Raw genomic sequence first — 72,089 nt, forward strand, 5'->3', positions numbered from 1 at the left:
GCAGTTAGCCCCGAACTCCTGGGTCAACGTACTCGGCTATGTGGCCGGGTGCGAACTGCACGGGGTGGAGCCGAGCTTCGAGGCTTTCGCCCACATGAACTACCTCAGTCGGACCCCTAAGGCAGGCGGTACCGGCTGGTATCAATTGACGAGCCACTGGGGCTACCTCATGACGAGAGGTAAAGCAAACAAATGGAAGGACTGGCGGAGCACCTTCCTCATCATTGAGAGTTCAGACACAGAGCTGAACAAGCGCTTCAACAGGTGGAACAGGAATCCGCCCCTTCTTGCAGGCGGCCGCAGCATGCCGCCTGTTCCCCCCAAGGCTAAGAAAGTGATCCTAGATAAAGGACTCTTTAAAGTAGAGTCGAAGGTGAACTCTACTTCAGGGGTACGAGAGCAAGTACCCCTGCACTGCGTCCCGAGCTTCAAATGGCTCTACGACGAGTACTTTTTGGCCGCCTGTGGCCTCAGCAGTCGGTGCTCAAGAGGTAGCCGGCCTGTCGAATACTCTGCTTTTCCGTGCATTTCTTGTTATGACTTTTTATTAACTTTGCTATTTGTTTTTGCAGCGGACACCATGAGCAAAATTACCGCCTCCAAGACTGCGGCGGCCATGTTGCGGGCCTCCATCATGCAACAGTCTTCAACCGACTCCCCCAACAAGGGGGCACCCTTGGTGGGCTTCGAACCTTTCACCCTCTTTTTGGAGTTGTGTTTATGCACATACTGACTTCTTCTTTTTTAGACGGGCGCTCCAAGAGCTTCTTCTTCCCAACAGCCGGACCCCAAGGCCCGGAGGACGACTGTTGCGAGCTCTCCTGGTTCTGCCAGGAAACATGCGGCGGCTGAGAAACAGCCGGCCACTTCTTCTAAAACTCCAGCTGGGCCGCCTAGAAGTATGAAGTTGTCCTTGTAAATTTTAGACTTGCTCCCTTTTTTACTAGGTCTAATCCGTTTGTTTATGCTTGATGCAGCCGGCCCTCAGGAGCCTGACTTGGTCGAGGTGGCCAAGTCTATGATCAAGGCCGTTCCTCCAGCTGAAAGAGAGGCGGTCAGGGGTGTCGGCACCCTTGACCTAGACGGGATTGCAGGGGTCCTTGCTGAGGTATATTTAGCATATTTTTGAGTATTTGAATTCCAGGACGCCTGTTTTCTTTTTTGTTTGGAAACTGACGCATGTTCCCCTTTTTACTTAGGCCCTGCTCCGAGTGAACGACCTTCGCAAGCCGCTTGACCGGAAGAACAAAGAGGTAAAGTCTGCAAAAGCTATGGCCGCCTCTGACTGTGATAAGGCAATGTTTCAAATTACCCAAAATGAAGTTCTGACCATTGATATTCTTTATTATCAGGCGCAGGCTACCGCCGTTGTTCGGGCTCAGTTAGAGGCGGCCCAGAAGAGGAATGGCGAGCTGGAGGCGACCATCACCAATCTCAAGGCCGAGCTGAAACCTCTTCGCCTAAAGATGTACTCATACGAAGCCTTGGAGAAATCCTTGGCCAGCGTAAAAGAACTCCTGGTGACCCAAGAGAAGAGTCTTACCCAAGAGCTCTCGGAAAAGGCCGAGCAAGAGAAGAAAGAGCTGGTCCGGGAGATGATGGAAGACTCCGCTCAAATCCAGCGCATGACTTGGGGTCGCCTCTTCCCTAATGCCGACTTTGCCACATGGGAAAAAACGTACCGCCAGTGTTCGGATACATATAATCAAGAGATCCTGGCGGCTGCTGAGGAAGAGGCGTTGGAGGAAGCGTTGGAGGAGGAGGAGCCGGTAGTGGCGCTTGTGCCGCTTGGGGGTAAGGCATCAAAAAAGGATGCAGCTGAAGCCGAGTCCAGCAAGAAGAGTGCTGACCAGGCGGCAGCTGCTAATATTGAAGATCTGCCCCCTTCTTAAGCTTTATGTATTCTTTCCACGGCCTGCGTGCCGTTTGTTTTGTATTTACCTGGCCAGGGGGCCGGGGCTTTGAATATTTTGCCGGTCTTTAATGACCGGCTTCTTTTTAATGAATTTTTGTTTTGCCTCAAATTTGTTAAGTATTCCATATTCTAATATCCAATTGTTCACTAGACCGACTGTTTTACATGGCCGATAGTTGCAGACAAGTACGGATAGTTAGTACGCCGCCTATGCCCCTGGACGACTGGTTGTCTGTTTCCAGTCTAGACGATCAGTCGGCCATTTATCCAATTGGTATTCGAACCATTTTAAAGACTGGATCCCCTTTAGGCAGGTGGTCCTGTCATTTGTAAAATTAACCAAGTAGGAAAGTGGTTTGACCAAGTAAACATGGTTGTTACCTAGTCGCCAAGTAACTGAGTAGTAGAGGTATCAAGCGGTGGATACCGGTTGTTCCCCTTTATTCGCCAATGTTTGTTGGCTTTTAACTCATAAGTTGTTAACCTAGCAGGAGTAGTGGTTGAGAGCCCCTGTTTGCTAAAAACAGGCGGACGACTCATACCTTTTAGGCTCCATACTAAGTTTGAGAGAGTGACTATGAGTTAACTTTGGAGTTACTCAGTCGCCGTCACTCCTGCTTGAGAAGTAAAGGTACCAGGCGGCGGAGGCCGGCTGATCCTTTTGATTCGCCAATGTTTGTTGGCTATTAACTCAAGAGGTACCCCCTGCATTTATCCAAAGTAATACAGGCGGTCATCTGACTCAGATGTCAACTGCTACCACTGGTTTTGTTAGTGATAGAGTTATCCTTGTCTCAAAAACGGCTACGTGGTTGCCCTTAGGGGCAGTCGTATAGGTGCCGTGTAATTAGTTTATAGAGCAATGTTCCACCCAAAAGGGAGCTGCTCTCTGCGACGAATTTCATCCGGAGGGATGCCGCCGGACGCCTGCTATGATGTTGGGACAGGTCGTATTAGTATTGAAGATTGGATCAGTTGGCTTGGCGCCTGGTCTGATCATTCGGCCTGTGGCCTTGGTTAGTTGGTGAACGTAGGTGCTAAGTAAGAGGAGGGTAGCCGCCTGTTTAGGCACAGGGTCGGCCAGGCCCTAATCTTTTTTAGCTAAGTATAAGGGGGGTTGTTGTGTGCTTTGGAACCAGTCGGCCATCTTCTATGGAGAGTAGCCGACTATATGTCCAGACGACATGCCCCTATGGTGATAGAGTAATATACTCAATGGAGAGTAGCCGACTGTAAAGGTACAGGAGGCATGCCCCTCTGAAGATAGAGTAAAATACTCAATGGAGAGTAGCCGACTATAAAGGTACAGACGGCATGCCTCTCTGAAGATAGAGTAAAATACTCAATGGAGAGTTGCCGACTGTAAAGGTACAGGCGGCGTGCCCCTCTGAAGATAGAGTAAAATACTCAATGGAGAGTAGCCGACTGTAAAGGTACAGACGGCATGCCCCTCTTAAGTAAGAATAAAAACTGAGTATGGAGAGTAGCCGACTGTTTGTTTGTAGGCGTGCCCCTCTTAGTACAAAATTGAATATTAAGTATGCAAACTTTTATTAAGTAGCCCTTGACTATTTACATCATTCAAAAGAAATATTTCTTAAGATTATCTACATTCCAAGTTCGAGGCAACGGTTGTCCGTCTGGTGTTCCCAGACGGTAGGTACCGTCCCTGACCTCTTCACAGATTCGGTAGGGTCCTTCCCAGTTGGGAGTTAGTTTGCTAAACTCATTAGCCCTACCAACTGCTTCCATTTTTCTAAGTACAAAGTCCCCCACTTTGAGTGGACGCCTGTGTACTTTTTTGTTGTATGATCTAGTCATTCTCAGGCGGTAAATTTCATGGCGCAAGACAGCATTGCCCCTCCTCCTTTCAGGAAGTGAGTCTAATGCCAGGCGCATGGCTTCCCAGTTTGCCTCTTCGTCATATAGCATTACTCGAAGAGTCAGCTCGTAGTGTTCTATTGGAAGAACAGCTTCCGCACCATAAGTTAGGAGGAATGGAGTTTCTCCAGTCGCCCCTTTTTCAGTCGTCCTAATGGCCCAGAGAACATGTGGTAATTCATCTGCCCATAGGCCGCCTGCTCGTTCAATCTTTTTCTTGAGACCGTCTGAGATGATTTTATTAAAGGCTTCTACCTGGCCGTTTGCTTGTGGACGGTCGACAGATGCAAAGTAGTGTGCAATTCCTTGGTCACCCAACCAGCTTTTGAGAACAGGCGTCTCAAATTGGGGACCATTATCAAAAACCATAGACATGGGAACCCTGAACCGAGTGATGACATTTTTCCAAATCAATGAAATTACATCCTTCGTCTTGATTCCCTTTACAGCCTCCGCCTCTACCCATTTAGTGAAGTAGTCGACGGCAACAAGTATGTACCTCCTTCCGCCTGTAGCAGGCGTATATGGACCCAGAATATCCATGCCCCACTTAGCAAACGGTAGTGGGCTATGAATGGTAGTGAGGTTAGTAGCCGGACGGTGAATTAGTTTGCCAAACCTTTGGCACTTGTCACATTTTTTCACCATCACCATCGCATCTGCTTCTAAAGTAGGCCAAAAGTAGCCCTGCCGCCTTGCCCGTTGAGCAAGCGTCCTACCGCCTATATGGGAAGCACAGTAACCAGAGTGAAGATCGTCTAGTATTTCTCGTCCCTTTTCTGGAGTAACACACTTTAAGAAGGGTTGAAGGTACCCCCTTTTGTGAAGTTCTCCCTTTATTATTTCAAAACTGGTGGCTCGTTTTTTCAGTGCTGCCGCCTATTGATGATCATCCGGCAGGGTACCGTTTGTCAGATATGCCTGATTGGATCCATCCAGGTTGAGCATCTGTCTAAGATTCCAATAGGTTCTTCCTCAATGCTTCTCCTCCCCATTACTTCCCAAAAAACAGTTCGAGGAGTATCAGAGGAGGCGGATGATGCTAATTTTGACAGTGCATCCGCCTGGTTGTTTTCTGATCTCGGCACTTGGGTCAGATGGAAATCCTCAAGGGAGCCGACTGCTTGTCGGACCGCCTGTAAATACTTGATCATGGCCGGATGGGTTGCTTCGTATTCGCCATTGTACTGACTCACTATCAATTGTGAATCGGAACAGGCGTCTATTTTTCTTGCCCCTGCCGCCTTGCACATGCGGATTCCGGCTAGTAAAGCTTCATATTCTGCCTCATTGTTTGAGACCTGAAAACTGAAGCGTAGAGCATACTCGTACCTGTCGCCCTCTAGCGACTGACATATGACGCCTGCTCCACAACCATTTGAAGTAGAGCTTCCGTCCACATATACCTTCCAGACTTGGTCTGTAACTTGAGAGTCTGGAGGACGAGTCATCTCAACAATAAAGTCAGCAAAGGCTTGCCCCTTTACTGTTTTTCTAGGCTCGAAAGTAACTTCGAGGCTCTGTATTTCTATGGCCCATTTGATCATTTGGCCTGACGACTCCATGATGGTCAGTGGCCGCTTGATAGGTTGGTCTGTATACACGACGACTGCATGTGCCAAAAAGTAGGGCTTCAATTTTTTAACAACCATGAAGAGTGCAAGACCAAATTTCTCCACTAAGGGATACCTCAACTCGGCATTTTTCAGTACGTGACTGACAAAGTAGACCGGGAGCTGACAGCCGTCTCTTTCAGCAAGGAGAACAGCGCTTAACGCATGATCAGAGACGGCCAGGTACATGTAGAGTACTTCTTTGGGCAAAGGGCTGACCAGCCTCGGCAAGGAATGCAAGTGAACTTTCAATTTCTGGAAGGCAGCCTCAGCATCCGGCCCCCATTCAAACCTTGCCTTTTTCTTAATTGCTTGGAAAAAGTATAAGCATTTGTCTCCTGATCGGCTTAGAAATCTTCCCAAGGCCGCCAGACAACCTGTTAACTTCTGAACCTCTCAGATGGTACGAGGCGACTGCATGTCAATGACCGCCTGCACCTTCTCAGGGTTCGCATCTATTCCTCTCTGATTGATAAGGAATCCGAGAAATTTCCTAGACTCAACTCCAAAGACACATTTCTTGGGATAGAGCATGACATGGTGCCGCCTGAGTGTGGCGAAAGTTTCTCGGAGGTCCGTCAGATGATCTTTCTGTAGTTTAGACTTGACAATCATATCATCAATATATGCCTCGACATTTCTCCCAATTTGATCAAAGAAAACAGTGTTTATCATTCGCTGGAAAGTGGCCAGGTCATTCTTAAGACCAAACGGCATGACCGTGTAACAGTATAACCCCTGATCAGTGACGAAGGCCGTCTTCTCCTGATCTTTCTCCCATAAAGGAATTTGATGGAAACCAGAGTAGGTGTCCATAAAGCTCATCAAAGCATGGCCGGCTGTTGAGTCGACCAGGTTATCAATTTTAGGCAGAGGGTAACTGTCTTTGGGGCACGCCTTGTTTAAGTCTGTGTAGTTTACACACATTCGCCAGGTGCCATTCGGCTTTTTAACAAGCACCACATTTGCAACCCAGTCTGGGAAGTAACATTGCCGAATGAACCCTTCATCAAGTAATTTTTTAACTTCGGCGGCTGCCGCCTGACTTCTTTCTTCGCCATGGTTCCGCTTCTTCTGCCGTACCGGCTTCTTTTTCGGATCCACGGCCAGTTTATGTACCGCCAGATCAGGACTAATGCCTGGCATTTCATGGACTTCGAATGCAAAGATGTCCTTGTATTCTTTCAATAGTTTGTGAAAGTCGTCACCCAGGTCCCTTAGAGCAGTCGTCCCAACCTTGATTGTTCTGTCAGGACGCGAGTCATCTAACATCAGGTCCGTATGCTCACCAGCTGGCTGAGGGCGGAATTCATCCGACCGCTCCTCTGCCAATGATTGCTATTTTCTGTCTTTTCTTGCGGCCCCTGTCTGGGATGCCTTTCTCTTCTTGCCGCCTGCTTCTTGAACAGGCGCACTCTCCTTGACATTGTCAAGGTCTATTTTTCCACCGCTCGACATAGTGGCCATAACAGTGGGCTTGACATCCAAGAGATAGCACTCTCGGGCCATCCTCTGATCTCCCCTTAGGGACCCGACTGTTCCATTATCCCTCTCAAACTTGAGCAACATAAGAGATGGGATTATAACAGCCTTGGAATTATTCAGGGTTGGTCGTCCCAGAATCATGTTGTAGGCCGAGAGTTCTTCTACTACCAGGAACCGGACTACCATGTGTCGTCCTTCCCCTTTTTCGCCCAGGCGGATGGGTAAATCCACTCGTCCCACTGGGTGGACGACTCCTCCTCCAAACCCTACTAAAGGGTGGGATGCCGGATGTATGCAATCAGTCTGATATTTTAGTTTCGACAGACATTTGCTACTGATGAGATCTGAGGAGCTTCCGGTATCTATGAGGATTTGGCCAACTCTCTGGTTGGCCACTTTACATTCAATAACGATAGGGTCGTCATGCGACCCTCTTACCCCTCCTAGATCTTCTTCAGTGATGACAATCTCAGGAAATGAATATTTGGAGGGCCGTTCTTGGTGAACGGAATTTACATCGAACCGTCTGATATTGTCTTTGTTGCCCCTAATAGTGGGGCCGCCTCCTGAGAAGCCGCCTGCAATGGTGTAGACGACTGCATCATCTGTATCGGAGCTGTCGGCCTGTTGATTCTTTTTGGCCGACTGCTTTTTCGAGGAAGTGTTCCCCGTAGATTTCTTGACATAAGTGTCAAGATCACCTTGCTCAGCTAGGCGGTCCAGATACCGCATGAGACTGATGCATTCATTGGTGTGATGACCAACATCTTCATGATAATCACAGAATTTTTCTTGGTTCCGGTTGTTTGCAGAACCCTTCATGGGGACCGGCTTCTCAATTGAGATCCATCCCTTGATTTCCTTTAGGATAAATTGGCTATCCTTGTTAAACGCATACTTTGGGGAGTATGGTTTGAATTCTTTTTTCTTCTTCTGGGCCGGCTGTTTAGAGGAATCAGCCGCCCAGACCTCTTTTCTCTTCTCGTCTTTGTTTGACGACTGTTTCTGTCGTCCTTCTCTTTTGTCGGACCTTCTCCCGTCTAACTGTTTTACCGTACTACAAAGATCAGTCGCCTGTATATAAGCTTCCGCTTCAATCAAGGCCTCTTGAAGAGTCGCCACCCTCTTTCGGACCAAATCAAATTTGAAGGTCGACCCGTCTTTGAGACCTCTGAAAAAGTCAGTATAGGCTACTTCATCCGGGTAACCCTTGAATCTGTATTCTCATCAGGTTAAACCGCCTGATGTAAGAACGAAGCCCCTCCTTCACGCCCTGCTGAATTGTTCCTAAATCAAGGGTCGTCTTCTTCGCAGGGATGTTCATGGCGAAGTTGGAGGTGAATAAGTAAGCAAGCGTCTTGAAGCTATTTACACAACCAGTCGGCAGGTTGCCGAACCATTGTTGTGTGATTCCTTTGAGAGTCGCTGGGAAACACTTGCACCAAGTGGGATCATCCAACCCTTGAAGGTACATCAGGTTGGTGAATGCCATCAGATGGTCTTCTGGGTTAGTAGTGCCGTCATAGGCGCCTACTAATACATTTTTCACTTTGGCCGGCTGAGCGGCTTCAGTAATTTCCTTGGAGAAGGCCGACGGCTGTTCGCCAAGTCTAAGCAACCGTAGCTGCCAGTCCATAGGTTGGACGTTTTTTGCTGCATGTCCACCAAACGGAGGTGGCTGTAAGAAATATTGTTGTTGCGGTACAAACGGTAAGTTTGGTACCGCCTGGTCGCTATGATAGCCGGACTGACGGGAGGTGCCGCCTGACTGACTCTCATGATACGACTGAGTATGCCTCATCGAGGTATTTTGCAGACTGTCTTGGAAGTTTGAAGTAGAGGCCGACTCTGACAATCGGTCACTCTTCTTCTGCTCTAGCAGTAGCCGAGCGTCTGTGTATGTTTTCCTCGACCCGTCTGCCTGAATATGACGAACATGTTTCCTAGTTCCTATATTAGGAAAACGGTATTTTGTGAAATCAAGGGCAGTCGGCTTCCGCTTCCTAGATTTAGGATGAGGAGTCGCCTCTCGCCCTTGAACTGGGTTCCTCTTCTGTGAAGTGGAGGGTTTCTTAGCCGACTGCTCCTTGTCCAGAGCAGGCGGCTTCTTGTTGATCAACTCTTGAATTTCTCCCTTGAAGTCCCTCATGAAGGTCATGAGTTCGTTCCTTGTGATGGGAGCAGACCCATCAGTCGGCTGCTGCCGAACAGGCGGTGCGCCTGCTGGCTCACTTCCAGTTTGAGGATGTTCTCGTTCTCTCCTTTCGGTATGACGGGTACGTCGGGCCCTTAGGGTCCCGTCTGAAGCTGTGTGAGCTTCAACTTCAAATTCATTCTCAGTATCGTGGTCCGACTGAACTTGAGGGTCGTCTAGGGGACGCCTCTCTTCAGGAGTCGGTACAGACTTGGATGCCATCTCAGAAGTACTCTCCCCACAGACGGCGCCAAATGTTTCAGGGTTTTCTGATGTCCTGCGGGAGAGTTACAATTCCGAGACTGGAACCGGACGCCTGTACCTGCAAAACAACGGAGACTCCTTGTGGTGGGAGCTCCGCCTCCAACGATCAAGTTAGTACTTGTTTAAGGAGTAATTAATACGGAAATTAAATTGATTAGGTCTCTCTAGGTGAGAGTGTTTAATGTAGGTAATCTGCTTTTTTAGCGTGATCAGCCTGTAATTCATGTAATCTCCCTTAATGAGGATTAAGGGAGGTATTTATAACCTTGGGAAACGTGCCAATCCTAGGTTTAGGTTAACCTAGGGCTGATTGGGCTTCCCTCGGAAGTTGGGCCTGGGTGGCCGGTTTCTCCATTAGGCATGGAGTATGCCACGTGTCATGACATAATAGGTCCACGGTGGACGAATAAGCGGGTGCCACGTGGCAAGCCCTGACAGTTCCAACTGGGGGACACTTGGCAGGACCTGATTGGCCCACGTGGCGCATTCTGTTTGGTGGGAGCAAAATCCCCTAATCAGTACTCATCACTAGGTTTGGTTTTGGGGAGATATTTTAATAAAAACATCCTCATCACTGGGTTTTATTTCTGAAAAACATGCATTCTAGTTTAGTTTGGTCCATGATATGGGTCCAATAATAATGTATTTAGATGGGGCTTGAAAATATCTTTCCAACGATATATTATAAGTCTAATTCCGATGAATAATGAGGAAGTTATGGCCAAAATACTAAACTGGGCCCAAACCGGATTTTACCTACGACCCAATGATCATGTGGAGGGTCCAAAGGTTTAATCCTATTCCTAAACTAATTAGGATTAATTCGAAGCTTCTATAAGTTTCTAAAAGATCTTGATTATCCTTTTTGAAAAGATAAGATTAAAGAATATAAAAACTCTCCTTTTTTAAAACTTTCCTTTTCTTAAATCCTAATTCTATTCGAATTTAAAGATGTTCAAAGACAGTAAGATTTTATTTTCGTGCCTCATAATCTTTATCCAAATATTATATGTTTGGATAGATATTGAAATTATCTTTCCAATGATATATCATAATATTAATTCCGAGCTATAACGAATAAGATATGAATGAGATACAAAACTCTATCCAAAACTGACACCGCCCTACTATTTCGGCCATATATTTTTACCTACGAAATATTTTAATCTGATTCTAATTGGGTTGGAAAGTAGACTTCAAGATCTTTCCAACGACATATCATATGACTTATTTGGACTTCTGGATCAAAAGATATGATAAAACAAAATCCGTAAAAACTGTTGTCCATCGACTTTTATTTCGTTTCGAATTCGAATTCTTTTCTTGATTTTTCAACTCTCTTTTTTCTCTATAAATAGAGTTCATATCTCCCTTTTTTCAATAACCAACTCTCATCAAGAATTTCTAGATTCTCTCTCTCTCTCTCTCTTTCTAAACCAACCCTTTTACAAACACAATTCCTCATACATTAGCACTAGACACACCTAGCCAAGTTCGAAGTTGCTTTCGCCCTAGACGTGAAAGGTTTGATATTTCTGAGGGTTTGGTCCCTAATCTCTATTTCAATTATTTAATTTAATTCTTTGATTTTATTATTTCCCTTGAAGTTACTAACGTGTGTATTTTGTTATTAGAAAGAGATACGAGACATTCAAGTAAGTTTTTTAATTGTTTAATTGATATTTTGATATAGAAATCATGTTTAGGTTATTATTTTGATTCCTAGTATCATGTTTAGGGTAATTTCTAATATCAAGTATGATTAAAAGAATGCTTCCATGTTTAGGATAAAGAATAAGTTCCTTAAATCAAGTATGATTGTTATGATGCTTCCTATTTTCTTTCCTAATATTCATGTTAGTATCATGTTAGGGCTATATATTTGATCTTTATTGTTTAGTGACATGCTAGGGTTTGTTATTAATCTTGTTAGTATCACGCCTATTACTATTATTATTATTATTATTATTATTATTATTATTATTATTATTATTATTATTATTATTATTATTATAAATATGATTAAAATTGTTATAATTATTATTATGTTGCATGATATTTATTGTTATTGCTTGATCACACCTTTTATATATGTTTAAAGGGAATTGGTACTTGTAATCACGCTTAATAAGATAATTAATAATCTTGTTTAGGGTTAATTTGATTATAATTCAAGTGATCACCAATATTAGATAAACAGGTTTAGGGTTAACCTATTGATTGCATGTTGGTCAGAAAGCGCACATGAATACGATCAGAATAAAGTAGAGGCCTATTATTGGGGCAGGTTCAATCTCTTTTAGGTTGAATTTGTACCTTCATCCCCGAACTACCAGTCATGGTTCCAGACCTATTGGAGTTGACGATCTCCTGGATTGTTAAGGGGTGTAACCTTTTGAAGGAGTTATGTCTTCGTCGTGTGCAATTATTAGATATATAAATGGATCAAATTATGGAGATAATTAAGTTTATACATTTGGGTCGTCGTTTTTCCATAGCTAGAGGTACTAACAATCTTTGGACTAGTAAAATAGGCCAAAGCCCAATTGGACGGATCCTATAAGGTCACACAAAGGGGCTAGATTGAGCATTAGAGGATGAGGCCCATCATGAGCCTCATCACTCTAGGTGGCCGGCCATATGGAGGGTTAGAAGTGGTTTTGGGCTTCGTGCTCTAGTCTAAATATAATGAGATTATAAATAGACTAGGTGCCTAGGTTTGCAAGTAAGCAATTAGCTGATCAGTGTGAACAAACCCTAATTAGAAAACATGAAACCCAACCCCTCTCAAAGTCCTCACTCTCACGGATCTCTCCTCCTCTTCACGCCGGTGGTGGTTCGTGGTGGTTCGTGGTGGTGGTGGTTCGTGCGGTGGTCGGTTGTCCATAAAGGTAGTGATCGCGGTTTTCCTCAATCACTTGACCAATCTAGTATTGGTGGACGGCTCGTTAAAATCTCGTGGACCAATTAGAGGAGCAACGCTTGGGGCTCTATTCTCTCCCTGATTTGCCTGTCGAGTAGCTTCGTGGAATTCACGCGTCAAAGGTATGATTATGTGTCTTGTGTGTTTTGCATGTGATTCTTGGGATTGGTACTTGATTGAATATGATTCATGTTATTTCCGCTGCGTAGTACCTACAAATTCCTACAGTGGTATCAGTTAGCCTCTTGCATGAACGCGCTAGATCATAATAATACGATTATTTGATGTCCATGTTAATTTTATAATCAATTAAGAGAGAAATTAATTTAATTATGGTTCAATTATTATATTTAATGTGATTAAACTTTTGGAATCAATTAAATGTGATTTAATTATGTTCAAAATAGTCATGAAGATGACCGAATTAAGCCCTAGAGCATTCGAATTTTCGAACCCCCTAACCATATTTTTTTGAATTTTTCGAAATTTCTAGCCCTAAAATATGATTTTTGTGCTTAATTTTGATTTAATTTGATTTATTTTATAATTCATAATTTTAATCGGATTGATTTATGCATAAAAGTGTTTTGTGTATGATCATCGATTTAATTTTAAAAGTTAGAATTAAATTGGGATTAATTTTATGATAAACCCTAATTTTACAGTTGAATGTGATTTAATTTTAATCTTATGGACAGATTTAATTTAATTATAATAAAAGTTATTTTAATTAAATTAAAACACTGAAAAAAATTACTTAGAGGAGGCAGCCACGGCTGGGTGGCGCAGCTACGGGGGCTGTCGCCGCTGCTGGTCCAAGAGGGAGGGGAAGGGGAGGGCGGAGGTCGGAGGGTGGTTGTGGGCAGCAGCGTGCAAGCGTTGCACAGCTTCTGCCACGGCTGCCAGAGCTGCTGCCCTTGCGGCAGTGGCTGCTATTGGAAGCCAGCCACCGTGGCTAGCTTCGGCTAGCCAACCACAGTGGCCGGCGGTGGTAGCTCACGTTTTTTCAAAAAAAAAAATTAATTATCTTATTTTAAAAATTATTTCATGATAAATATGATTTATTTTGGATAAGTTAAAATATTTTGAAAATATTATCTTTTATTTTAAAAGATAAAATTGGTTTTATTTGGATAAAATATTTTATTTTAGGATAAAATCAAATATTCAAAAATTGTTATATTTGATATTATCCATATTTAAAGTTGTTAAATTGGTAATTATCCTAATTAAAGTAGTTAATTTTGGATAATATTGATTAGGATATTCTGAGCATATTCCAAAAGGATAATAATTGATTTAAATTATGTGATTATCCCATAATTAAATTAGGATATAATTGATTTTAAAATTATTTGATTGGCTAGTAATTAGGATAGAATCTCCTAAATTTGTTAAGATAATCATGGAAGATTAAATATGATTTATCTTTCTAGATTAAAATATGATTTGATTCTATCTCATGACTAAATTAAATATATGATATTTTATAAACGATCATGAATAATATATGATATTATCTAATTATGATTAAAATATGAGATATTTTAGGAAATGCATTGACTTTATTATGAACATTCGATGTTGTAGTTTAGACAAGCATGTTGAGTAATTTATTATATGGCACTTTTATAATATATGATATTATGTTGCTATATATAAACTAGTATGGCCCATAGATTCTTAAATACGATCTGCCCATCGTGAAGTATTTTTGTAATCTAAATACGGTCTGCGTACCGTTAAATATTTTTTAACTTTTATTTAAAGTAAATAGAATAGTTATTTAAATAATGTTAGTTCAAAGAACCCCATGAAGTGAAGGCCCAAAGGAGCAAGGTGGATGGAGATCCATGATGATTCAAGTGGGAGCATTTTCATTTCTAGTTTTCTTAGGACTAAGGGGTCATACTATGTCATGCTTTATTTTATTGCATTAGTATATTATGCATGTTAGATTTTATTTATGTTGATTGATGATGCGCTAGAGTTCACTAAATAATCACAACATAATAAATCTAGGTCCCAGTAATATTGAGATTGCTTTTTTAATTAAAAACCCGATGAAACCTTCGATATTTATGATGGGTCGTGCCAAAGCTGGGTGTCATATTATATCTTAGGGGAGTAGGGGTAAAACAAATTTTACAATTTTAATTGGTTATGCTCAACAAGGTTACCTAAAGAGTTTAGAACCTTGAATCAAAGGGAAATAATTAAACATGTGATGATTAATTATTCAACAAAGAGTTACAAGAGTTGTAATCAGTAAAGAGTTTACTCACCTTGAAAATGTAATGGTTGATGGTAGGGCCAAAGTCCGGTCAATTATTGCACGAATAAAGGATCTTAGTATCACTTAAAATTCAATTGGGATCAATTAATTATTGAATAAAGTGTTTTAAAGTTACCAAATGAATGCGTTTATGGTACTTTAATTATTAAATTAAACATAATTATTAAACTTTGCCTTATTTTGACATAGATGGGTAGCCGTAATCACAATGACAACAACGTTTACAACCTTCGACCATTCCTTGAGAAGGATAGGTTGACAGGGGATAACTTTTCCAACTGGGAAAGAATGCTAAGGCTTGTTCTGAAATCAGAAGGTAAAGAGGATGTCATTGACACCCCATTGTCAGGACCTCTGCCAGAAAATCCAACTACGGCAGAGATCAAGAAGCACAAGGAAGCTCATGACAGAGCTATACCTATCACTTGCTTAATGATTGCTACCATGGAGCCTAGTCTTCAAAAGCGTTTTGAGGACCAAGATGCCTACTCAATCATGCAAGAACTCAAAGCCTTGTTTAAGAAACAAGCTAGAGTGAAAGGTATGAGCTCCATCGTGAGATTCTGGATTGTAGGATGGAGAAAGGGGCCACAGTTCATGATCATGTTTTCAAAATGATCGGCCTAATTCAAAGTATGGAGAAACTGGGGGACCCATATAGTGATGATTTGGCAACAGACATCATTCTCCATTCACTACCTGAAAGTTTAAACCAGTTTATCATGAATTTTAACATGACTGCCACTGCAAAGACTATGAATTAATTGCATGCAATGCTGGTTAGTGCTGAGAAACAAATCCCTAAGGAGCCTAAGAAGGAAGTTCTTATGATTCAAAAGGGAAAGGGGTTCAAGAAGGGGCAAAAAGATAGTGCCAAGAGCAAGGGAAAACAAGTTGCCAAGGCTCCTGAAAAGCCTAAGACGACTCCAAAGCCCAAGGCTGCAAGTGAAAGTGAATGCTTTTACTGCAAGAAGAAGGGGCATTGGAAGCAAAATTGTCAGAAATACCTAGACTTCCTCAAGTACAATGGAGCACCAACCTCAGGTATAATGTTATAAACATTTTAACTTTCACTTAGGTATGTGATACCAAGTTGCAGTGCTTAACATTGAGATGTTGCGCAAGAACTGCAAACAAGTGAAGCTAGCATAGAAATGAAGCTTGAAGGTGCACTAGAAGTATTTGAGTGGCCAGATATAGCTTCATAGTTTTAAATTTTGATTAGTTTATCATGATTTTAGAAAAATTTCCAGTTTTGATGAGACAATATTTCGGTTTTCTTGTTTTGAATACTGAATTTGGTTTACTTGGCTTGGACAAGTGTTGATCCATGATCAAGATAATAAATTGCTTTCATTTTGCTAGATATGAGTTAATTTCGTTTTATGGCATTGATATAAGTAGATCACAAAAGTAAAATTTAGATGACTCAAAATACACTTTAAGGTTAGGTCACATTAACAATTTGCACATCCAAAGTTATGGATGGACTCTTATTCTTATATGATTATGAATCACTTGAGAATTAGAAGTCATGCTTGATAAGTTAGGATGACCAAGTTGCCTTTTAGTAGAAAGGGTAAAAGAAGCTAAAATGACCTTATGGAACTTATACATATGATTTATGTAGACCAATAAGTTCAAAATTAGCAAAGAGATTAACTACTTCGTTGCTTTTACTAACGATTTAAGTAAATATATCGATAATTACTTAATGAAGTAAAGCTTAGAATCATTGAAATGTTCAAAAATTCCAAAATTAAATGTAAAATCAATTTGAGATAAATAATTTAACACCACAATATGATTGTTGTGATAAATATTTAACTCTAAAGGAATCATCTAAAGGGAATTGTTGAATTAATTCACAATCCAGAAACATTACAATTAAAGTGTATGTTTATGAAGAAGGAATCAAAATTTTCTTGCCATTGTTCGATCCAAGATTTAATGATTTACAAATATCGTTTTGAGGATATACATTACAACAACAATTGCAAATATACTAAACAGGAAACTTAACCAAAGCAATTGAAAAGAAGTCATAAGAGTTATGATTTGGAAATGTTCCAAAAGTTATCTTTTCTAAACAGGATTAAAGGGTTATGAAATCAATGTAAAATGTTTACAAAGATGACATAATGCACCCTAAATCATAAAAATAGTTCTTCATGGGTTTTCTCATGGAAACTAAGAGGTATTATTCCTACAATCGCGTAGAAACAAAGAGTTTGTTGCTCGCGATAGTGTCTTTATAGAAAGAATGTCTTCCTACAAAGCCAAGTAGGAGTAAAGTTAAATCTCGATGAGAATCGAGACGAGCAACAAATGGATGTGGATAACACTACATCAGAGATGAAGGCATATGAAATCAGCTAATTTGATAAAACATGTGTCGAAGCAAGCTAATTCAACTAGGGAGACTTCTATCATCCTACTTGAATGAAAGGCTTCAAAGAGTTGAAGAGAATAATTCTATTGTCGCTCATACCTATCGTAGGTTACTTGGGATCAAAACAAATAGTTTGTTGAAATTCTTAGAAAAGGTGGATTCTAAAATTTTCTTATTAGAACGGTTAGAATCCATGCCCTACAAGCAAGCTTTGGATAAAGTGCCAAATTAGGAAATGGCTTAAAGCCTTGAAATTCAGAATGGACTCCATGTCTGTAAAGATGTGTTAGTCCATAATAGTCTTACAAATAGGGTCAAACTAACCTATTAGTTGGGTAAGCCTATTCGGATTATTTCTAATTGTGGAATATCAAAATCACCTTCGTGAAATGTTCTTGATGGTGAGCATGTATATGATACAACCTAAGAGTTTTGAAATCTAGAAATCCTAGAAAGTTTTGCAAACTTCAGAAATTCATTTATGGATTGAAGTAAGCATCAGGGAATTGGAACATTCGTTTTGATTAGGCAATCAAACAGTTTGATTTCCTTAGTAGAACAAAAAGGGAATCTTGTAGAGACATGAAGTTTAGTGGGAGTAATTTGTCTTCTTAGACGATGTAGTTGACATACATTTCATATGAAATGATATATCAATGCTTGAATAAGTCAAGCAGTGGTTAGAAAGATTGTTTCTATATGAGAGACTTAGGAGATGTTGAGTACATATTGGGAATTAAGATCCATGAAGTGAATCTTGAAGAATGATTGGAATGAATCGAGAGACTTATGTTGATAAGAATCTTGACAAGTTCATGAAGCAAGACTCTACGAGAGGATGTCTTCCCATGTTTCATGGTATTACACTCAGTAAAACTCAGTTCCTTCAAAAGCTAATAGAGTTGAGTTGTATGGATAGTGTACCTTATGCTTCTCGAAAAGGATCCATTACATGTGCCATGAAATGTACAAAACAAGATGTTGCATATGAACTGTGCATGTGTAACAAGTTTCAAGCAAAATCAAAATAAGCATACGGACAGTTACCAAGAACAAGTCCTTGAGTACTTGAGAAGCACTAAAAGGGATTCTTCTAGCTATTGTGTTAAAAGGTAATTTAAGCAAGTTATCAAAATATTACACAAATGCAAGTTTTCCAAACAGGCAAGATGATTCTAGATGGTGATCTAAATGCATATTTGTGTCTGGATGGAGAAGGACAGTGAGCTTGAAGAGTTCAAAGCAGAGCACTGTTACATACTCAATGTCAGAATATGTGGATTAAACTATAGTCAGATAGTTACAGAGGAAGTTCGGATTAAAATGTCATGTGACTAACAGTTCACCTTTGCCCAAGAACAAAGGAGCCAAAGTCACATCACAAATCCAAACTTAAGGATATGAGATATCACCTCAACTATGAGGTCATGTTCTGCAAAGTTTTATTATGAGTGAGAAATCACTAAACCCCTTCCATGGACTAAGGTATGAGAGTCATATTAAAGTCTTAGGATTGAAGCAAGTTATGTAATTTAAGTTGTATATGTTTTGAGAAAGCATATTTCATGAGAAATGCATCAATTCGTAGAATTATGTTTAAAATAGAAATTATTATTTCTCTTATTTAATTATGGTTTTGGAAATTAAATAAAATGTCCAAAATAATTATGAATTGGTGGGCTCATCAGGTTGATGACCTGGTGAATTGAAACCCCACAGGTGAACAAAATTCATATATTATTTAAGTTCCTAGTTCGAGATCATTAAAGTGGACATAAATGATTTTAATAAATGAACTAACATGTAAGATTGATTGGATAGCGCAGTTTCATGGGCTATAGGGGCATAGTGATGCTCGGTCAATCACTTGGATATGCATGAATGATGCATGATCAAACTATTGACCTACTTTGAAGTTCAAGTATAGAGCTTCTGTATATATTAGTGGATTCCTTTGACATAAAGGAACATTGATTTCATTCATGGATGTTGTGACTGTGGTACACTCAAATGTCTAGCCGTAACTGGAGATTATAAAGGGTGTTTCCCGATTATTTCTGAAGTTGAGTGGTAGTCATGTTACCACAAGATTGGATAGAGTCTACCTATTAAATTAGAAAATGTGTCATGGCCGCTTAAAGAGGGAGAATTCAGAAAATACGTGGCCGCATTCAAATGCATTACACAGTAATCATTTGGTTTTGTAATTCCGACTTAAATTTCAAGAAACGATTTGTAGATTAATATGATCTCAACATGTGATGCAATCATATTATCAAATCAACACATACATTGACTTAAGGAATTTGAATATTGCACCCTTGTCTCAGACAAGTGGGAGATTGAAGGAGTTATGTCTTCGTCGTGTGCAATTACTAGATATATAAATGGATCAAATTATGGAGATAATTAAGTTCGTACATTTGGGTCGTCGTTTTTCCATAGCTAGAGGTATTAACGATCTTTGGACTAGTAAAATAGGCCAGAGCCTAATTAGACGGATCCTATAAGGTCACACAAAGAGGCTAGATCGAGCATTAGAGGACGACGCCCATCATGGGCCTCATCACTCTAGGTGGCCGACCATACGGAGGGTTAGAAGTGGTTTCGGGCTTCGTTCCCCAGTCTAAATATAATGAGATTATAAATAAACTAGGTGCCTAGGTTTGCAAGTGAGCAATTTACTGATCAGTGTGATCAAACCCTAATTAGCAAACATGAAACCCAACCCCTCTCAAAGTCCTCTCTCTCATGGCTCTCTCCTCATCCTCACGCCGGTGGTGGTTTGTGGTGGTGGTTCGTGCGGTGGTCGGTTGTCCATAAAGGTAGTGATCGCGGTTTTCCTCAATCACTCGACCAATCTAGTATTGGTGGACGGCTCGTTTGAATCTCGTGGACTAAGTAGAGGAGCAACGCTTGGGGATCTATTCTCTCCCTGATTTGCCTGTCGAATAGCTTGGTGGAATTCACGCGTCAAAGGTATGATTACGTGTCTTGTGTGTTATGCATGTGATTCTTGGGATTGGTACTTGATTGAATATAATTCATGTTATTTCTGCTGCGTAGTACCTATAAATTCCTACACCTTCACCCTGTGAACGGTTTACAAGTTCCTAAAACTTGTTGGCGACTCTTTTGATCTATCTTCTTTCCCTTTGGACGCCACCGTACTTTAGTGTATGATCGCAATGGGGTTCAAGCTAGGGATAATGCTTGAAATATTCCCTACAATACTCATAAGATAAAATCCTACAGAAGGTATAAAAAGGCACTACGCGCCTAGTAGTAGCATTCGCACTGTGACGGCCTCCCCAACCGGCAGCAACGATGAGCTCGCGCAAGAGATGGAAAGCACTCGTAGAACCAGATCTATTACAATAAAGAAATGTCAACAAATGCCAAAACACATCTAGAGCTAACATTAAAGGAAATGAAGTGTACCTCTACGACTCTCCAAAAGCTGGAAAGCGCGATATCTCCCTCGAAGGAGGCATGACGACTGGCAAGTCGTAGTCCGACTAGGAAGTCCGCGTAGGCCAAGCTGGCCCAATCATACGACTCGACCATAGGAAGACCGCGAAGACCAGGCAGGTAGTAGAGTAGCACTCGACTACCTTTGTCAGGTGAAAAGGTCCCTGACAACATGATGAGGGCGAAAATGCGCGCCCGCCGCTCAGGGGTGGTCGCACTGTCCTGAAAGGCCGCCGTAAGCGTGGTCTGGTGAGTGCATCTAGAGCTAAGCTGTGTCGGATCAACCTCCCCACGAGCCCGAATGGTGATAGGGCCCAAAAGCTCCAGTACCTCTAGAGAACAGACAGAGATCTTTCTATCAAAAGGAAGCGCGATCGAAGTGAACTCCAATCCCGTGATGAGACTGAAGTCAGTAGGGGTAATAGTCATCTTACCCCAAGGAAAATGGAAGGTGTTGGTGGTGTCCCAAAAGAACTCTACCAAAGCTCGGACTACGTAGTGGCTCTGTCCAAAAAAATACATAGCCTGAGTGGCTCTCAGCAAAGGAAACAAGCCACATGACACCCACAGAAGGCACAGACCGTTATGGTCCCGAAAGTATGTATCGTACAAAGAGTCGATGGTCGTGTTGCCGGAACCATGGCTGCGGACTCGCCCGTTGTGAATCCCTCGTTGAATGCGCTCTTAAATGTGAAACTCAGGCGTGAAATACAGAGTGCGCTCGTCCCCCTCTGGAAACCTCCCTAGGGAAGAAGAGGTCCCCACGCCGACATCAGCGGGATCGTCCTCCCGATGAGCCTCCCTGGAACGAGAATTGGAACCTCGTCGTCTAGCCATGCTATATTATGCAAAATAACATAAAATTAAGGTTCTGTAGTATCTAAGGTTTGCCTAGCCGCCTGATACTATGGTCACAAAAAACTGGAGTACGTGGTACTAAAACAGAGCATGATTTCAATCCAAGCATAAATAGCAATTTTCAACAATCAAACAATTTCTTACAATACTATGACAAATATTGTGACAAATTTTTACAAGAATGGCTAGCAAAACAAGAATAATAAGTCACATTGCTCTCACGAACTCAAGAAGTTCGACAATGGAAATTTTCTCATTTCTTCACCAAATTGAGTAAAACAAGTCTCAAGATGCTCTAAACATGATATATTAACATAATCCAGTAATTTCAAGGCATAAAATTCAACAAACAAAGCAAATTAAGCATAATTGGGTTTGATTTTTTCGAAAACCCTCACATGAATATGTTCAAATTCAGTAAAAACCGAGATAAGTTTGAGAAAAACTTACATGGATAGGGAAACTAGATGAAATAAGCTTTGATTTACAACAAGTTTGAGCGAATTTGGTGGACAAACGAGCAAGACGACAAATTCAAAGCTTCGAGCAAACGCGAATGATAGCAGCAACAGTCACGGCAAATGAAGAAGAATTCCTGACAACCTTCCAGAGAATAATTCAGAACGTTCACATCAACGCCAGATGAAAAGTTCGTCTCCAGGTGCTGACCTTCGTCGCCTGGCGACAGAGCTAAAAACTGGCGACAATGTGTTCCGGTGTGCGCTGGTGCGACGGCAGGATATGTGGCCCCCAAAAATGACTATGTTGACCTTATGCAGCAATTACGGGTTCCTTGGTATGCCAGTTATCCCCTATAAGAAATTTGACATGATTAAGTAATCCGCTCGATTACAATCACTGTAAGTGATCGACCTGATAAAAGATCGTCTCACTTAGCTTAAAGCACCTAAACATTAGCTCATTGCAAAGGCACCAACGTAATGGTTCACAAGCAGCAAAATGCGCCGACATACTGGCACCGCGGTAATTTCAGCAAATATCACAACAGCAAAGTTCAAGCGAGCTTTGAGGAGCAACAATCGTCGATCTTCGGTAATTTTCTTTGGAATATTATCGCGACTGCAGATGACTTCAAGCGGAGTTATTTTCAACGGAGTTCCCTAGGATGTGAAAGGTTTTCAGAAAAATGAGGATGGCTTCAAGCGAAGTTATCTTCGACGGCGTTCCCCAAGATGTGGAAGGTTGTCAGGAATAGGAGGTGGCTTCAAGCGAAGTTATCTTCGATCATGTTCTCTAAGATGTGGAAGATGGTCATAAAACAGCGGAAATTGAAGGCATCTGCAAGCATGGTAGTCTTCAGACAGTATCCCCTAGCTTGAGGAAGATCGTCGAACAAAATCAGTTACTCCAGAGACGTGTGCTCGACGGTGCAAGATACGCGTTTCCTAACTCTTTTATCTATTTTAACTAACGCTAGTTTGCAGGTATCGGCGTTACAAGAATAATTTAGGTCGCAGAACGTTCTGAATTATTCTCCGTCCCTATCGCTACTTTGAATTTTGTTTTCGAAGCTTGCGTTTCTCCAAACTCAGTCAAAGTGGGGGCTTCTATAGACACCCAAATGTGTCACCCCAAAACCAAAACTAGTGATGAATACCTTTCACGTTATTTGATTATCGAATGAAGTGAAAGTGTGAAAAGTCTAGTGATGAGGATTTTTTTATTAAAATATTTCTCTTTCTCAAAAATATTTATTTTCTTACTCTATTTATGAAAATAGCCAGTCCAATTTGGTTTGGTCCATGATAAGGGTCCAATAATAGTGTAGTTGGATTGGGCTTGCAAAGAGCTTTCCAACAATATATTATAAGTCCAATTCCGATGAATAATGAGGAAGTTATGGATTAAATTAAATTAGGCCCAATGATCTAGAGGAGGGCCTATTAATTATTATTCCTAAATTGATTTGGATTGATTTTAAACTTCTAGGAATCTCTAGAAGGTTCTTTTTAATTATAATAAGATTAGGATTGATAATTATATTTTTAAAAGATGTTTTATTTCAAATAAAATACATTAAATCTGCTTGGACGCGGAATTACCTATAACCGGTTTAAAAGATGATTCCGCGTGTAAAATCGTGTTGTACTTTCAAAACAGCGCGAGACAACAGAGTTTCACCTGGCGCTGACAGCTGTCGCCTGGCGCTGCAACTGTCGCCTGGCGACGAGCTGGCGTTAACTCCTGTCGTTGGCGACAGGAGGTATTTTATTCCGAATATGATTTTCTTTGATCCCGTGCTATGTTTCCTATAAATAGGGGTCGTATTTCCCTGTTTTTAATAATCAACAAATCATTCACAATCATCTCTCTCTCTCTAAAAGCTAGAAGCTTTCCTTCTCTCTCTATTCTTTTTCTAAACCTTCCCTCTCTCAAAATTCCTCACTCATTAGATCTAGAAACACCTAACCAAGTTCGAAGTTGCCTTCACCCTAGACGTGAAAGGTTTGATATTTCTGAGGGTTTGGTCTCAAATCTCTATTTCAATTATTTAATTTAATTGTTTTGTTATTATTTTCCTTGAAGTTACTAACGTGTGTATTTTGTTATTAGAAAGAGGTACGAGGCATCGAAGTAAATACTTTAATTGTTTTATTATTTTTTTAATATAGAAATCGTGTTTAGATTGTTTTATTGATTCCTAGTATCATGTTAGGATGTTTTATTGCTTCCTAGTATCATGTTTAGGGTAATAACTAAAATTTCTAATATCAAGTATGTTTATTATGATACTTCCTATTTCTTTCCTAATATCATGTTAGGGCTAATCGATCTTTAATGTTTAGTGACATACTAGGGTTTGTTATTAATCTTGTTAGTATCATGCCTAGGATCTTGCTATTTTTATGCTTTATTTTTAACATGATCATGATTATTTTGATGATTGATTATTGTTATGCTTACTTGATATCATATTTATTATTTATTGTTATTGCTTGATCACACCTTTTATGCATGTTTAAAGGGAATTTGTACTCGTAATCAAGCTTAATAAGATAATTAATAATCTTATTTGGGCTAATATATATGATTATAATTCAAGTGATCACCAATAATAGGTTTGTTTGTGCATTAATATTCAACAACATAGATTAAACAGGTTTAGGGTAAACGTATTGATTGCATGTTAGTCAGAAAGCGCACATGACGAATACGAGAAGAATTAAGTAGAGACCTATTTTTAGGGCAGGTTCAATCTCTTTTAGGTTGGATTTGTACCTTCATCCCCGAAATTCTAGTCATGGTTCCAGACCTATTGGAGTTACGATCTCCTGGATCGTTAAGGGGTGTAACCTTCACCCTGTGAACGGTTTACAAGTTCCTAAAACTTGTTGGCGACTCTTTACTCTAACTTCCTTTCATTTGGACGCTACCATGCTTAAGTTTATGATCACAATGAGGTTCAAGTGTGGAATGGCTTGAAATATTCCCTATAGTACTATATTTTTCTTTTGGGTTATATTATAATATTACAATAATTATTAATGAAAATGTCTATATTTATAATATTTAAGACATTTTTGTAAAAAAAAAAAAACTACCTTATACAAGTCAGTTTTTGTAATAAAGTACCTTATTAAAAAAATGTTGTAAGAACTCCTTTTAAATAATAAATATTGTAAGAAACTACCTTATAAAACTATTAATGTTGTAAAAAGTTACCTTTTGCCGAATTAATGCATTAAATAAGAGATGTTTAATGGCCCATTTTCAATCATTGTTTCTCTTTTTTCCACCCAATTTCTACATAGCCCCCTTATAACCCCTAATTCCGCTTCACTTTCATTGTTAAATTAAGCACATAGTGGCAACTTACAACATTTAGTTTTTATAAGGTAGTTTCTTACAATAATTTTTTTAAAAGATAGTTTTTCACAAAATTTGATGTATATAAGGTAGTTTTTCAAAAAAGAAATCCTAATAATTAATAAGTATTTGTATTTGTATTTGTATATCAATTTAATAGGAAAAAATTAATTTTTTTAGCATATGTTATACTATTAGTAACTGGCCTAAAGTTGTGTCAGTTACTAATAATGCACTATTAGTGATTGTCATAATCTAACACCAGTTACCAATAGTGTGTTTTTTAACATGGAAAATTGACTAGTAGTAACTGACGTTAAGTTAGACCTGTTACGAATAGTATAATATTAGTAACTAACATTAGCCAATTACGAATAATTTTCACTAGATGTACGGTGTCAATAGCAATCAATTTGCTAGTTACTAAAATTCAATTTCGCCGATTACAAATAGCATTTTTTTTTACTAGTGTTTTAATTGTTAGCTTATATGTTTCATTTTGTTGGCTGATGTATTTGTTTTGTTGGCTTACCTGTTACTTTTGTTTGTTGATTTCATTCTTTTGTTGCCTGATACATTCCTTTTGATAGCTGATATATATCTTTTGTTGGATGATATGTTTCTTTTGTTCGCTGATATGTTTCATTTGTTGGATAATATGTTCATTGTGTTGACTAATACATTTTTATTAATATTTGATATGTCCTTAATGTTGACTGATACTACCTCTGTATTTTATTAGTTGACATGTATTCTTTTTTAGAAAGTTTTTATTTAATTGACACGTTTCCTTTTTTAAGTAAGTTTTGTATAGTTAGATGACAATTATACCCCCCTTCTTTCTCTTCCCTAGACCCTTCTCTTTCCTCTCTCCTCTGTACCCATCTCTCTCCTTTGTACCAAATGAAATAAACAATCCCCCTCTCACTCCTCCAAACTCACTCTATCTATCTCCAAAATTATCAAACAACTGTAAATGAAATTTACTCCGTATAAAACATCACTGCCTCAATTATTTGCAAATTTATGAAAAAAAAAAGTCTCGTTTTTTCTACATTTCTATCTGGATCTCCACCTTCACCACTCATTATATAAAGCCGCCATTCTTGAAGTATAAAGAAGCCAAGAATCAATCATAAAAAAGGTTTTGATTATCATACAAGTATTAACAATTGAAATATTTGAGGAAAAAAAGTCGAAGGACTTGCTTGAATAATAGTGTCTCCATTGTTGTCTTGTTGAGTTTTGAGCTTCTTAATAATTTTCTTTTCTCTCCCCTCTGTAAATGGGGTTTTATTTAATAATTAAAAGTTAAAATCAATGTTTGAATGTTAAAATTGAGAAGTTTAAAGGTTAAATTAATTGATTGAGATTTCTTAATTATTTTGAATATTTAATTTATATGATTTCTAGAATTAGATGCAATGAGTGTTCTTGTAAAAATAGGAAGAGAGATTAAGAAATTATAGTAATCAATGAAGATAATCAGCAAATTTGGTCTAGGTGGACTAGGTCTCTATACGAAGAGTGGTGGGTCACAGTGTTAGTGTGTGTGACTGTGAGGGAGTAAAGTGCGTGAAGGGCAATTAAGTATTTTACATACTTTCTCCGTTCTTTTATTATTGCACCATACATTTGGCACAATTTTTTTTTGTATTGGAAAAGGGAAGAGAGAGAGGGGTAAAATTACAAAGTTATTTATGTAATGTAAGCATAAACTAAAGAATCAAGTGACAAAAGTAAGGGTATATTGGGTATTTGTAGTGTGAACATAGATATTTTATTTCTTAAAATATAATGGTGCAATATTTGTGAAACTTCCTTAAAAGGCAAGTGGTGCAATAAATAAAAAACGGAGTGCAATAAATAAAAAATGGAGTGGATTTGTGAAACGACCAAAAATCGACCACGAAAGCCCTCGATTGGTCGATTTCGACCGCCGATTTCGCAAAACTAGGGGAAATGGGAGTGGATTTCGCGGCAGATCGGGAATGGGGGTGGATTTTGCGGCGATTAGAGATGGTTTTTGTGGTGGTTTGGAGGGCTTAAGGTGGTTTTCGGGGAGGGAGAGGGGGCAAAGTGGTGGATCGGCGGTCAAAGGCGTTGGTGTCGTCGGATTTTGTTGAGGCAATGGATGCCGGCGGCAATTGGCGGTTGAGGTCGGTGGTGCAGAGGTGGTGGGAGGGCTAAATTAGGTTTTTTTTAATATTTATTTAAACCACTAGACACTTGACACGTGTCTTGTACGGACCCCACTAACGGATTCCATCCAAGAATCCGTTACATGGTGGTGAAATCCAATTTTGGACTTTTTGTGGTGTTATAATTAAAGTTTGAGAATTTGTGGTGTTATAATCCATTTTTTGTAAAATTTGTGGTGTTATTTTCAAAAAAATCCTTTTTTGTACAAAAAATTTAGGACAAATTGTATAGTGACATGTGTATTTCAACCCAAAAAAAAACCATTATAACAGGTAATCGGTCACCTGAGACCGTTGGGAGCAGATTAGGGATAAATGTAAAATTATTTAAAAATAACCTAAAGGTGAAATTATTTTTGAGCCCTTTCCCTAAATAATGTTGGAAAATTATCTAATTCCCGAATTACAGCTAGTCTTTTTTTAATTCCCACCATATCGTCCACGTCACCGGTTCAGTGGGAATTTTTTTTAAAAAACGGGTTTATTAGAAAACTGCTACTTGAAGTAGCGGTTTGTATTTACTAATTAATTTTGTAATAAAATCACTTTCTCCCCTTCCATTGATTCGAACGACACTCCTCAAGTAGCCTTCTAGCAATCCCTCGCGCTGGAAGCCGTTTTCACCACCATCGACGCCTTCCTACGGTTGTTTGCCGACAATGATTGTTGTGCGAATATAGCCAGAAACGAGGATATATCAAAGGATTTGTAATTGCCGACACCGATTGCACGCCAAATTGCACCGATTATCAAAGGTTTATGGAACTTGGGGATATAACTATTCAAGTACTTGAAGGTTTAATTTTGACTGATTTACAGATATTTTGTTTTTAAAGAAAAACTTATAAAACAAACCCATAAACCACTACTTGAAGTAGCGGTTTTAATTTCATAAACCGCTACTTCAAGTAGCGGTGTTTTGAGGAAAACCGCTACTTCAAGTAGCGGTTTACAAAATTAAAACCGCTACTTGAAGTAGTGGTTTGTTGCTGGACCGAGAAAAAAAAATCCGGTTTGTTTTCTTTAGCTGACGTGGACGGTATATTGGGAATTAAAAAAAAAGTAGCTATAATTTAGGAATTAGATAATTTCCCAACATTATTTAGGGGAAGGGCTTATTATTTTTAGCAGACGGCTTATTATGGACAATTTTTTGATTGATTGATTCCAATCTAGCACTTAACAACATAGCAAAGGTTCGAGCTTTGAGATCAATGCATGGATTTTTATTTACTTCACTCTTAAATCCCTCACCACAAAAGTCTTTGCCCTACAATCTACCCCCTCAATTTTTCCATTCTAGTTATTCATCCCAAATTTCGAATGACTAATTTATCCCATTCAAGTGAGTGAGTGAGTGACTGAGTTCGTTAAACGGATCCCAAAAAAAAAAAAAAAAAACAAGAAAAAAAACCTTAATCTCAAAATTAGATTTGATGATGGGAAAATATGATAGATCGAAGTTTTGGGTTTTGATAATTTTGATTTTCATTTGCATTAGTGGGATTTTTGTTTCTGCTCAATCTCATCGTCCCAAGAATGTTCAGACTGCACTTCGTGCTAAGTGGGAGGGTACTCCTCTTCTTCTAGAAGCTGGGTATGATCTTTTTTATTTTTTATTTTTTTTGTTGATTTCTAATCTTAATGTATTGATTTGTTTTTTTCTTCATTTGGGTATTTTTTTTAATGGAAATTATTATGGAAATTAATTGATTTATAAGTTTTAAGAGTAATTATGTTGATGATTGTTATTTTTTGAATCATGATGCATTTAGTTTTGATGAATTGTAATGAATAATATGTCATTGGTGGAACTTAGTTTATGTATCAAGTTAAATGTTTGGAAATTATGACGGGTTTGCTTATTGTTTAGTGAAGTATTCTGAAGAATTTGGACCTTCAATTTTAAGGGGATTTAGTGATATGGGTGTCTCTTTTTAATGTTACTGATGTCTTTCTGTGCTTTTGTGGCATTGCAAATCTGTATACTGTCAAAGCGTCAAGGAAATAAGTTGAATTTACGAGATTGGTTGTTTTGTTTATAAAGTGAACAACTGACCTCAGTGGTTTACAGTCAATTGCATTTATTTTCATGGTGTCGATGTCAAGTAGTTGCTTTATGGCTTTTTTTTTTTTATATTTTTGTTATACGTTTGACTATTATAATATGCAAGTAAGAGTAGAAGCTGTTTTATCTGTTGAGTAATTATTAAAGGGTCATCATCATTTTGACAGGGAATTGCTGTCTAGAGAGTGGAAAGACCTGTTCTGGGATTTTATTGACGTCTGGCTTCAACATGAAAATGTTGAAATTGATTCAAACACAGCAAAAGGATGCATGGTTAAGATTGTTAAATATGGGCGCTCTTTCTTGAGTGAACATCTTGGTTCCATGTTTGAATTTTCTCTAACTCTCCGATCAGCATCACCTAGATTAGTTCTATATAGGCAGTTAGCGCAGGAATCTCTATCTTCTTTTCCATTGACCGACGAAGCTGTTACGAATGCTGGTGATGTACCTTCAGATTTGCATGATACTAATACAGGAAACAGAAAGCCTGACCTCCTTCTTGTAGGGGTGAATCCGAAGAATCCAGGAGGAAAATGCTGTTGGGTTGATGTTGGTGCTTCATTATTTTTTGATGTTGTTGAATTGCTAGAATGGCTGCAGATCCAGTAAGTATCTTCCATCCCTTGATGATAAGCCACATTGATATAGGATCAGACGATCAGTCATGAAGAATTGAGTAAAAACAAAACTCTAATATTCAAATGTTTATTAATTCACCATCGTATTGTAGTAAGTTTTTGGAGTTCTTGTTAAGGGTATCAATAAGGATAGTTTGATAATTTAAAGTCCTACTAAAGTGTAGGAAACTTCCTATTATCTAAAGAGGAGCTAATATAGAAGTGTGGCCTAATATATAGTGATGAAGGGAGGATAAAAATATGGACATAAGGGTTGCGGTTCTGAGCTTAAATTTCTCCTACAGTAATGTTACAACCTTACATTGTTTGATTGTTGCAGTGGCGGGGATTCATCTCAGCAGCCTGAACTTTTCGAATTCGATCATGTATACTCGGTTTCTAATAGTTCAAGTCCAGTTGCCATTTTATATGGAGCTTTGGGAACAGTATGCTTTAGGGAGTTCCATGGGGCACTTGTTAATGCTGCCAAAGAGGTACTCTCTATCTTGAAATGCTCTCTCTATGTTTCATGGGTACATTGCTCTTTGCTAGTCATGATGATTATTTATAGTTTAGTACCATAAGCTAGGAATCTCAGTCACATACACAGTGTGCTCATGGCTCATCATGTGGTGGCTTTTGTTTGTGCTGTAATTTGATGACTTTTTGGGCTGTAAGATTTCTTATTTGAAGTCATTTGTATAATTTCATCTTAAGTTTGGGAACCCACCATGAGAAAGTGCTGTGTTTCCCTGAACATCTTAGCCTGTTGTATTATTAAGGGATTTTTCATCTAAACTTTTGTCTTTTCCATATGGTACCCAAATATGTTTTCTCTTCCAAGCAGTACCACCCAAGTTTATAGTTAATCAATTCCATAATACTCTAGGAATTAAAACGTTAATTACACGGTTATACAGCTAGATTTAAGAAAAGATGCTTTAAATAACCCAATTATCAAGCCCACCCACCAACTGAACTTACCACTCAAGATTCCCCTTCTTTAAAATAAAAAAAATGACCTTTCTTCTCTCTTCTCCTATGTTTTTGGAGTTGTGCCATATATACTCCAATCAGTTAGAAAAAAAGATACGGAGGACCATTTACTCTCTTAGCCGATGAGTATAACTTGCTGTAAACATTTGCAAATAACAAGACCCTCTGAGTAGTATTGAATCTAGGATCTTTATCTGATTTTCCGAACTCTGCCAAAAGCAGTGGCTTTCGGAGAATGCTCTGAGCGTCTATGATGTGGGATGTTAACTAGTTATTCATAAAGGCAAGCTCAGATTGATCATTTAAGTTAGACAACCTGTTGATTTGCAATTAAATAAATAAATAGGATTATGAATGTAGTAAAATTAAAGTCATGAATTTTGAATCAACCCAATTTAATCAAATTTTGACCTCTAATTAACTTTTCCCCCAATTTCAAAGCTAATTCACATGAAATTGACAAAAACTTCACTGGCAAAATAAGCAAAAAACAATAAAATTGACAAGGAATTAAAAAAAAAAACCAATTACAAAAGCATATAAAAAGCCCATTAATATAAACATAAAAATAAAACTACGAGAGAAAAATTGAATTTGAAAAGGAGAAGAGAGAAGAAAGTCATGAACCTGAGGAGCGCATAGGACGTATGAAGAATAAGAAGGTCGGTGCTCGATTTCATGATTCCATCTTTGTTACTTTGTGAGTCATGACAAGAACAAAGCAAGAGGAGGAGGCGAGCATAATTCTGCCATAACAAAAGCTAGAGGAGGAAGAAAGAGGAAAGGATGAGTTGAGTTATCCAAGAGATAGAAACACCTGTCCTTTCGAAGACAATTGGCAAGGACAAGGATTAAAACGTAATTTTTGTCTAGTTATCTAACTCAAATCTAATGTGTAATTAACTTTTAATTCACGGAATGTAACTGTATTAATTAACTATAGACTTGGGTGGTACCGCTTGGGAAAAAAAAAACATATTTGGGTACCAGTTGCAAAATCCCTATTATTAATCAAGCTGATTGGACCAAATAATCTGATTGATTGAGTCAATCCAATTGCACCAATGGCTTATTGAAGGATTGGTAGTTTGTGGGTTCCATGAGTGGGTTTGATATTTGTGCGTTTATAAATTTGCTATATTGGAGAATACTCAAGCAGCTGCTTTAGCAGATTAAATAACAGATGGTCAAACGACAAACAGGTTCTTGAAAATTAAAAGAAAATGCATCTAAATCTCTATTGAAAATGTCTTTTTTTTTTTGTTAAGTTCTATTGCAGCAAGCACAATTAATCACCCCAAATAGAAGACACTTACTAGATCGTCTGAAAAATAGAGGACACTTGCAAGCAATGTATTTTTGAATTGTCATTGCTGGTTACTTTTATTTATATATCTTATGTTTACATCACCTTAATATATATAATGCTGCATGAGCTGATATCTGTTTAACAATTTTCAGGGAAAGGTTAAATATGCTGTTAGATTTGTATTACCCCTTGGTTGTGAAGTGAATACTAGCCATTGTGGTGCACTTGGTACCAAAAGTCCTGTAAACTTGGGTGGCTATGGTGTGGAGCTTGCCTTGAAAAATATGGAGTATAAAGCTATGGATGATAGCATGATTAAAAAAAGTGAGTATGTTTTATTCTTCTCCATTAGCACACACGAGTGGTTTAGCATGGCTAGGATATTGCCATAACGATCTCCTGCTGTCTGGCTTGATTCAATGCGAGTGAAATTTTTGAATAGGAATAGTTTGTTAATTAAATTTTTTATTATTCACGCAAGTAGTGCACTTCCATCTATCTAGTTTGTAATCATATTAGACATCTATGCAGTGCTTGCAACCTCATATATGACAAAAGTGTAGATATAACATTTTGTTGTTGTTGCTGGTTTTTTTTTTTTTTTTTTTTTTTTCATCTTTTGGTCGTTGATTCTGCAACTTGTGGCATCTTATAATGCTTTCCACTCTAACTTTCTTGTAAATGTCTGCATTTATAAAGCCTTGATTGTATTTACTTCAATTTCTCTCTGTTAAGCAATCTACAAGAATATCTGCTTACTTGTTTCTCCAAGCTTCTCACAGAGTCACTGTACATTTCTTTCCAATCGAGTTTTATTTGTAGGTGTTGTGCATGCAATCACCATAAGTGCTCTGATATTTATCTTAAAACAAAAGTTTTATTACTTTTATTTGTTATTGGAATGACATTTTTTTTTTTTTTACCAGGTGTTACTCTTGAAGATCCTCATATAGAAGACCTTAGCCAAGAAGTCAGAGGCTTTATTTTTTCCAAAATACTGGTTTGTGAGCCTGAAAACTCTCTCAATATATTCCTTTATATTTCCATAAATTGGTTTGTTTTGCTCTTTGTATTTTCGAATGAGCTACTTTGATGCATATATTATTTCTAGGGATTTTTCAGTAACTGTTAAATAAAATTTGTCACCGTATTGACTCCATTATTGGGTTTTTGAACTCTCTGATTTCATTCTTATTCTATTTGTAGACTTATGCTGTCATTTTCTTACATTTGAAGTAGAAGTTTTTAAGAAAAAGTGTGTGAGGGCTGTAGAAGAAACTCTAAATCTTCGATCCGAAGTTTTATTTGTTCATGTACCTATACAGATGCCTGATGTCAGGGTGTTTTATTTCTTGCTAAATAGTTATCTTGAGTCTAAAGATATTAACAATGTGCTTATTATGACTTTTCTTATCATTATGCAGGAGCGTAAACCTGGGCTCTCCTCTGAGATTATGGCTTTTAGGGATCATCTTTTGTCATCCAGTATATCAGATACTCTGGAAGTTTGGGAATTGAAAGGTAACCAATGGTTGGCTACAGTTTCATTGATTAGAGTTGTAATTGAACTAAAAAAAATGAATCTGATTATTAAATACAGATCTGGGACATCAAACTGCACAGAAGATTGTCCATGCCTCTGATCCCTTGCAAGCAATGCAAGAAATCAATCAGAATTTCCCCAGTGTTGTTGCATCATTATCAAGGATGAAGGTATAGCTCATTATGGTTTACAAATATATGCTATTAATAAATGTCCTTATATCCTTATCTCTTAGAGAAGGAAAAGATAGCTTAAGTTATTTCTTCAGCATCAGAGCTAATGGTACTCGTATGCATGCAGTTAAATAATTCTGTGAAAGATGAGATACTTGCAAACCAGCGAATGGTCCCTCCTGGCAAGTCCTTGATGGCCTTAAACGGCGCTTTGATCAATATTGAAGATATTGACCTTTATTTGTAATTTCTCTTCTTAAACCATTCTCTGCTTCCATTTTTTATTAGCACGGAGTATGTTTTTTGCTGTCTTCTTGAGTTGATTTATTTCTTCTCCCCTGCGAGTTAAATGATGTGGCATTTCAAACTCTTAGTATTTCCTCACCGTGTCCAATAATATTGGTGTTGTAAGAGGCACTTGAGGGTTCACTCCTCACTGCTCTTGCTTTGTTCTGTTGTCTTCATCTTTAATTCAAAAATATGAAACAATTAATTTAACTTTAGTTGCAAATTATGAATAAATTTGGGTAATTTTGGTAGAAATTTGATGATTTTAAAAGAAATTTGAAAAAAGTTGGAGGACTTTTGGAGAGACAATATAGGGTTGAGTTTGTGTTTAGAAGAGAAAAAGTTGTGTTCTGAAATGTTTATGAGTCTTCTGCAAATAGCAATGAAATTCTTGTTATTAACAAGATTGCCATTCCTTATATTCATAGAGATAATTGATAGAATCATTTACAATTTAAACCAAAAACCTCATCAAATTACATTTAGCGGTGCAGTTTGGTTTTAGAAATATTTGAAACCACATCTAAACCGCAAACAGCGTTTTGGTCCAAATTCCAAACCACCCTGTAATTTTCAAACCACAAACCCCCAAAGAATGGTTTGGTTTGTGCTTTCACGTGGTTTAAACTGCACTCTGAATAATCCTTGTCTACAAATGAAGGATATAACTTGTTTTATAATCCTGTATCAGTGTGTTGACTCCTGGCCTTGCTTAACTGTCCAATATTTCTATCAGTATGTTTCATGTTTAGTCCCTTCATTTGTAGAAAAGTTTTAGTTCTCTCTCAGCTGGTTTATTGATTCTGTTTCTACTACATTGTCTTTATTTTCAATGAGTGTTTTTGTATATCTTATTTTGAATCACAGGTTAATTGATTTGGTGCACCAGGAGTTGTCATTAGCTGATCAATTTTCAAAGCTAAGGGTATGGTTGCTTTAAGCTTTCCTTATTTTCTCATCCTATTTCCTTACTATGGTAACATGCACGTTTCAAGATGTGGCTGTGATGGAGAACTTTAAACAGTGTATTATCTTGTATTATGATGTGTAAGTGATAAGAATAGTGAGGTTTCTCAAGATTTTATTACAGAAATAAAGACCTTCACTGCTATGATCTAAGAAATAACTGTGCTATTAAGACCATATTATGGATGTACTTCCTCCGTTTCTTTATAGTTGCAACACTTAACTAAACTAGAAATGTCACAATAGTTGCAATACACTATAAAAGGAAGGTTTTTATGGTGAAAATTGTACTATAACCTTTATTTAAAGGCTTAAAGCTTATGGCCCACTTGATTATACTCCTACAAACTTCTTATCCCCATTTTAAGTGTATTATATCATGGGAGGTCCACTTTTCTTAGATACCGTGATAACGTGTGTGTTGCAACTATAAAGAAATGGATTAAATTTCCTAGTCATCAAATAACTGAATTGAACATACTATCTTCAGAGGACTAGAACAAAGGGGGATTTGACCGGATCATCACAATGTTGATCAAAATGATGCTGTGATAGTAAATGTTCAACAGGATCCAAACTCCTCATAGTACAATGAAATATGTTGGAATTTGACCATAACCTCACCAGTAGAAAACCAGTAATGAGGAAGCGTGGGAAATTTGGAGGGTAATAGTCTTTAAGCTTTTTTTGAAATTGTGCTTAGGTCACAACAACATGATATTGAGAGTTAAAAACATGAAAAAGATATCAAGTATGGAAAATGATAGGCCAAAAAGCATACAGCCTTATCAAAGAAGTAATGATTAAGTATAAGATTATTAGGACTTAATATATAAAGTGTTTCATTTATATTGGGACTTACGGTTACTTTTTATTTTGCGAGTAGCATTCATGTTACGCATACCCCACTACAAACTATTATATTTAGAAAGGAAAATTTGTCTAGAAGGGACATATATGTTCACTATTTGTCTGGAAAGACCTTATTTGTTTAAAGTTGTCTAAAAAGACCTTATAAGTTAATTTTGTTGTTTGGGGGGACCTTGAGGTCAGAAGCCATCAATAATTGACTTTTTTCTCCGAGATTGACCTCTCATGTGACTTTAAAAAATGACCCCTTTTTCCTTTTTTCCATGATTTCCTTCGAATTCCCTTATTTTGATTTGTGTCATTTGGGGAGTAGAAGAGAGAAAAGGAGGAATTGAAGGGAGATCGTTGAAAAAAAGAAAATGAGGTCAATTTTTAAGGTCATGTGAGAGGTTAACATCGGAGAAAAAAGTCAATTATTACCGGATTCCGACCCCAAGGCCCCCCTAAACAACAAAATAAACTTATATGGTCCTTTTAGACCACTTTAAACATATAAGGTCCTTGTAGACAAAATAGTGAACATATGTCCCTTCCGGATAAATTTTCCATTTAGAAACTGGGGATGAAAATGTCATTATTCTTGAAGATCCTATTGCTAGCGCCATTTTTTTGAGTCATTGTAGTGGGTCTTGCTTAATATTTTGGTCTCAAAGAAAAAGACGCAACATCAAAAGAGTGGATTAATTCCAGTATTTTAGGGTTAGGGGTCATCTAGTTTACCAACTTGTAATGGAATAATATGAGAATTCCATACTAGGGAGGCGTGGAATGGGAATTCATCCCTGTCTACATCTGATTTAAACAAAGAATGAAGTTGTGAATCTTGGTGGTTGGGCCATGAATCTTGGGGTGGGGTTATAGGGGTATTAAATGACATTTGAGGTGATAAAAGGGGATTTTGATACTGCTAATAAGATTCACTCTCAAGAAAAACCAAACAAAAGAATTGAGTGCAAATGTGTAATCCATTCCGTTCCACATTAGCTACCATCTTTGGATTTTGATTTATGATGGCCTATTCAAGTAACTCATTAAACTGTTGGCCTTTCTTGTTTTTAATGAAGTAGCATAGTGAGATATTGGTATATATATTCTAATCGATTTTGATGTTGTGGATGACATTTTGAGAGCTCTGACTATAGAGGAGTTCAGAAAAGAATAAATATTCATCACTGTCACTATTGATGTTCATGCTGTCATTGATATGCGCATTCTTAGTGCTGCGAAGTAAAACTATAATTGCTGTAGTATGCCAGTGGATGTATACAGTTAGCATAATTTAGCCTCTGGAACAGTCTTTCCTTATTACTTCCATTATATATTTTCGCCATTTCCGTACGCATGAATTAGTGCTTTTGAATGACTTTGTAAATAAGCATTTCATTTAACATATATTGCACTTGAAAGATGTATCTCATAAACTGTTTACATACTGATCAGTTCTAGAATTAACTTTGCTAACTTGTGTGCACATTCCTGATAAATTCTAGATTCCTGAACCTGCTATAAGGAAACTACTTTCAACTGTGCTGCCTTCAGAATCAAATATGTTCCGCATTGATTTTCGCTCAAGTCATGTTCATTATATCAATAACTTGGAAGAGGATTCTATGTACAAACGATGGCGTAGCAATGTAAATGAGGTAGCATTCATTTTTTTTCCTCTGGTTCTGTTTTAATTTTAAATATGCCTGTTCTGTGGTTGTTTCGCAAGATGATGAAATTTGAGGTTCTGACAAGTGATATCACAACATTTGTAGATTTTGATGCCAACATTTCCTGGACAACTACGTTACATTCGCAAAAACCTCTTCTATGCAGTTTATGTTATTGATCCTGCCACCTCTTGTGGACTTGAGGCAAGAATTTTTGCAGCCCACATTTTAGTTTTGTTTAATCAAGTTTCCTAGGTGTTGCATGCTGATTTCTTCATTCAATTTGTATCACATTTCAGGTGATTGAAATGATTGTCAATCTATATGAAAATCAATTTCCAGTGAGATTTGGAGTAATTTTATACTCCACAACATATATTAATGAGGTTGAGAAAAATGGTGGGGAAAATCTTGCAGATATCAGTGTCAACTCAACAGATGAAGACATCTCTAGCTTGGTACTGAACTGTTTGAATCACTTTTTTCTTTCTAGTATAAGGTTGATGATGCTAAATTTTACTACTACGTATATTTTAATATTAGGCCAGTAATGCTTTTACTATTAATTAATATCTCACTTGTGCCCTGAACGAGTCGACTCAAAGCTGGCCTAACTGCCTAGGTGACTTTAAAAGCTTGACATATATGGTATATGCATAAGGTAGTATCAATGTATAGAAAGGGTGTGTAGGCGGAGGGCAACAAGGGTCATGCTGCTATCGATCTAGGCCAGGATATTTAAATGAGGCATATAGAACTGCACTGAAGTGCATCCTGATGCCCTTGAACCACACCATAACTTTTTTTCCCCACAAATAATTTTTTACTAGTATATACGATAGATTCAGCTGTGTGTTTTGATGTACTTTGCTATGTATATTTTGGGACTTTGGGAGCGGGAACAGTGATGGTGGGAGAGATGATTGCTAGGCTTTATATTAGGATATTTTTCAATTTACTGTCTATGGAGAAATCTAACAAATACTATCTTGCTTTCTCTTGCATTACTGCTGTTTTTGTTGTTGTTAATGTTCTGTTTCCTTCCAATTTTCTTATAAAATTTAAATAAATTTCTTTTCTCTATATCATGCTTTAATGATTGAGACTTTGAGAGTTATAGCTGAAGTAGGGGAGCACTACCTGCAGGTGCTGTGCAAAATATGGTCTCACCTATTATTATATAACAGTATAATCTTACTAACATGAAGCAATCATCCAAAAATTTGTGGTGTAGCACATGTGTTTTTAAGGTTTTTTGTAACTCATTATGTTTCTGTTATGGTATTGCTTTTACATGCCAAAACATGTTGATATTCTGTTTAGTGACATTGTTTTGTTTACCAATTAAGTGAATGCTTGGCTGGTGTTTGGACTGAATATACATTCCCTTATTTTTTTTTATCTCTTGTTCCCCATGCAGATTATTCGTCTTTTTATTTACATTAAGGAGCACCATGGGATGCTGACAGCTTTTAAATTCTTGGGCAATGTAAGTTTGTCCTCCACTCACTTTATAGTTAAGGAAATATTGTCCATGGAGTTGTAGTTTAATAGAGAGGCTACTTTTGTAGATAGTAGTGTTTGTTCGCTCAATTAAAAAAAAAATGTCTCTTGACATTTTATGATTGGAGGGTATATATAAGATTATTCGAACACCTAAGACTCTAAAAGAACCTTTCTTGAGCTTTCACCTCTTAAAATGGGTAACAAGCATCATATACAAGGAGTCGTCTTGATGGGCTGTTTTAAAATATATTTTTTTTAAATTTAAATTTTTCATAATTTATAGTTGGTGCTATAATTTGTGTTCAAATGAATGCATTGGAAATTGTTCAGATTGGAAAATGGCACAAACAAAAGGAATGTTGTATTTTTTTATTTCCCTTCTTACCACTTAAAGTATTGCTAATGTGAACCACTAAAGTATCTGGATCAAATCTCTTATAACATAATCTATTTTTTTTTTCCTTCTTAACTTAATGTTAAATCTTTGATCTATTTGTTAGTTATACGTATGTGGCGCTTAATTTTTATAATTATAAAAGAAATTGTACATCACTAATCTCTTTTGTTAGATTTTTGGACAAAACCTTTATTTTTAGCTCATTAGTTGGCTTAACTTAGGTGACACATGATTTTTTTTAATTTAAAAATATGTAATAAATCTCTCTTCTCATTATTTGGGTTTTAGTGGTTGCTTATGTGATACTGCATATGCTTTGATCAAATTTATCTCATTGAACATTCCATTATCCTTAACTCTTTTTACAACCCTCAATTTCTTAAGACTTTGTTTTCTTAATATTGATATTATGCATCACATAATAATACCTATTGTCAGCTTTGTCGCTAAGAGAACGCATAAAGACGAAAGCTACAATCATCTATAGAAATGAGTGTTACCAATATTTTATATTTGATTCTATAACTAATCCAAATTTAACTAAAAGGTTAAGATGATACCACAATGATAATTGGACTTTAAAAAAATCTGTGCATTTCAAGGGATGGGTAAGAATTTAACGTAAAGATGCATACAGCACATACTCCTTTTTTCTAGTGATTGAGCAAATCCTGGTTCTTGTTTTTTTTTTTTTTTTTTTTTTTTTTTTTTAAATTTTTTTTTTTTTTTTAGTGATGTTAAGAGTCTGCTCTGTAGTTTGTTTACCCATTATAATTTGATTATCCCAAATTTTGAACAATTGAATAATTTTATAAAATAATTAAATTCACAAATTATAGTCCGTGACAATTTCAGTTTTCCATGAAATAAGCTGATCTCTGTCATGTTTAGTGTTTGAAAAAGCGCGCCTAGGTGCTGAGGCGCAAGGCGATCAGGGGTGAGCGCTTATTTTGGTCTAGGCAAGGCGTTTTGGGTTAGGCGCTCAAAAAGCGCCCGAGGCGCACTTGAGGCGCACCCGAGGCACACTTCAGCCAATTTTTTTTTAACTGCCCATGTAGTACGCCTCACTTCAAAGAGGGGCACTGAGGCGCGCCTAGGCGCAACAGAACCCCTCTCGCTTTAGTGCGCCTTGAGCTTTTTTATACATTGGTCATGTTTATTAGTTAGCAATGCTAAGGTTTGACTTAATTTAATGATGTTAATTTCATGGCCATTACAAACTTTGATGTTATTTACATGGCCATAACATTACCATTCTTAATCTTTTGTGAGAAAAGATGAAGTAGCCTACCCACTTTCCTCTTTGTCTTTGTTTTCTTATAAAGGAGTCTTGTTTTTACTAAGGTCCTTAAAATTGACTTTCATCTTTTAGGTTCACTCAGAGTTAGGTGATTTTGGTGAAGAATCTCCTGAGAGGCATCATGTGGAAGGAGCATTTATTGATGTGCTATTGTAAGTTCTGGAAATTTTGGTTGAGTTAGCATGACTACTTCCTTCATTATTTTGACGTATCATTTTAGTGTTTTCGCTGTTTTGTTATTTTCATGAATGTTTAATATTCTTCTTTTCTTATGTAAACATATACAGAAAATTTTCTTCATCAAAAAATTTGTTTGTATTTTCTAAACTGATTTTGAAGCACTCTTGTTTTTTTCCTGCAGAACTAAGGCAAAGTCTTCTCCCCAGGATCTGCTGCTGAAATTGGACCAGGAGAAGGATTTTCAAGATGTAGCTCAAGAAAGTTCTATGTTTGTTTTCAAGCTCGGATTGTCTAAGCGCAAATGTTGCCTCTTATTGAATGGACTTGTGTACAATTCTAATGAGGTAGCCTTTTGTGGGCTGAAAAACTTTTGCTAGAACTTTGATATTAGTTTAGAACAACTTCAAATTAAACCTGATCTGCACATTATCCTGAGTAGGGGTAGCAGTTATCATAGATCTATTATTTTAAGTTCTACAAATCAAACCTAGATCCTTTCTTTAAAATTATTTTTACCCAAGGGTCCTATCGTTGCTTTTGTTTTCCTGTTCTTTATAATACTTTGCTTGAATCTATTAGTATATTGTTAACTTAATCAGCATTCAGAATCATGCATCATATGCTCTTTTCACCCAATGACATTATTTTTGTTGACATCGTTGCGAATTTTGGAGAAGTAAATGGAACAATACTCCTGCGTGGGGTATTCTATAATAACTGACTGGGAGCAGGCATCAGGAATGTCAACTATATTTAGTTTTGCTGGTTAATTTTTCCTAGTGAATCTTACTACATTTGGGTGGATACATAACATAGTATCGTGTTGAAATTTCTGTGTTGGCTGCCTTATGTTTTCGTTATTTCAAACACTGGTGTCAGGAAAGATGATGATGAGATTTATGCACTATATATTCTGGGTAAGTGTTTGTTAAGAATAAATCTGGAAGGGTGGGAGGCTGGTATTTTGGTAACTTAGCATCGAAATGTATTTCTTTGGTGCAAAATTTGGCGAAAATCCAAATATCTAGCTCTTTGTATAGACTGCTAGGAGCAAATACAGTTTTTGGAACAGACTAACCGGGTGGGTACCTTCTATGAAACTATACACTCTGTACTTATGGCTATCTTGGGCATTTTCATTGAAAACAATGATAGTATCCTCAGAGATCAGAATTCTTGTCAAGAATCAATGTGGAATAAAATTGTTTTATTTGGATTTTGGAACATGATTGGAGATCCTTCTCCTGTATTCCTTGATATTTTGTGCAAGAAGTCCCCCCCCCTCCCCTAATATATGAAATTGTTTTTTTTTTTTTAAAAAAAAGTTAAGCGTTACATGTATTGGCTTATAGACTAGTTTGAGAACCTGTCATTGCTTAGCTTAAACTGGTTTAGCCGTTGTTGGGTTTGCTTACATCCACCGTTATTTGCATATATTGTTGTGAAACATGACAATATTTACTTTTATTGATTAGGAAACTCTGCTAAGTGCTATGAATGATGAGCTTCCAAGGATACAGGAACAAGTCTATTATGGAAACATTGACTCTCACACTGATGTGTTAGATAAATTTTTATCTGAGAATGGTGTAAGGCGCTACAATCCACTGGTAATGCATCAAGGAATTCTTCACGTGTTCGCTCTTCCAATTATCTCTCTCTCTCTCTCTCTGTGTGTGTGTGTGTGTGTGTGTGTGTGTGTGTGTGTGTGTCCTTTTCACATATTCTGTACATATAACCAAACCTGAAATCTCTGTATGAGTTATTTTTGTTAATTAAGTGCTCTGCATTCTGAACGCATCTGTGCAGATTATAATTGATGGGAAAGTTAAACCTAAGTTCGTGTCTCTTTCCAATTCAATTCTTGATGAGGTATCTGCTCTTCATGAGATAAATTACCTCCATTCTCCTGAAAGTAAGTGGGTTTTGCATTTTATTGAATTATCCCGTTACAATTATATTTTATTATTTCAACTGAAAACTCGTTTGGTCCATTTGTATTGCAGCTATTGATGAATTGAAACCAGTGACACATCTTCTGGCCATAGATTTGACATCAACAAAAGGGTTGAAGTTTCTTCAAGAAGGAATACGTTATCTTGTTAGTCTCTTATTCAATGGAAGTAAGTTTGCTGACTAGCTATTAACTCAGCTAATTTACTGTTTTTTTTCTTTCTTATTTCTCAATATCAGGAAGATGGGTCAACAAAAGCCCGTGTTGGTGTATTATTTGTCCCAAATTTTGCTTCTGATTCATCTAGCCTCCTTTTCGTGAAGATCTTTCACATTACTTCATCATCATATAGGTGTGTATAACATCTTGTTCATTATAGACATACGGGATTTACATTCTTTATTTTTCTTTATGTTTATTATTGTTAGGATTTTTTTAAATTTCACCTCCTTAAAATAATCCCAATATGTTTTTACTACCCTAATCAATAAAAGTTGTATTTTGCATGTTTACCACTAACTAAAAAGTAAAATTAGAATTTTACCACCACTTAACTGATTATGTCCTTGAACATGTTAGTAAGGCACATTTCTCTTATATTCCCCTTTGTTTTCCAAGATTCTCCCTCCCCCTTACCTCCTCAACCTCCATCTCCACCTATTCTCCTATTAATTCCTTCTGCTCTTTCAGTCCTTTCTCCTACTTTGACATACCCCTTCAAAAAATGTAAGAAACTTCATTTTTTCTCTTCTCATCTCTTACTTCAACCTCTTCTTCTGTCAAAACTGAGAATCACTAAAACCAAATACCCACAAAAGTTTTCCGTCTCCCTTTTTTCTCTCCTTTGCAATGTGAAGAGTAGAAGATTTCCATGAAGGTATTTTAAAACTAGTTTTTTTGGAATTAATTTAGTGAGAGAATTGGGTTTGTTAAAGAATTAAAATAATTCATTCACAATTTCAGTAGCATATAGTAAGCTTAATGTGATCAAACAGCTTAATATCAAGTTTTTCCCAAATCCAATTGAACATGAATCCTATTTTTATTAATTAATTCTTGTTGTTGAAAATATGGTTAACTATGACAAAAAAATCAATTTCAGTTTTGGTTGCTAAGCTGTTTGCTAGTTGCTGTTGATGTCAAAAAAAAAAAGATATCCTTGGTAGGAAGCAGCCATTGTTATGGGTATGAAACACTATAAATGGGAAGGAGTGAGATTGATTTGGTGTGTGAATTGTGGTAAAAGAAGTGAAAGTAGACAAAATCATGGAAAGGAGTGTGAAATAAGAGGGAAATGTAAAACGGTGGGGCGCTTTAATGGATTTATTGATATAATCTGTTTAGTATTGGAATATCCAAATTTTAATTTGTTTAGTTGTTGGTAATGTACAACTTTTATATATTAAGGTGGAAAAAAAAAAATTATCAGTTTTTATTTTAAGGTCGTTGAATTTGAAAATCCTTATTTATTATTTTTTTTTTTACATATACATATTTTTTATATACTAGAATATTTTTCAGTTGTCATCCTGTTTTCATTACATTATCTTTTTTTTACTTCTTACATGTATTGTGCAGCCATAAGGAAGGGGTTTTGCAATTCTTGGATCAGTTATGCTCATTATATGAGCGTATCTTAATAAAAAGATCTTCTCAGCACACAGAAAGCATTAAAACATTTATTGAAAAGGTTTCTGATCTAGCAGATGTGAACGGATTGCCATCTAAGGGGTATAGCTCTCTTCTTACAGAATTTGCAATCGAGGATTTGCAAAAACTGTTGAATAAGGTATCTGATTATTTATTCATATCGGAATAAAAAAGGTCTTTTCTTTCATTCGTAGGTGCGCTCATTTCGATGCATGCCTTGTACCATTCCCATCCCATTCTTTGATTTAACTCTTATTTAGATGGAAAGTTAATTTCTGTACATTGTTGTGCACTAGAGTCTTCTTTCCTTTTTGCTGTCTATGTCCTACTTTGTTTTTGGTTTATGACCTTCATTTGCTTACTGAAACATTTTATTATTATTTATTATTATTTGTTGTTGTGGTTGTTGTTGTTGTTGTTGTTAAGTTTATGCTGGTGTGCAGGTGGGTTTGTTTCTACACAAGCACCTTGGACATGAATCTAATCTAAATGCAGTCATCACCAATGGGAGGGTGCGTTTTCTGCCAACATCTCTACCTATTCTGATTTTAGTTTTTCTCTGCTCTTTCGGCGAGTGAAAATGCACCATTATTATCTCGAGCAAGTTTCACATTCACATATGTCACAGAAAGGTGTCCTGTAGATGACACCTGTAATGATGACTCTGTCAATTGCTAGATACTCATCCCAAAACTCAAAAATAACTAGTAAATTGTTTAAACGTCTCTTCGAAATCTTTATTCACCTCAAAAACTTACGTATTGCTTCTTGATCTAGCAGATCATTTCTGTCTCACGTTGTCTGACCGAAACTATCCTGCACTAAACTCATAAACATGCTGACATGTCTATTCCATTTAAATATAATGATAATTTTTTTTTTCTTAAAATTAATATGGGGATAATCCTTTCTTCATTTCTCCGTCATTTTTTTTAGGGAGTGGGTGTGTGGGGTAGGGGTGGGGAAACTGTACTTATGCAAATTTGTTGTTCTGATTGTTCGGATAATCTTCTAAATCTACAGCCCGGCTCTCACTTTTCAGGTAACAGTATTTTCTGATGAAGATACCTTCTTGTCTCATGATCTGCATCTATTGGAGTCATATGAGTTTAAGCAGAGAATAAAGCATATTTCTGAAGTTATTGAAGATTTGAAGTGGGAAAACATTGATCCTGATTCTCTAACAAGGTTCTACTCTTTTACTGCTTGTTCTGGTTTCAATATTCTGCCTCCTTTCCATATATCTAAAACTTTCAACCTTTTGTATTTTACTACTCCCTCCATCTCTTATTGATAGTCCCTTATGGCTAATTTTAAATCCCAAAATGATAGTCCCATTTGCTTTTTTCAAGTACCATTAATATTAATTTTTCACCAAAATTCTCTCCAACTTGCAACAATATTTGTGCAAATTTAACTTTCCCATGTGCTTTTATTACTTTCTCTCTCTACATTATTGCATATCGAATGTAAATTTATCTTTCCAATGTACTTTTACTACTTATTTATGTTTATTGACTCCCGTGAAAATTTCCCATAAGGGACTATCAATAAAGGATGGAGGGAGTATTTATTTTTATTACTTAAAATGGTAATGCGATAACAAACAATTGGTTTTTGTGTACAACTTACCAATTAGTTATCAACTTTTAGAGATGGCTTACACCCCCTCCCCCCTCTTCCCTTTCCCTCTTTTCAAAAATGAAAGATACTAAATTTCAAGTTTAAATAGAAAAGCACTATTAATTAGCTCTATCCGTCCACAAATTGGGTCAGTGGACCATTTCTCCCTTTCTCTTAACTATTTTTCATCCCATTTCGATTCTTCCTTCACATGATCCTTTGAAATTTGTAGTCACTTTCTCTCAAAGTCCACACTTGCTAGCTTTCTTCATGTGGCACATGCAGCTGGAGACATATGTCCTTTTGCAAAGACTTGCTTTATATTATGTAATATCTCTGAAACCAAATTATCTTCTGTTAGTGGTTCTCAAATCCCTTTTTGTGTTTCTTGCAGCAAGTTCATTAGTGATGTCATTATGCTCGTCTCTTCATCAATGGCTAGACGAGACCGTAGTACTGAGGGTGCTCGTTTTGAGATTTTGCAAGCGACATACAGGTTAAGTGATCTTAATATCATGTTGCAATTTTATAAGTAAAACACTTTCATTGCAAGTATTAAGTTTTCAGATATTATGTAATCTTGATGCTTAATTTTTCTGAAGAGTCTCATGGATTTTATTTAGTTTTTCTATGTATTTGTGTATTTGTGAGCTTTCCAAATTCCAAATTATGGAAAAATTCCAATTATGTTGAGGTTGTACTAGGAATAATTCTGGTGAGTGATTGAACTAGTTTTGCTTCCACAAATCCTCAGTCCAAGTTACTTGTCTAGTAGGTACAGAAGTCTGGCTTGTGTTGGGCTGTGATCATGCAGATATTACCTGCTGCTTGTACCATATTATTGAAGGATCCTTATTGGTTGATATAATTATTAAATTATTTTGCTTTTGTTGTTTACAGTGCTGTTGTGTTGACTAGTGAAAGCCCTATCCATGTTGATGCAGTGATTGATCCGTTGGGTCCATCAGGACAAAAGCTCACATCTCTTCTCCAAATCTTAGGGAAATATTTTCAGCCAAGCATGAGAATTGTACTTAACCCATTGGTGAGTTATGTCTTTGGTTATTTTCTTGATTTATTTTTCGAAGCTGGTAGCTGTGTAAATAAATTTCCTGGTCATTCTTTCCAAAGAGTAAAAAGAAAAGATTTTATTCCAAGAGTGGGTGTATGCTGTGAAGTTTAAGTTTTCTTGGATGTAGACTTATATTCGCATTGGAGACTAGAATTCTTTTGTTTGGATAACTATACCAATTTTTTCTTTTTGAATGTTTATCTAATTTATATTTTAAATGAGATGTTGTACTTCTAACAGAATAGGTTTTGTGATGGAGGATGAAGCCTTGCTTTAACTTCGCCCCTCTTCTTTGTTCCTCTACATACAGATTAAAGACATCTTGCATGTCATTGTATTTTATTTCTCTGCATTTTGTGTTAGTATGTCAATATATGACAAAGAGTAGTATCTTGGAAGATGATTCAACCTATCTGTCTGTAGTATATAGTATTGCTCATGAAGCTACAAGAACTTTCTGTGGACAAAAAACCAGGATTATTTTTAAGGGGTTATTATTCTTGAAAGAGGTTCTAAAAAAATGTCTCCTTTGATCTCTGGAGCGGGGACACTTACTGCTAGTTTGCATCAAAGATGATGACATTAGAAGTTGAGATACATCCCTAAAAAAGTGTTAGGCATTGGAAATCACTGTCAAAATGTTAAATCCATGCCTCTACCACTAATTATTGAGTATTAGGAAATTTGAATGATAGGCCTGCAATTTTCTGATTATGTGTTCTATTTAGTACATAGTTTTTGGAAAAAAGTTGGTCACTCGAAGTAATAGGGCATTTTTGATTTTCTAATGAAATTGGAAATGAACTTATGAATATATAAGAGACCGGTGACTAATTGTTAACATGATTTAAACACTGACTCTGAATCCTTTACAATATGAAAATTTATCAGCGGAGTATTATAAGAGAAATAAACAGTAAATATCTTGCAAGTAAAAGTTAAGGTATGTGGGAAGCTTATTAAATGGACTAGTGAAGGGGACTTTAAATAGTTCTTTGATTCAGCAGAGCGTTGTTGCTTGATGGTATCGCTATCTACTGGAAAACATTCACTGGTTGCTGAAAAAAAACTGAGTCCCTAAGCTTTTTAGGTACTTGTGAGCTTTGCTTTTAGCTTCAAAAATGAGTTGTTAGATGACTTATTATCCTTTTCTGTTCTGAATGCTAGGCTGTTGCTTCTACTGTGTTCCACACAAGGGTTAACTCTGTATACAAAAGAGGATTACTGGGTCTCTTGCTAATATTCTCAAAATCATATACTCCCTCCTACCTCAAGTAGCTGTCACATGTTCATTTTGGGTGTACTATTATTCCTCTTAAGTTTCTACTGGTGTTAAATTGGAGCATTTAGGAAGAATTGGATAATTCATAAACATGATTCTATCAAAAAGTTCCCTCACTATTAGAGATGCTGTTGTTAATTTCTTAGTCATTTTTAGATTATATATCTTATGCTAAGATATTCAATTTATGGCAGAGTTCCCTTGTTGATCTCCCACTGAAGAATTACTACAGATATGTTGTTCCATCAATGGTATTTCTCCTGAATGAGCTGTATTTAAACCTGCCACCATTGCTGCTTTGATATGCTGACTGTCTCATTTTGTCCAGGATGACTTTAGTGGCTCTGATTATGCTGTAAATGGTCCTAAGGCTTTCTTTGCAAATATGCCATTATCCAAAACGTTGACTATGAACCTTGATGTACCTGAGACATGGCTTGTGGAGCCTGTCATTGCTGTGTATGCTGCTTGTTGCACTAGCCTTTAGTTTCATCATAAGTTCACTTTTAATTTTATATTGTCTGTTTTTTTATATTTTTAAACCTAATACAAGCCTTTCTGTTTGTCTAACATGCATCAGCCACGACTTGGATAATATATTGCTTGAAAATTTGGGAGATACAAGAACACTGCAAGCTGTATTTGAACTTGAAGCGCTTGTTCTTACAGGTACAATTTTATGTGTGAAAACTAACTTTTTGCTTCCTGATGAAAACAAGTTTGGCTGAACAAAGTCAAAACTTGCATTTATGGTCGAATCTGATGCTTACAGTTGGCTGTCTTACTTTTAAATGTGGAGATCAGGTCATTGTTTTGAGAAGGACCATGAACCACCTAGAGGACTGCAACTGATTCTTGGGACCAAGAGCGCTCCCCATCTGGTGGATACTCTTGTCATGGCAAATTTAGGCTACTGGCAAATGAAAGTTTCTCCTGGAATGTGGTATTTGTTGCTTGCTCCAGGCCGAAGTTCTGAACTTTACCATTTGATAGAGGATGATGGTGGAAGTCACAAGACCACCTTTTCAAAGCGTATAATTATAAATGATTTACGTGGTAAAGTAGTTCACTTGGAAGTATTGAAAAAAAAGGGCAAGGAGCATGAGAAGTTGTTGGCCTCTGCTGATGATGATGGTCAATCCCCAGAAAGGATCAAAGTCAGTCTTAATAAATCACCATTGCTTTTTATCTTACATATTTTCTTAATTTTTTTTACTCAATATATTAGCTTCTGTTTGGTGCTTTTGCAGGATAGTCAGAGAAGTTGGAACAAAAATATTTTAAAATGGGCTTCTGGTCTCATTGGTGGAAGTCAGAATACAAAAAAGAGCGATAGCACAGTGCCGGTAGTCTACTGTTGCTTTTCCCCTTCTATGTCATCTTTTTTTATTACACCTGAACTAGATTCATGTGTCATTTAGAACTCTTGAAGCATTGACTTGATGAGATGTGAGTGTTACACCTGCACACAACTATGTTACTTGAATAGTTATATCTTGCTTGGTGATACTTGACGATGCTTGTCACCAAAGCCTAAAGAGTTGGGCCAAGAATAATTCTATGATTTTTTCTTCAAGTGAAGATGATACTAGTGACTGGTTTATGTCTATTTAGGATATCAATGTATAAGTATCCTTCTGAATCATCTTGAAGAAAAAGACAATGCTTTGGAATTCCCATTTCTAGTTTTTATCTAAATGCTTGTCATGTTCCATGGTCTGTTCACCTTGTGCATGCCAGTTTGTCTTTCGATATCTAATTCTCATTCCAAAATATGTGTTAAAAGTATGCATACCTATCAAATAGTTTGAAGTTAAAGTTAGTGCATAATCAAATTGATAGTAATATTGCACTGATAATTTGTAATGACAAAAACTGTACAGTGATTCTATCATTGTAAACAATCCAAAATGAGAAACTATTTTCAAGTCTACAAGTAAATGATGGAGGAGCTTAGCAAGGCTGATTACAGGAAAGCACCTATTTTTTGTCCCAAAAATACCACATATAAGTTAACTTCAGTATGACTCTTTAATAATGATTATCTAGGCTATCATATTTTGGGAATTATTTCCTATGCTACCTCATAAGGCCGTCATATTTCTTGCTTGGACAGAAATTTCAGTTTTCTCCTTGCTCATCAACAAACCTTTTCCACCAAATAAGCTGCTAAGTTACAACGTAGAATTTTATTTAATACTTATTCCTATGAATAAATTATGGCTTAAGCAATTAACTCCTTAGAACCAGATATTCTTCATCTCTTTTTGTTCATGCACTGAACCTTATGTGCCTTAATCCACCTAAGATTTGACTAGATTAAAACAGAGAAAGCATTAGAATATTAGCAATTTATTTGGGCAACTCTATGATTTCTGTTTGTTTGTTTTGTCGTTTCTCCTTTTTTTTTTTTTGGTTGTGATTTATTTGGTTGTCCTTACTCCTTTCCTAGAAGTACTGACCTTTCACTTTGCTGTCTAGAATAAATGGGTCTGATATGGCTGCCTATACTATTGCTAAATTTAGCACTGCAATTCTGTGCTAGTCAAATGGGACTTGGAATCTATAAGCTGCTTATTGATGCTTAAGCATTAGCTATCAAAGAGCCATTTCTATATTACAATATCTTGACATTCTGTATTAAGGCCTGTTGTTTATGGCTTGATATTGTTATCTGAATTCACATTTTAGCCTTATAGACTTTTTCATTGGTTTTAGCTGATTTGTTAGATAACAGTACTTGAACTTTAACTTTTGCAGGAGAATAAAAGCGATCGACATGGGAAAACTATTAATATATTTTCGGTTGCTTCAGGACACTTGTAAGTAAAGTATTGCTTTCTTTCTATTTACATTCTCATTCATTATTTTTTATAATGGAAATAATCTTAATTAAACAAGTGAGCAATATAGCCCAAGGACAAGTGTGGTCTATGTTACTTGGACTCTTCATTTAACTTCAAGTACCCATGTCGAACCCTCGACAATCGGACATGGGTATGACACTTGGACATAATATTGACTTTTTGCTTACACCCACCTACCCTTTTTTTTTTGTTTTACTCAATCATGTGATTTTTCTGATAGATCATATAGAAAATTATTTTATGATAGTACTTTTTCTGGGTTTCTGTAGTTAGCAATATGTTATTTAGTTGGCTGCAGAGCTTGAAGTTGGTTGTTCTTTCACAAACTACAGCTTATGAATCAAACACTTGAACTCCACATGAGTATTTATTTATTTTTATTTTTTTTTTGTGACACACATGAGTATTTATTGGATGTGCAATGTGTCTATGTTGTCCTTACCATACATTTTATCTTCTCTATTTTATGTTGACATTCACTTTAAATAAGAATCAGATTGTTTTCATTTCATGAAATTGCTAAAAAATTCTTTATTTTACAGATATGAGCGATTTCTCAAAATTATGATATTGAGCGTTCTGAAGAACACTAATCGGCCTGTCAAGTTTTGGTTTATAAAGAATTATTTGTCTCCAAAGTTTAAGGTTGAAAGTTTTCTTTTTTTTTTGTTAAGGTTGAAAGTTATTCTTTTTGTGTTGAGGTACAGTTTTGGGATGCGTACTTATCTTTTTATTTTCAGGATGTTATTCCACTTATGGCACAAGAATATGGTTTTGATTATGAACTGATAACTTACAAGTGGCCTACGTGGTTGCATAAACAAACGGAAAAGCAACGAATTATCTGGGCTTATAAAATCTTGTTTCTTGATGTTATCTTTCCCCTGTCACTGGATAAGGTATATTAGCTTGCTTTGCCCTGTTGTCATCTTTCTTGGTTTATAATTTCTGATTTTGTTCACTTTTTATGTATGAAGGAATATTGACTATATCTGTATTGATCTGCAGGTTATATTCGTTGATGCTGACCAGGTTGTCCGAGCTGACTTAGGCGAACTTTATGATATGGATATAAAAGGAAGACCTTTAGCATATACACCATTCTGTGATAACAACAAAGATATGGACGGCTATCGATTTTGGAGACAAGTACAATATCTCTTATGATCTATGCAATTAGTACCATGGTATTTATCAATTTATATTGATAACATGAAACTTTTTGTTGCAGGGATTTTGGAAAGAGCACTTACGAGGAAAACCCTATCATATTAGGTGAAGTTTTACTTAATTGCATTTTTCTAGTTCCTTAGTATTTTAAATAATAATCTTGTGCAATTGTCTCTTGCAGTGCTTTGTATGTCGTAGATCTGGACAAATTCCGACAAACTGCTGCTGGAGATAATCTTAGAGTAGTTTATGAAACTTTGAGCAAGGATCCTAATAGTCTCGCTAATCTGGACCAGGTATGCCAATTATCTTTGAGTGAATTTTCAGTATTTGTATCCTTTTTATATTCTATTGATTGAAAAAGCATACCATCTTCAATGTACATATTTGAACAAAAAATTCTTCAACAAAGTATTATAAAAAAGGAAAATTTGCAAATTGCGGCCATTTAAAGTTCGTATTTTGCAAATTGCAGCCATTTAAATTTTTTTTTTGCAAATTACAGCCCAAAAGTTCGTATAAATTGTAAATTGCAGCTCAATTCAATTTTTTCATCGGTTTACATGTTGAAAAATCTTCGGTTAAGGTTTTAGGGGTTATTTTAGCCCTCAGGGGGCCCGAATTGAGCTAGGAATTAGCAAAAAAATAACGTAAGTGTCTCATATTTACAGTTTCCCACAAATCGATACACTTTTGCTACGCAAAACGAGATACTTGTGTTATTTTTTTGCTAATTTCGAGCTCAATTCGGTCACCTAAGGACTAAAATGGCCCCTAAAACCTTAATCGAAGATTTTTCAACTTGTAAACCGATGAAAAAATTGAATCGGACTGCAATTTACGATTTATATGAAATTTTGGGCTGCAATTTGCAATTTTTTTTAAATGGCTGCAATTTGCAAAATACGAACTTTAAATGGCTGCAATTTGCAAATTTTCTTATAAAAAATTATAAAAGTTAATCTTTTGAAACTGAATGTCAAGATGAATTGAATAGGATCCCACATTAGTGTGTTTTTTTTCCTTATATAAATCGATGAGTTTTTGTGGTCAAAGTTTCTCTCTCATCAAATGAGTGACATTACTAGAATACAAGCTAAGGGATTCAAAAAGGAATGGAGTGAATGAACACTTTAGGGGAAAGATGTCTCATTTATCCATTGTGGTAACACAGGCTTGCATTAAGCTGACAATATCTGCCAATGTTTCAGGATCTTCCTAACTATGCACAGCACACAGTGCCAATCTTTTCACTCCCACAAGAATGGCTCTGGTGTGAGTCATGGTGCGGAAATTCTACAAAACCCAAGGCAAAAACCATTGACTTGTGCAACAATCCCATGACTAAAGAGCCCAAGCTTCAGGTAGTGTCATACTTTGTGATATTGTTGTTATAATTTCCATATTTGTATCCATTCTAGTTTTCAAATATCAGCTCCTTATACGTTCAGGGTGCTAGAAGAATTGTATCTGAGTGGGTTGATCTTGACCAAGAGGCAAGGCAATTCACTGCTAAAGTGTTAGGTGAAGAATTGGATCCTGTTGAGTCTACACCACCATCTCCTCAGTCCGAGAGTGTGAAAAATGATGATGAAATTGACATGGAGTCCAAGGCAGAACTGTGACAATAAATTTTTTACAGCGTGGGGAAAAGGGTTTTATGAGCATGGCAGAATGCTGATCACTAATGTCTTCCATATCTCCAGGCAAAGATAAAGATTTCACAGTGTCAAGGAACCATTGTTCAGAGTTCCTTCACTGTCCAGCTGTTATGAGGTAACTCATCGGACACTTGGGTTAGTGACAAAAATGAAAACTTCAAGGAATATGAACCCATACAACAATATCATTAAGAACTTCAGAGTTCTGACTATATTTTAAGCAGGTACAATTTTTGTAAGAATATTAGAATAGTACAGAGGTAGATTATTGATGTAGTTCGACAGTTCACAGTAGTAGGATACATGATGTATAATTACCATGGCTGGTAGGATTCCTACCTTGAGGCAACAAGTTTTACTCTCACGCAACTGTGGTTCTTGGACTTCCTTATCTATCCCTTCTGTTCAGGGTGGCTTCAAATCTGTGCTAACGTTTACTCGCACAAGTTGGGTCATTCTTCTCAACTATCCCAAAAAAAAAAAAAAAATCAAGTGTCCAGTATATTGTTCAATGAAATTGATTCCGGCGTAATATAATGGTGATTATACATGTCAACCAGGTCGGCACCGGGTAAAGTTCGGGTTGGGAATTTTATGTTCCGATCGTTTGTGGGTCAAAATTTTTTTTCCCCCCTAAAATGGAACTCAATGTAATACAAAAACCACTCATACTTCATATGAAGCAACAGCACCGGGTTGCCAATTTTGAATATATAATTTCTTAAAATGAATCTTACTACTCTGCATAAGATTATAAGAACACAGCCAACACACCATATAAAAAACTTTAGCCTTCATGCTTCTCTTAGGCATGCTTGGATTGGGGGCTTAAGGGGGTAATAAAAGTCAAATTAAGCAAAATGAATGTGAAAATAGGGAAGAAGGAGATAGTGATGGTGTGATTGTAAGAAGATATGTAGTGATGGTATGGTGTGAGGTGAAGAAAGAGGAATCAATACCCTTGTTTAGGGTAAAAAATACCCTAGACATGTGGACCATTGAGAGGAGGCCACGTGTCAAGTTCAGGATGGCCCAATAGCCTCTTGACACGTCCCCTTCAGATAAGCTTCTGATTTGGCGGCCTTCAGGGGCCCAAATCCCAAGAAGCGCCGTATTTCGGCGCAGTCCACCAAAATCTAGGTCAAGCGACCTAGATAGGGGCACTTCTACCAACGACCCTATAAATAGGGAGATATTTCCCCATTTTGGGGACACATTCAATCATTTATTACACCTACCTTCTCTCTCATCAAGTCCCACCAGCAGCCGGGAAGAAAAGAAAGGCTCCTCTGCTGGTGGAGGTGAAGAAAGAGAAAAAATAGCAATCACTGACCGGGGAATGGTCAGATGAGCTCCGTCCCCAATCGGCTGGAGAACATATCGATATACCTCTGGACGACAGCCGTTCAGAACGTACTGTTAAGGTTGGGACGGCTGCTTATGCTAAGCTGGGTGCAGACCTGCACCTATTGCCAAAAGAATTCAAAGACATTTTTGCCTTTGAAGTGGAAGAAATGCCAGGCGTCAGCCCGGATCTTGTTGTCCACAAACTCGCCGTGGATCCTAAAAAGAAGCCCATCCGGCAAAAGAAAAGAAATCACGGCGAGGAATGAAGTCAGGCGGCAACTGCCGAAGTAAAAAAGTTGCTGGATGCTGGGTTCATTCGGCCATGCAATTTCCCCGACTGGGTGTTGAATGTTGTGCTTGTAAAGAAGCCGAATGGTACCCGGCATATGTGTGTTGATTATACAAACCTCAACAAGGCATGTCCCAAGGACAATTATCCGCCTCCAAAGATCGACAGTCTGGTCGATTCAACAGCCGGGCATGCCTTGATGAGTTTCATGGATGCCTACTCCGGCTTCCATCAGATACCCCTGTGGAAAACAGATCAACAGAAGACGGCCTTCGTCACTGATCAGGGGTTATTCTGTTACACTGTGATGCCGTTTGTCTTGAAAAATGCGCCGGCTACATTCCAACGGATGATTAATATGGTCTTCATTAATCAAAAGGGAGGAATGTGGAGACTTACATTGATGACATGATAGTCAAATCCAAGCAGCAGGCGGATCACCTTACTGACCTCCGAGAAACCTTCACCACCCTCAGGCGTCATAAGGTTATGTCAAATCCTAAGAAATGCGTCTTTGGTGTTGAGTCTGGGAAGTTTCTCGGATTCCTGATTGATCAAAGGGGGATAGAGGCTAATCTTGAGAAGATACAAGCGGTAATTGACATGATGTCACCCTGCACTGTCAAGGAAGCACAGAGACTAACCGGTTGCTTGGCGGCACTAGGGAGGTTCCTCAGCCGGTCAGGTGACAAATGCCTTTACTTCTTTCAAGAAATCAGGAAGAAGACCAGGTTTGAATAGGGGGATTATGCCAAGGCGGTCTTTCAAAAGCTGAAAGAACACTTGCACTCTTTGCCAAGGCTTGTTAGCCCTCTTCCCAAAGAGACGTTATACATGTACCTAGCCGTCCCAGATCATGCTCTCAATGTTGTTCTCCTTGTTGAGAGAGATGGCATCCAGCTCCCGGTCTATTTCATTAGCCATGTGCTAAAAAAATGCTGAACTCCGGTACCCCATAGTTGAAAAATTTGGCATCCAGCTCCGGTCTTTTTAATTAGCCATGTGCTAAGAAATTGAAGCCGTACTTTCTGGCTCATCCGGTTGTAATTTACACCGATCAGCCCCTCAAGCGGCCAATGTCTACCTTGGAGTCATCTGGCAGAATGTTGAAATGGGCTATTGAAATGCAAAGTCTTGAGATCACTTTTGAACCTAGAAAGGCAGTGAAAGGTCAGGCATTTGCCGACTTCATTGTTGAAATGACACGACCAGTACCACCGGATAACATTGATAAGGTTTGGAAAGTGTATGTAAACGGGAGCTCGACGAAGAACAGCTGCGGTACAGGACTTATATATGAGTCCTCTGAGGGTGACATATTTGAATATGCACTACGGTTTAATTTTCAAGCCTCAAATAACGAGGCGGAATATGAAGCCCTGCTAGCCGAAATCCGCATGTGTAAGGCAGAAGGGGCAACAAAAATTGACGCCTACTCTGATTCACAGTTGGTTGTAAGCTAGTATGAGGGAAAATATGAGGCAACTCATCCGGCTGTGATCAAGTATCTTCATGCAGTCAAAGAAGAGGCCGGGGCACTTGAAGAATTCTGTCTGAGTCAAGTGCCCAGGTCAGATAACAACCAGGCGGATGCATTGTCCAAATTAGCATCTTTCGCCTGCTGTGATACGCCTCGGTCAGTCTTTTGGGAAGTTCTGGAAAAAAGAAGTATATATGAAGAGCTCATTGGAATCCTGGACCGAAGCTCTACCTGGATGGATGACATCTGGGCATATTTAATAGATGATACACTTCCTGATTCACTACAGGAGGCAGATGTCATGACGAAGCGAGCAACAAACTTCGAGATGAGAAATGGAGAACTCTTCAAGGCGGGTTTCCTTAAACCTCTATTGAAGTGTGTTACCCTAGAAAAGGGTAAAGAAGTTCTTAAAGAATTGCATGCTGGATACTGCGTCTCTCATATAGGCTGCGGGTTTCTAGCCGTTAGAGCCAGGCGGCATTACTTTTAGCCTACTCTTGAAGCAGACGCTAAAGAGTTGGTGAAGAGGTGTGACAAATGCCAGAGGTTTGACAAGCTTATTCACCGCTCGGCTACTAATCTGACGGCAATCCACAACCCACTCCTGTTTGCTAAGCGGGGCATGGATATCTTGGGTCCTTATACGCCTGCACCAGGCGAAAAGCGTTATATTTTGGTGGCTGTTGATTACTTTACCAAATGGGTAGAGGCTGAGCCAGTCAAGAACATCAAGATAAAGGATGTCATCTCTTTCATTTGGAAGAACATAATCACCCGGTTTGGGGTACCTATGTCTATGGTGTTTGGTAATGGCCCTCAGTTTGAAACGCCTCAACTTAAGACTTGGTTGGGAGATTAGGGAATCTCACAATTTTTTGCATCAGTCGGCCGACCCTAAGCAAACGGCCAAGTTGAAGCCTTCAACAAGCTTATCTTAGACGGCATAAAAAAGAAAATTGAAAGAGCCGGTGGCTTATGGGCAGAAGAGCTGATTCATGTCCTATGGGCCATCCGGACAACTGCCAAAGGGGCAACCGGTGAAACCCCATTTCTTACGGTGTACGGTGCTGAAGCCAGCTTGCCCATTGAACATTACGAGCCGACTCTCAGAGTCATGCTTTATGATGAAGAGGCAAATTGGGAGGCCATGTGGCTGGTATTGAACTCCTTCCTGGAACGCAGAGGCAATGCTGCCCTGCGCCATGAGATATACCGTCTAAGAATGATGAGAGCCTACAACAAGAAAGTACACAAGCGCCCTTTGAAAGTTAGCGAATTTGTGTTACGAAAAATAGAGGCAACCGGTAGGGCCAATGAGTCTGGAAAGCTAACCCCCAATTGGGAAGGCCCCTACTGGATCTATGAAGAAGGCAGGGGTGGCACCTACCGTCTGGAAACCCCAAACGGCAGACGCCTACCTAGAACTTGGAATGTAGATAACTTAAAAAAGTACTACTTCTGAGGATTGTAAATTTTTGTAAACAAAGAGTCTATTAATGAGAAATTAGGCCTTATTTTCAAAAATGTTTTGTTATCTTTGCAATTACTTGTCCGCCTGGGTAATACTCAGACGGACTATTTGTTTAACCAACTAAGTTTGACACTTAGTGTAAATTCAATGTTATAATTACTTGTCTGCCTGGATAATACTCAGACGGACTATTCGTTTAACCAACTAAGTTTGACACTTAATGTAAATTCAATGTTATAATAACACGTGGCCAATGACCAGATTGAAAAAACTAAGCACAAAAACGCTTAGTGGCTATACAACCGGTCTTAAACAAGACCAAAGGCCAATGGCCGGATGTTTTCTTATTTTATAAAACCGCCTGTCCCAACATGGGCAATGGCGTCCGGCGACACCCCTCCGGGTGCAATCGTCGTAGAGAGCAAACTCTTCGTCAGTTCTACGTACCTATGCAGACGGCAAAGATTGAACGACAAAATTGGTCAACTCATAGTGGTCTACGATAACGATTAAGTTTCCGAATAACGGATGCCTTGAGGCATCAGTCGGTTACCGGCTGAAGTTTTTACTTAGATTATTTATTCCAAAGTTGAACTCTCTCTCCCAATTGGGAAAAAAGAGTTTGTGTAATGGCTATGCAACAATCCCAGACGGAATATTACCGCCTGGGTAATAGGCTAGAAGCACCCGTTCTAATGGCTGGATGTGCACTTGGTTTAGGGAAATCACCATTGTGATTGATTGGCCTAAAAATACCTCATTCTTCTCCAAGTATCAAGTGTTTTCATGCCAATCAATCAATTTGAAATAAAACCAACCACACAGCCGTCCAGGGGCAAGAGTAGCCGGATTGCAAATTGCCGCATGCTTTTTTAAGTTAGGCAAAATATTAAAGAATTGCAGTATATACGCAAAATTCTAATTGAAAAAATTCAAACACAAACATATATAAACAACCGACTGAGTCGGATTACTATATATTGAAAATGGCACAAAGGCATAAATAATTGTTAACCGAAATAACATCCGGAGAAGAAGCAAAAGAAAATTGTTTACCCAACTCCACAGTTGGTAAATATACAACATACTCGGCTTACAATCCGGAAAAGAAAGCAACTTGGCATACTGCCGCTGAATTTGGGGAGGCTGATTCAAGGCAGAGGGGGAAGCTGCTACTCCGGCTGGTTCTGACCGGCTGGGAGGGCTTCTGATTGGTCATCAGCCACCTGAGGCTGGATGCCTTCATTTTGTTCGTCCTCCACCGGCTCCTCATTATCTGAGACTTCATATCCCAGCTCTGTAGCCCAATCCTTGAAGCGAGGCGGAGCTGCCTCTCCTAGCACTTGGGCATCATACACCGCAGTGGCGTAATCATACCTAAGTTTGTAGACTTCAAAGTCCACATCCGGATAGAGGAGCCCCCATGCTATCTTTAGGCGGGCAGCATTTTCCTGCTCATTCTCCTCGCTCAGTCGGGTCTGCTCCTTGGTAATCTCATCTGCCTGCTGATTCCGCAGATTGACGATCTCCACCCCCAAGCTTTTGACGTCTGCCCGGAGCTTTGTGTTCTCCTTGTCAGCGTCTTCTAATGCCTTGAGTTCAGATTGAGCATCCTTCAGTTTTACCTTAAGGTCATTAGTCCGGCTGGTGGCTTTATCATTCGCAGCTGTCAAGCTCCAGATCAACTCCTCCTGTTTCAACTCTATTGCTTTAATCTCTAAATCACACATATAATTAGCATATTCAGCAGAGTTGAGGTTTTCAAGGGCCCCCCATTTGGCGTCATTTACCTCTTCTTGCTTCCGCCTAAAGGGGCCTCGGAGCCCATCCACTCTTAGCATTACCTGAGAAAAAGGGGCAGCCGGATTATGAAATACTTGATAAAAATGAAGAAAAAAATATCAAAATTGAGCTGAAGAATATTTTACCTCAGCTAGTTGGCCCATTATCCGGTCAAAGTCCACCATCTGCAGATCAGGTATGGAATTTTTTATCTGACCGGGTGAGGGTCCTCACCATCCGTTTGGCAAACCCAACAAGATCCGGCCCGTTGGATGTAAGATCTGAACCAAAAGAATTAGAAGTACTTGGTGAGAAGGGTGCAGCATAGTTGGCATTCATCCGTTGCCGGCTGCTGACTGAACCCCTAAGGGGTCTACCTTAGTATTGACTCTCATGAAGTCAAGTGGCCAAGGTATTTCAATCTTTCCCTTACCTTGGATTTCCGGATGGGGCTTAGGAATCTCCTTCTCTCCAGTTGTTGCCGCACCGGCTGCAACATTAGGTGGCTGGCAACCCTTCGATGCTGTAGAGACATCCGACGCATTCTTCTGCGAGCGTTCTGAGCTTTCACTCAGAATTTTCATTGCAGAAGGAGATTTACCCCCAGTCGTGGGACGACCCGGGTTGGCAGTAGAGGTTGACTGGGGGGGGGGGGGTCCCTCCTGGCGGTCTTTGCAGCCGGGGTCTTTTACAGATCCTCCCCTTGCCTTTTAAAAAGCTTGGAGATGGAGCGTGGAACGCGTTTAGCAGAGTCTTGCAAATTAAGAACTAAATGTTACCATCCGGCAAAAAACCTTTGCAAGAAATGTAAAGAAAAAACTAAAGTCAGGCGGTCTTACCCCGCCTTTCTTGGCCTCCTTGGCCTCAACGGCTGCTCTCTTTTAGAGCGCGCCCTTTCCTTGCGCAGTTGTGCTGCTGACTTAGCCAGAGTTTTGGTTGGGTCAACCATTTTCAAGGCGTCGACTGCAAGGAGAAAATAAAAGTTAGAAAAAATCATAAAAAGTTTGTAGTACAAAATAAAAACTACAGACATGTCGGATGCAAGTGGATCTACCCTTGGGAAACATGGGGCTTAACCCACAGGCGGACAAAAAGCATTCATCTTTGAAGTAGTCCGGGTGGGGGATCTAGTTTTTCGAAAAAAATGATGTGAGTCCCATCCCCCAAGGGCTCAGTAGTGGTTTCAAAGAAACCCGACTCCATTATTTGCTCCCGGGCCCTAGTAGAGAGCGTGGGGAGGGGGCATTTCCTGCCCATAAGAACCGATTCTTGATTGTACCGGCGCAATGTCTGGTTGTGTCTCAGGGTTGGTGAAGAAATTAAATAAAACCTGTCTTTCCACCCTGACCACTTGGACACCTTATCCAAACTCATCAAATACTGGGGCATGGTGGAAAGAGTGTACCATGCCCCGTGACCGCCTGGGACCTTGCTCAAGTAATGCATGTGAGCGAAGGTAGAGAAGCTGGGAGCCAAGTTTTGGAGCTCATAGGCGGAAATGTAGCTCAGAATATTCACCCACGAGTTGGGGGTGAGCTGCCAAACTCCTAGATCATACCCTTTCAAGATTTTCCTAATCTCGGTATGGAGGGGGAACCGGAGGCCGATTTCTATTACCGCCTCGTAGCAGACAAAATAATTGTTTGCATTCTCTATCTTGTCATCCCATGCCATCACTGCATCAGCAGGCGAGATGATAATATCCCACCCCTTTCCAAAGGGGTGCTTTTCCTTGAAATCCCTGAAGCCACTCTTCAGCAGGGCTATGTCACTCGGAAGCATCCTAATTTTCTTCGGGTTGGGGTTGTCAGCAACTTTCGCCGGCTGCTGATAGTCAGTCGCGAAATTATCTTGATCGGAGCCAGAAGTCTCGGCCCCCGATCTTTCAGCGGCCTCAGTACTGCCGGATCCTTCCCCGGATCCATTAGAGGAGGCGACTTCTTCACCGTCTACCTCGCGTACGCTTGAGCTCCCGGAAGAAGAGGGAGCCTCTTCATCAGAATTGCCGCTCCCCTCAAATCCTCATAATCCTCATCCGGAAAAACTTCGTCGGCAGGCACTTATATAGTGCGCCGGCTCTTAGACTTTCTGTAACACCCCAATAATTCTCTCTTAAAAACTTTTGATTAACCTGAACAATTCCAAGAGAATTACTGGCGTGCTACCGCCACGTGTTCAAACGTTAAGGCTTTTTTAGAAAATAGCAGCGGAAAAACTAATTCAGTTTTAAATAAGTTTCAAAACCAATAACCAAATTAAATCATACAACTTGGAACCATTAAGGCCCTTATTCAAAACCCCACAAAAGTAGTAAATAAATAAACCAGAGTTTAATAAAATTCAAACTTATGAAAAGAAATAAACTGCGAATAATTACCAACTCTCCACTCAAAATCCCACAACCCTGATGCGAATGCTGCGTGTGTAAGAACCTGTGGTTAACCTGCTCCCCAATATTACAAGTGTAAAAATTGGATCGTCACAGGGTCATTGAAAGGCGAAGGCCATGGCCAAAGAAAGACACACAAAACACGCAATCAACAAAGCTGAGTACACATAAGTTGCAAAACATAAAAGAAATCCCTAACATGATACTAATAATCAACCATTACGCATCATTAGTTTATAGACTCGGCAAATGACTCAACTATTTATATTACTAAGACTCCATTAATTAATAATAGGTAAATCATTATTTTTATTCATTGGATTATGCAATAGACAAGGTTGTCCAACCCATGCTCCATTTGGAACATCAATAAAAGAAAAACCCCATGCCTCATTTCGGAAACACCAATAAACATCCAACGACCACGGGCGCGACTCCGTGACTGTAGTTAGTATGAGATCTCACCTAAATCCTAGTTTTAAAAAATAATATTTGAAATAGGAGACTCGTAGATCAGACGACCTCGATAAAAGTACACGGCTAATACCCCATGAACCCCAGCCCCTGATTGTCATTATTCCAGATGTGCACCAATCCAGAGTTTTATTACTCATCCATCTTGCACTTTACGTGATTTACATGTTTAGACTTAGTGATGACTCATATGCATAACAATACAAACATTCTAAACACAATTCAATCAAACAAGGCAAGTTTCCAATTTCAATTCTTGATTTATTAGTGACAAACAACACTTATTATTTATTCCTTTACTACCTCGGTGTATAAACACCTTGAGTGCATAAGGCACCCCAAAACCTTAACCTCGTCTTATAAGACTTGAATTCTTCCTTTACTCATTCTGTTTGCATAATCATGAATGAGTAATAAATTAATCTTTACACCAATCACATACCTTTGCCTTTAAGCGCACCTTGCATAATTAGAGCACAAATAATACTTGCATTATAAACTAGTGCACATCATTTGAAATTCACAATGTATAACCAAACTATCTAACCTAGTCAATCCTATACATGATACTAAGTTCTCAATCTGTCCTTAAACATGCACCTACAAGCAAGGTTTCGTAACTTGTACGTACCTTGAGCAAACGAATTGGTATGCCACTTTACTATCTAGAAATCACCTTCAATAAATTCCTCTCCTAAACCAAACAATAATAGCTCAATCAATACCCAATCAATCAAATTTACAGCAATACTAACTTACTTTAAAACCTTCAAAATCCAAATCAAACATCACTTTAAAACCTTCCCTTTAGTTAAAATTAAAGGCTTATATATAGTTCTTTAAATTTTCTTCATAAAAACCTTAAAATACACTCTTATACATGAAATTACAGCAAGTTTAAAGTTTAATAAAAATCTGAAAATTGTTTAAAAACCCCTAATAATCTCCCTTTTTAATGGGTGATTAAACCCTTTTTATAAAACATCAAAAGTTGTACTTAAAACTATTTCCAGCACTTAAAGCTTCAATAAAAATATATATTTATGCTTAATTAACTTTAAACATAATTAAATTTATTAATCAAACTCAAGGATAATATTTTAAGTATAAAAAAAAACTTCATTAAAATCAAAAACTGCTCGAAAATCATATTTAAAGGCTGAATTTGGCCACGAGAGGGTGGTGCTCACTACCATAGGTAGTGAGTTTTTCTTAAAACGTTGTTTCTACATGGAAAACCATACTTGTTTTTTTTTTTATCAAAATCGGATGAGTTCATAACCTGACCGGGATTAAAACGGGATTAATATTAACGAACGAAAATTTAAAAATTAAAACACGAATTTAAGTGTTCAAAATAATCTGGAATTAAGTTAAACTAATCATTAGTTATAATCACCAAAATTTCAAAACATCATTACTATAAAAGCCCTAAATCAATTGTTCATAAAACTCCTAAAATCATGATTTTCAATAATTAAAAACCCTAGGTTATAAAATTTACAAAATCTGAAAATTTTGTCACTTATAAAATATGAAATTATAAAGTTTAATCATCAAAATACAATTTGATACTAATTAAATTAATTTCAAACAATAAAATCAAAACCCATAAATCAATAATTATAATTACACCAATTAATAAAAAAAAGGAGAAAATAAGACTAACCTTTTTGTGTGGGAAAATTTTGGGGATTAATGGGGTATTTATAGGAGAGAATTGTAGGGTAAATAGGAAGATTGGTCCTTATAAAAATAATGGGTCGATTAAGTAAACAAATGGGTTAGACTTGTGTGATTGGACATAAATTTGTAGAATAAAGGTGCATAAAATAATTTGTTCAAATAATTTTCGACCCAGATTAATAATTTGAAACTTTGGAAATTAAATTATGAAAAATAACAAATAAATATTATAAATAAACATTTATAAAATATTTAAAAATATGGGGGATTACACTTTCTGGCCGTCTGTTTGACTCTGATCATTGTGTCATGCACAGGCACAGAGAGGGAGGAATTCGGAGATGAGCACAGGAGTTCCGACAGTATAGAAAAGGAACCCCCTATTCTAGACTCAGCCTTTCCGAGAGACCGGCTGAGTGTCCTAGGCAGTGACGAGTGTGTGTATTTAGAACTTATTTTATTTCTAAGACTATGTATACAGACGAAAAAAAAGAATGTATACAAGATTGGAAAAGAAAAGCAAAAATGGTACAGGCGGTTACCTTACTTTTAACTCTGAAAACAGCTACAGACGGTGACCGGGTGTTGCAAGGTTAGCACACGGAAATCTAGAAAACTTTGACGCAGACGGAAGCAGAGAATCTCTCTCTAAAAATCTCTTTTTCTCTCTCTATAAAGTCAAATGAAAATGAAGTGAGAGAAAAGGGGGGGTAAAATTCTATTTATAGAAGGTGAAAACGGGGGCATCCCCGTTTGAAATTCAAATTTTACTATCCGTTGTCACTGTTCAGTTTTGATAGGTGGACACGTGTCACAGCCGTCACGTGACATTCATGTGACCCTTGTGAGGGGAAAATGTTTAGGGTAAAAATACCCTAGACATGTGGACCAATGTAAGGAGGCCACGTGTCAAGTTCATGATGGCCTAAGTGGCCCAATAGCCTCTTAACACGTGTCCCTTTTAGATAAGCTTCTGAAATGGCGGCCTTCAAGGGCCCATATCCCAAGAAGCGCCGTAATTCGGCGCAGTCCACCAAAATCTAGGTCAAGCGACCTAGATAGGGGCACTTCTACCAACGAACCTATAAATAGGGAGATATTTCCCCATTTTGGGGACACATTCAATCATTTATTACACCTACTTTCTCTCTCATCAGAGAAGCACCTGAGCTTGGAATCCAAACAGATCCCCTTCTAAATTTTCGTACTCTTTATTCTCTTTCAAGTTAGTAACTTGATCGTTGGAGGCGGAGCTCCACCACCCGAAGTCTCCGTTGTTTTTGCAGGTACAACTCAGCCGGACCAATCTTTGTGACTAACTCTCCCGAGGGACAAAAACACCCAAAACAACCCTCATTTTGGGGGTAATAGTTACACTAGGGGGAGGGTGGGTAACTATTACCCTCATTATGGGAGTAATAATTCCTCCAACTCTCTCTTTTCCTAATGGCACAACTAGTTTATTTCATGTGTAAGCACCATGTCTCCTACAACAACACCTCTAATTTCTTTTGTTTTTTCAAGTTTGACTTTTATTACCCTGTTAATGTATTACCCTCAATTCAAGCATGCCCTAGATAGTAAAGGAATAATGTCTTGTAAGATAGCTATGACAAATCCAAAATTCCGAATAATGGTTAAAGGCCATGAAAATCTGAAACAGACCCCATGTTTGAAAATCATGTTTGAAACTTGATTAATTTGCATGAAGGGTGAAAGACCCATCGATTGCAAATAAGTTTTCAAGGAGAAAACTAACAAATATGGAAATGTATATACATACATAGCTAGATTGGTTGAAAGGGATATAATTAAATTCACGGAGTTGATTTTAACCTATTCACCAATCGGAATGCTTAGGTCTTTTTTTGATTGATCTAGCAAAATTTCACTTATGAAATATGGCAAAATAGATAACCAAACCGCCTTCCTAAAACAGGATTTTGGAAGTGAATATGAAAATAGTCTAAGGGTTTTTGAAAATCTAAATAATGCTAGATTTGAAAGTAAGCTCAAGGAATCCGTCATGGGATTAATGGAAGCATTGATATAGGAATTGGAACGTGTTTTCTCATAAATTTAATAAGAGGGTTGGCTTATGGAGAAACATAGAAATTCTGATGAAGAAGAAGTTTAGTGGGAGAAAAACTAAAGGTCCAATGAGAAGATTACGAACTCTATTATGAAATAAATATCAAATGCTAAATGATTAGATTTGAAGGTATTTTCGACAATGGACCAAGCTAAAGGCGATACTTAGTACATATTGGGAATTAAGTTCTATGGTATAGACTTAATTAAATGTTTAAACGGGTAAAAAAATTTACCATGTTGAACATGAAGGACTTTGAAATGCTTTCAACCCATATGTATAAAGATAAGTAAAAGTTTGAACTAGGTATAAGCTAGGCTAAATACCAAGTCAAACAAGAAAGACTCTAGTAAGAGATTTTCAACCGTATCACATAGCGAACAATTTAAGCAAGACTCAGTGAAACTGAATGAGCTAAAATGTCACATGGATGGAATAATATTGAGAATTACTCTACAACTTAATCCATCATGTACGCTATGATATGGAATCGTCGCAGGACTTACATGCTTAGAGCATGTGAAGTACGTATATAGCACTAATCAACTTGAATCTATGTATTAGATCGTTAGTTTATGGCCAAGAACATCCAAAGTACTTGGATAAGTAACAAGATGTGTTCTTGACTTGTGGAAACAAATACAAATTGAGAATTGATGTTGCAAGAACAAGCCTTAACAAGGATTAGATCCTTAACAAGGAAGCCGTTTATAAGCATGAGCTAACAATAAGTCGTGGCTTGAGAATGGTAACATGGAGGTGCATTCATGTGTAATGTGTCGAAATTTAAAGTAAATTTCCATGATCACAAGTTATTAGGGTATCCCAAATCATCGTGAGTCGTTTTGTGTAGCATCATCAAGAAGTCTACTAAAATATATGTTGAGAATATTGTTGCCTTAAAGTTGAAGATCTCAATCATGAAAATGAGTGGGAGCCATCACTTGGACAATAAATCATAAATGACATATATTCCATGACACTCTTAAATTTTATCATCTTATTAGGAAAGTGATCAGTAATGAAGATGCTAAGATTAGCAAAGTAATTATAACTAAACCTATGCAATAAGTGAACGACAACATTCACCAATTGCGTGAAAGAAATCAAGCATATCGAATATGGGTATGATTTCTATAAATGTTTTATGAAGAGTACTACTCTTAAAGCATCTGGGAAAACCATTTATCATAAGATGAAACGTTGTGAAGTTTCATCGTGGAATAAATTTTTTTTCCTAAATATTCCACAAAACTATTTAATTGTGGTTTAGAATTAAATAATGAGTCCATTCGATTTTAAAGAATATTCAAAATAGGGTATCAAGACCATGTCTTGGATAGAGAAACACCTATTAAGTGAACGTTAAATATCTTAATCGAAAATTATCCCTAATCAAGGTCATTTAAATGGTGGACCATTAATGACCAATTGAGATTAGTGTGCAGTATGATTTATAGCACCGTTTCTTGTGCTACAAGGACATAAATCATTTGCACAGGTATTGGTTTAGAACCATACTGGATCGACTTATGAGAATACTTTAAGAGATTCAAAATCCTCATAAGTATATTTCTCATTATTGCTATCGGAACTCTTTTCCTTGACCATGAGTATTGTGAGGTCTCTTGTTTGAGTACTAGTCCGTTTTGATGTTGGTCAAACGTCTGCCGTACATGGGGATTATAACGACGGAAATCGGGAGGCTAGGTCCTCTTAGTAAGAGAAGCTTACATTACAAGACTGAGAATGTCCCCCTACTAACAATAGGGAATATGTCTTTGTTGTTTACAAGGCCTCTTGAAGAGCGAGACTGTGAAAATGCATGGCCGTGCTCAGATGGATTTTAGAAATCATTTGTTTATTGACAGTCAAACTTGGATTTCAAGAAACACTTCTGGACGTAATAGGGATGACGAATAATCTTACCCTATAGTTCATGAAAAGACATTAAGTGACATAGGAAAGGGGCTATACACTAAAAGCTCATTTGTTCGGAAGGACAAGTGGGAGATTTAAAGGAATGGTGTCCTTTGAACAAGTGTATTATTCTGATAGTGGGTTCAGAATTATTAGAAAGCTAGTATATTCAGTAAGGTCAAGTGATCGGAATGCTTGGCTGGAGGTCGCATCCGATCAATAATATGAATGCATAATTAATATTACAGCTTAATCTTAACTGAACCCTTCGGATCACGCCTAAGCAACTAACGGGCCGAAGCGACTAATTAGTTCAGAAGGAATTAATGAGTCGACCGAGTAATTTATATTTAGACTTAAAAAATTCGAGCTTGGAGCTTCGAAATCGAGCGTCAGAGAATCTTAAATGTCAAGTCAAAATTTAGGAATTGGCGAGACGGGAAAATTCTTCAAGTAACAAGCAAAAAACCCTAGCCACGTAAAAATAAGGGAAGCGCGCCAAATAGGAGCGTGCCACGTGGCAGCACACATGGGAGCACGCCATGTGGCAACACACGTGGAAACCACCAAGTGGCAGCATCCACGTTGGCAGCGCTCCAGTTGGCAGCAGCCACCTTGGCAACACTCCACATGACAGCGTGCCACGTTGGCAGCGCGCCATGGTGGCAGCATTTGTGGCAAGGGGGCCGTGGACCCAGGTGACGGGTTATGGACACGAGCCAAAAGGAAGTGGCCCAATCGAACCCATCTTGGGGCTCAAGGTTGGGTGACACATGGTTAGTGATTTGGGTATTTTTACCCAACCAGCTGGCCAATCCGAGCCAACCACGTGTCACTAGGAGGGGCGCCAAGCTGGCCCTTCCAGATGGTGACACGTGGTAGGCAAGATCAGGCCCCCTGGGAATGGCGGCTTTCAAGGCCTAAATCCCAAGGGCCCCTGCATAATCGGCGTGCACTTTCTTAGGGCATGAAACCCTAGAAAGGGCACACATTCCTAGAGCCCTATAAGTATGGAACATTCCCCTCATTTATGGGGATTAGAATTTTAGACAACTTTTATGACCTAACCTTGATTGAATACCAATCATTGTCTGAACTGTCACTCTCAAGATGCAGTACACCTGAGCTTGGAATCCAAGCAGATAACTTTATTTCCGCACGTTTTACTCCGAGTACATTACTAATTTAATCTTTGGAGGCGGACCACCGACCATCCGGCGGTCTGTTTGCTTTGCAAGTACAGGCGCCCTTTGCTGGATCCAGTCTTAGTGTTGTAATTCTCCCAAGGGACAAAAACCCCTGAAACATTTGGCGCCGTCTGTGGGGAGAGTACCTCTAAGATGGCTTCACAAGTCCCTATACCGAATCCTGAGACCAATCGGCCTCCGGAAAATATAGTGGTCCAGACGGACTATGACTCAGGGGACGAAGCTGATGTCGAAACCTATGTGGATCCTAACGGATCCCTTATCTCTAGACGCATCCGCAGTAAGGAAAAGCGGGAGCGTCACCCTGACCAGGCGGGGCCAAGCAAAACTGCTGGTCAGCCAAAGAAGCCCTCAGGGCGGCCGGGTGATCCTTCCCAGGCGGCAGGATCAACTCCCGTTACCCGAGACAAACTCATAAAACTCCTGAGCAGTCTTAGGGTTGAAATCAAACAACTTGCCACCAAGAGGTCGCCTACTCCTAGAAAGGAGCAGTCGGCCAAGAAGCCAGCTCAGGCTGGTAAACAGAAATCGGTCAGGGACCGCTAGCCGAATCCTCATCCTGCTCCCAAGGAGAAGGCTCTGCCCTAATTTGACCTCACCAGACTCCGTTTCCCAGAAACGGGTACAAGAAAAGCCATCCGGCACATACAGCCGGATGGTAGCAAGAAAACATTCTCCGATATTACATTGAGCAGAAGAAAACCCAGCTATCAGAGTCGGCTTCTAATCGACTTACCATGATAGCTTTCGGAATACCTCTACGAGGTATTCCCAGTCTGTACATGAGACTCTAGCAAGCAACCCACGGGTTCAGTCTGGCCCTCATGTGATCCTGTTGGCCCAGTACATGGCTCTGCCATTGTACCAGTCGCTTGCTTTACCTTACATGCACCCTGCCCTCTTTGGAGGCCAGGCGACATACGGCTATCAGCTGATGGATTGATAGCTCAGGCTGCAACACCTTGGAGATCAACCCTCTGCTTTCTCCAGGGAAATAACCGAAGCCAAAAAGCCGGCCAAGGTTAAAAATGTTTTGGTTGGAACCTATGCTGGGACCTCCAACCCGGAAGACCACCTGCTAGCATACACCTACCTCATGTATTTACAAGGGTTGGATAATGCTGCATGGTGTCGCTGTTTTCCAGCCACCCTAAAGGGCATAGCCCAACAGTGGTTTGGCAATCTGCCGGCTGGTTGTATTAATAGCTTCAAGACGCTTGCTTTCTTGTTTGCTTCAAACTTCTCTATGAACATTTGGGGTGAAAGTTCAGTTTTCGGTTTGGTTTTTGCCGAAACCGAAACCGAACCACCATAATTCGGTTTCTTGATTTCGCAAACCACACCGCACCACTTTAGCGTTGAAATCGAACCAAACAAACCACTTAAATTTTGGTTTTCTTAAAAAAAAACCAAACCGCACCGAATTTTCATATCAAGCATCATAAACATCAAATTTTGCAAAAAAAAAAAAAAAAAA

General features: G+C 38.1%; 2 protein-coding genes across 2 annotated transcripts in view; one reads left to right on the forward strand and one right to left on the reverse strand.

Annotated features, from left to right (window-relative positions):
* Positions 1–28,457: 28,457 nt before the first annotated feature.
* Positions 28,458–54,835, forward strand: LOC110703520 (UDP-glucose:glycoprotein glucosyltransferase-like). Its single transcript, XM_021881323.1, has 37 exons — positions 28,458–28,918; positions 29,557–29,997; positions 30,350–30,503; positions 32,467–32,638; positions 33,241–33,314; positions 33,739–33,835; positions 33,915–34,027; positions 34,158–34,273; positions 35,186–35,243; positions 37,645–37,797; positions 37,915–38,013; positions 38,109–38,267; positions 39,230–39,298; positions 41,085–41,164; positions 41,374–41,536; positions 42,668–42,802; positions 43,002–43,107; positions 43,199–43,293; positions 43,386–43,498; positions 44,725–44,935; positions 45,240–45,308; positions 45,839–45,984; positions 46,814–46,915; positions 47,320–47,464; positions 48,968–49,024; positions 49,102–49,232; positions 49,354–49,442; positions 49,578–49,930; positions 50,024–50,119; positions 51,534–51,595; positions 52,183–52,285; positions 52,381–52,539; positions 52,649–52,789; positions 52,872–52,915; positions 52,992–53,106; positions 54,022–54,174; positions 54,262–54,835. The coding sequence occupies exons 1-37, from the start codon at positions 28,758–28,760 to the stop codon at positions 54,433–54,435; spliced, it is 4,908 nt and encodes a 1,635-aa protein (XP_021737015.1). The 5' UTR covers positions 28,458–28,757; the 3' UTR covers positions 54,436–54,835.
* A 5,398-nt stretch (positions 54,836–60,233) lies between these two features.
* LOC110703504 (nuclear autoantigenic sperm protein-like) overlaps positions 60,234–72,089 on the reverse strand; it is a 41,344-nt gene continuing 29,488 nt past the window's right edge. The window contains exon 6 of the mRNA XM_021881308.1: positions 60,234–60,778. Within this exon, the coding sequence (XP_021737000.1) occupies positions 60,234–60,778 (545 nt within the window). The remainder of the gene's footprint in view (positions 60,779–72,089) is intronic.

Source organism: Chenopodium quinoa, unplaced genomic scaffold (genome assembly GCF_001683475.1).
Source record: "Chenopodium quinoa cultivar QQ74 unplaced genomic scaffold, ASM168347v1, whole genome shotgun sequence".
Taxonomy (NCBI): domain Eukaryota; kingdom Viridiplantae; phylum Streptophyta; class Magnoliopsida; order Caryophyllales; family Amaranthaceae; genus Chenopodium; species Chenopodium quinoa.

What these genes read in the sequence shown, in the direction of transcription:
- LOC110703520 (XM_021881323.1), top strand. Translation starts at nt 28,758, where the DNA reads ATGATGGGAAAATATGATAGATCGAAGTTTTGGGTTTTGATAATTTTG. An exon ending in CCACCTCTTGTGGACTTGAG is followed by an intron (nt 38,014 to 38,108) that starts GCAAGAATTTTT and finishes ATCACATTTCAG; the next exon opens with GTGATTGAAATGATTGTCAA. An exon ending in GATCCTGATTCTCTAACAAG is followed by an intron (nt 45,985 to 46,813) that starts GTTCTACTCTTT and finishes TGTTTCTTGCAG; the next exon opens with CAAGTTCATTAGTGATGTCA.